This window comes from Pavona decussata, unplaced genomic scaffold (assembly GCF_977016875.1).
Source record: "Pavona decussata unplaced genomic scaffold, jaPavDecu1.1 SCAFFOLD_106, whole genome shotgun sequence".
Classification (NCBI taxonomy): Eukaryota; Metazoa; Cnidaria; class Anthozoa; order Scleractinia; family Agariciidae; genus Pavona; species Pavona decussata.
The window spans coordinates 992,563-1,047,500 of NW_028145520.1; the positions used below are offsets into that span (position 1 = coordinate 992,563).

Sequence of the window (54,938 nt, forward strand, 5' to 3'; positions counted from 1 at the left end):
TAATCATCATTCTCATTCATTCACCAGGCTGGAAATATGCCATCACATTTCTCTCATATACCACACGTTCGACATTCAAATCCTAGCAGTATGCAGGATGTTTGTCCCATGAACCTAGTTTAATGACCTTAGCACCCACGAGTCTCTTGTAGCTCAGTGGTAGAGCATCCGAACTAGTAATCGGAAGGTCTTAGGTTCGACTCCTGATAGGAGCACTCGTATTTCTTTTTTCCGAGTATGCCTGCGTCACTTTCTTGAATCATCATCATTCTCATTCATTCACCAGGGTGGAAATATACCGTCACATTTCTCTCATTTCTTGATTTGTTTATAATAAAACAATTATTCCGCTCACGCTTGTTGGATATGAGATGATTATAGCCAACTCGGTGCTACGCGCCTCGTTGGCTATCTATCATCTCATATCCAACGCGCGCTCGTGGAATAATTGTTAAATGATTGTGAACTTTTAATTATTCTTTGTAAACCCACGACAAAAATGAATAGTATTTTAACAGCTGAAGGGAAACAAAGAGACAAGGTGGGAACAAGAAACTGAAAATAAGAGATATTTATTTTCCAGAATTTTTAGAGATATACTTATTTTCCAGAATTTTTTTAAAAACTTTTATTAAAGAATCAGATACGGAAAAAATGATACAATGAACGTATCAGTTATTTTACAGCTAATATTTACAGGAGCTACAATTACCTTACAGTGCTGTGAGCTGAGCAGTTTTCCTATTATAAGCAGTTACACGTTTGAACTCGTCACTACATCGTTCACAGTTTGAGGCACTCACCTGCCCGTTGAAAGGGAAAGAATGACAGTTTCCCAAGCACGAGGAATAGAAAAAATGCCAACAAAATAATAAAGACAACTTCATCACGTGGCCAGGGTAACAAGCATCACACTGTGATAGGAATTAACGTAAATCGACTGATTAGGTGCACAAAACACAGAACAATCCGTCTTTTTAAAATACTCGCTGAGATAATACAACTTAGCAAGGGCATTGGCTTGGAGGAATTGTTAAGTAGAACCTTGTATCTAAAATATCAAACGAGTCTGCATACTAACGTTTTCTTAGTCTTCAAGCTGGCGAAGAAGAGTAACTGTATGAATGACCTACCTCTAAATCGCCTCTTTTGGCAAGCAGCAAACTGGAAATCTTTACGGAACATAGCTTCATATTTATTTTTTTACATACAGAAAGTCTAAACTTGAAGAAAAAAAACTTTCCCTTTTACCTTGGCTAAAACAAAGCACAAAATAAACCATTAAGACATTGCCTAGCTTCTTCCATTTAAGTACCCCCTCTTGCGCCACGCCCCTCATACAATCCCGCGTATAACAATTATCCAGTGAAGTTCAGTCAGAATGGCAGACATTATACGTGTGTAAATGTATAAAAAAGAAACTTGACAGTGCTTTTAAAATAAAATTGGTGCTAGCCACGGTCTTTTGCTTTGCAGTACAGGCAGCCATAGGAAAATATTTTAGCAATAAAAGCATGTAACAATACCCACACCTTAGTTTAAAAATATGTATTCCATCACACTTCCACTCAAAACGACATGCACTTATTTACACTGATTTTCAGTCATAATGACTTATCTATCTACATTTATAAAATACTCAGATATCTCCCATACTGTTAAGGACGGTGCCTACTATTGTTACTTCGCATACGTTCTGCACATCGCGAGATACTCGGGTTTCCTATGGGTGGTGCCTATTAATACAGGAATATTTTTTGCGCGGTTTAAAACCATACGGAGAAAGCAGAACTTACCAAATGCCTTTTGTATCTCAAAAGAAAATTGGGGGTAACCATGCATTTTTCAGAGAAAATTAAGCTGTAATTTAGGAAAAAATCCCATACATTGCTTTATATTTTGGCGCTTTTTAGAGATATTGTTGCTTAATTATCTCTGAAAAATGCGCGGTTACCCTCAATTTTCTTTTTGGATTCCAGTAGGCCTTGTTAAGATCTGATTTTCCCGCATAGTCATAAACCGCACAAAAATACTTCGGTATTAGTAGGCACCGTCCTTAAAGTGATGACTGAATGTCTATAATATATTACATTACTAATATGCAAAAAAGACTGAATTTCAAACTCTTTCATGGCCATTTGTTAACTACTTCTCCAGCCAATCATGAAGCAAAAAATCTGAACGCTGCTTTAGTGAAATGAAATGGTTCCATTGATCTCACGGCCATACATGTACTATGGTCTCCTTAGCTTTAAAAGTAAAATGGTATGCCCAAGACAGAATCAACGTGGATCCATCACAGGCCCACAATGCTCACACTCTGCGTGACTTGACAGGGTTTTCAGGGTTAAATCTACCAGAGAAAGCCATATTGTGATAGCCACCACTTGTACGATACATGGACTTTGGTGTGGGAGCAACAGCAGATAGCAAGTCAGCACTTAAATCTTCTATCACCTCATTTTCACCCCTGTCACAACAAAGAAGATATCAAAGTTTTATCACTTCTTGTTCCAAGTTTATGTAGAGTTCTGAAATTTTCCAAGACTTTACTACAATAATCAAGGACTCGATTTCCTAAGGAAATACACAATCATAAAAATGTCAATAATAGGGAGTAGCAATAATTATTATAAAACCAAAGGATAGAACACACATTAGAAAACCTTAGCAGTGCATGGGCCAGAGAGGCCACTCAGAGGGACAATTTATAATGAATTTATAATGAATGTAAAAGCTCTAAGATGAGTTTCATGCTTTAGTAACATTCTGGTTTTATTTGCTTGAAGGGGGATGGAAAATACAGTACCAAATTAAACTCAACTGTAAGCACAGTAACTCATTAGACTTCCTATTAAAATGCATTTCTCAACCTGTAAATTATATGTTCAACATCGCGCTGTGAATCTTTTGATGGTAAAAATTCAAGGGCTTTTCAAGCCTATCTGAAGCATTAATTCACTCCTCTCCTATCAATAATATTAATTGGATTTTATGAGGTTCTCAGGCAGTCTGAACTTGGCATTAGCAATTTGATTATGAGGGAGATTGAAGCATGGATTCCATGCAAAATTGTGATTTGAAAAGATTCACTCGAGGTCAGAAATACTGTTGCAAGCCTCCTTACTTATGTGGTTCATTAAAGAACTAAAAAGTGAAGCTTTTAAAGAAAGAGGAATGGCTTTTTCTTCAACTGCTGCAATTCCATACAATGTAGGATACTTTGGTTTTACAAGTGATAGGTTAACAACAAACTGAACAGTTTATCAAAATCTGAGAAACTTTTTTAGATAATGAATAGTAATTTTCAATCACCAGTTCCCATCAAATAAAAATCTGCTCAAAGTAATGAGATCTACAATGTAGTTAAGAAATCGTGAAGAAGGAAGTAAGGCACTTACTTGGAGGGACGTTTCTTGACATAAGGTTGTGTTCTGCGACACTTCAAACAGACAACAACAGCAGCCACAATGAGGCCAACAGCTGCACACACTGATGCCACAGTCACAGCCAGGTTTCTTGAATTACTAACTCCACCAGCTTCTTCGGTTTTGCTTTCTACAACATTAATCTTGCCCTTCAAGTTACTACAGGAAGAGAGATCACTAAGCACTCTCACTGCGTAAGTATTGTGACCTGATAAAAAAAACAAATGCCATTAGAGGATCAGAAAAAACTCTTTACTGAAAATATTAATAGAAAAGTTAATCCCCGTTGGAAAAGAGAAGGAAAATTTTGTTCAAGCCTTGTGTCTGTAACTCACCTAAGTCAATGACATTCTTGTGCTGAATGAGCTGATTGTGAAACTGACAGATCAGCTGAACCACTGAATGATCCTTTACAGGTGAAATTTCCATGCTCACTTCTGCACTGATGCTGTCTCTGCATTGCAGTAACACAGACTTGTCCATAATGTTTGCCACACTAAAGCTACAGTTGCATGCTTCTGCAATGCTAGAGGCTATTCCCTGGTTAATATGTGTCACTGCAACAAGGCCCTGGTGAAAAACAAGATTAGTTTAAGTAAAAAAAAAAACTTCAGGAATTTATGATATTTATGATCTTTACATGAAACAATGTAAACATACGAAATAAATATTTTGAACTGCAGATGAAAGATCAGATAAAAAAAAGATCCTCGCAGTTAGTATGCAACTTAAGCAGTTGCGAAAAGAAAGCCTGAAAAAAAAATCAGGCTTTCTTTTTGCAACTGCTTAAAATGCATGCTAACTGCGAGGATCTTTCTTCTATTTGATTTATGATCTTTGTAGCAATGAACCAAATTAAGGCTAATGTTAACAATCCTCTACTCTTTAGGTATTTAAACTATTACTGGGAAATCACTCAAAGAATGTTGATAAAATGAAAAAAATTTACCAAGAAGAATGTTTTCATTCACACCACAGGAAATGTGTGTCTGATGCGATGATTTGTATTAAAATAATTCCCAAATGAACTAATTTCACTTTAAGAAACAATTTGAGAAACATTTTTTTGAAAGGCTTTTGTAACATATACAACACAGAATCATGTCCACAATACCTGTATCTGTAGAAGTTTGCAATCTTCAGTCATCACCTTGAGACTCAACTGTCGGTGGAATTCCTCAATAGGAGGACTCGCTGTAGAGCCTGTAGTTTATTAAGAAAAAAATTAAATTTGCCTCATCCCCTGGTTTTCTTGCAGCTTGCATTATAATACAACTTATTCTGTGTAACGACAGATATACACGTGGATGTTTTAAGAGTTCTGTAGTATTTTTCCAAGCCCTACAAGGCCAAAGGTTGAGAAATGAGTAAAAGGAATGTCCCGTTTGGATCTTTGATTTTATTGTATCTTAAGTTTATACAGTCAAACCTCCCATAAGCAACCACCAAAACGTCAAGCCTAGGTGGTCGCTTATGGGAGGTGGTCAAGTACAAGAGGTCAGACCATAGCCAAACTTTTGAACTCATTAGCATAAGTTGACTCCGGAGATTTAGTAGCCGCAAAAACATTTTTAAACTTTACTTTAAATCGAATTCATTATATATAACTTAGGTCTACTGGTAAGCTCTTATTGGACCATCCCAAGGGAAAGATGCTTACAACATTGGGAGCAAGATCATTCTCAGCAGCAGCTCCGAAACTCTGGAATGAGCTACCTTTGGAGCTTTATCAAGCAACATCACTTAACAGTTTTAAATCTCGACTTAAAACCTATCTTTTTAAGAAGTATTTTTATAGTTTGTAACTTAGTTTATCTTATTCTCACGGTAATGTATTTTCGTTTTCTTTTAAACATATGATTGTAAAGCGCTATTGATCAGCACATGTAATTGGCGCTATATAAATTGGTAAATTATTATTATTATTATTATTAAACTTTCCAAAATCATATTACTAAAGAATTTCAGTATCAAAGTTGATGGTTTGCCTGTGATAAATTACCAAATACAGCAAATGGGACAACGCTATTTCGGGAAACCCAGTACCTCAAATTGTGGCATTCATGTCTCCCATACTACCCAAGAATGTATACAAACAGCAAATTGTCCAACTTCCGACAGGGGATAGATATGATGACGTTTGTGACAAGTAGTCGCTTATGGGAGGTTAAAACAAAAGAAAATTGCAAACTGTCATCTCTAGAAGTGGCCGTGGTCGCCTACAGCAGGTGATCGCTTATGAGAGGTTCCAACTACAGGGCTTTGACTGAGAAAAATTTGGTATTTGGAAAAAGTGGCTGCTCAAGAGAGGTGGTCCTAAGGGGAGGTTCAACTGTATTTATCTATTTCATATTTTATCTTTAGTCTCCTGTTTTCACCTTTTTTGCTTTACCAAATTTGTAAATTATCCGTAATTCATCCTATTGGCTGTCAGGAGTGTTTTTAATAAACTATTATCTTATCTTGTCTCTCTTGAGTAAAATGTGAGCCAGTACTATTTGTAAAGCCATAGAATCAGGTCTTTATAGTTACTTATTCTACTTCACTTCCCTTTTGATTTAGCTTACTGCAATTCAAGTGTAAACAATCTAATAAGCTGTGAGCTGTCAGACATAACATGTATATTTTGCATGTTCTCCTTATCTTACACAGTAAAATGACGAAGAAAAAAACTCACCGTCACATGTATGTCCTGTGAAGCCATCTAGGCAAATACACTCAAATCCATTGACTCTGTCTCTACAGGTTCCACCATTCTTGCATGGATGTGAGAGACAGTTATTGATGTTAACAGCACAGTTATATCCTGTAAAACCAGCTTTACAAATGCATTCAACACTTTGACCCTTATCAGTGCAAGAAACTGCATTGGTGCACATGCTGGGGTCCTTGCAGAGGTCTATATCTATCTGACAGTGATCTCCCTTAAACCCTGGCCCACAGTCACATCTGTAACCATTCACTTCATCTATACATCTTCCTCCATTATGGCATGGGTTGGAGAGGCATTCTTTCAGGTTGTAATCACATCTCACGCCAGCATAACCCGGAGAACAGTGGCATTTGAAACTATTCACTTGGTCAATGCACGTACCATGGACACAAGGAGATGAGGAACACTCATTAATGTCTACTTCACAGTGATAACCTAACAAAAAGAAAAGGCATATGTCATAAACACCGTCCAGCATGCATTTTTCAGAGATAATAAAGGTTCTATTTGAAAAAAAAAAAAAGCCATACATTGCTTTGTATTTTACTGCTTTTTAGACTAATTGTTGCTTAATTATCTCTAAAAAATACCCCCGCTCCCCTAATTTTCTTTGTGGTTTTCAGCAGCCCTTACTAAGATAATTTTTGTCCACATGATCATAAACTGTTCAAAAATACTTCTGTGTTCATAGGTACCGTCCTTACTACGTTCTGCAATCTTCTGCCACATTCACGCTCTTACCATACTCAAATTCACAATTAGCCAATCAGAAGCCTAGTCTTCCTAGTCTACTGTCCTGATATCCTACGACATCAAGTCACTGACCTAATATTGCATGACATCATGGTTACTTTCAACTAATGTTACCATATGATAAACTGAAGAGGTTTTACCAATAAAACAGAAACCTCCTAATAATTTTAAGATTTAGCTGGTGTTTTCTGGTCATAGAAAGAGTTAAAACTTTCCCACCAAAACTAAACTGAAAGGCACTCGCCAACTGCATGACATTTGCCGACAAGTACTGAAACAATGGAGTCGGAGTTCCCAAATTTTTCACTAAATGTTGAATTTGGAAAATTTTGAAAAAGAAACTCAAGTAAAATTATTTTTCATTCATCACTTTTTGTGCTGTTTGTTGACTGCTATTATTGTCCTCGCAGGCCACACATGACAGATTATAAGCATAACTACTCGAAATATCACTGCATTCTGGGCTGAATTTGCATCTCGCCAAAATATGAACCATGGCTTTACCAAACCTGTCTGATATGCCGCTGAAGCATACCAAAAAGGTACAATTAGGTATAAATACTAAGTTAAGTAACTGGGCATTTGATTGGAAGAGAGAGAACTAGAGAAAAAATGGGCCATTTATCATGTGTCTAATCAAAGACATGACATTTTCTTTTTCGTAGGGGATCAATATCTCTTAGGGAGTTCCATCCCTGCCAAAAATTGACGTTAATATTCTTCATTCTACTTCTTGTATTTTAGGCTACATTTAATCACATTCAACTTTACAATATTGTAACATTGCACTTTTCATTTTCGACATCCAATATTGTGCATTTGGTATAACCATACACATTTTATTTTCAACAAATTACGTACATTACTCATTTGACATACACTCAACATTTCTGGTGTTGTCATCTCGATTCACCTACTGCAATCTTTCAACATGCAACTTTTCATATTCAACTTCATTCGAAATCCAACTGCAATTCAGGAAAGGATAACATTGTGGGTGCAATTACCCTCAACCCCTCCCCAGAGGTAAGGTGTCAAAAACCTCTCCTGATGAGTAATACAGGGAGGAATTACCCTACGCAGAGGCAGTCAAATTTTCATGCTTTTAGTGAAGGATACTTTGGCCAGTCACCCCCCCCCCCCCCCTTCAGAATTTCCATTTTCTCTCCATCCCCTTTGAAATTCCCTGTTTGATCTTCTAACATCTCCAATGAACAAGAAATTTATGCCTTTTTCCTTCTCTACAACATTTCTGCTCATCACAATGAAGTCTTGTCTCGTTTCGAAGGAGACTTTCATTGACACTCCCACCATCTCGAGTGAATTATTAAAAGAGCAATGTGATTATCAGATTTGTGTGATTTGTGAGAAAGCAATAATATTTTTGAAAAGGGTTTGTAAAGATTTTTAGAGTACTATGAAGGCAGTAGATCTTTTTCCACTGTTTCCCTTCTCAAAAACATTACATATACTAGAAATACGTGACTCGCAAAACCTCGCGAAGCGGGGGCTGGGTGGAAAGCCCTCTTTACTCGTATTGTAGCATCAAACGAGGAGATTAAGAGGCGCATAAGAATTTTTTTTTGATGAGCATGGTGTTTTCGTAGTTCCACGGGCTAGTTTGCGGTTGAAAATCTATTTCTGACGCGACGTAATGTACAACGGGCGTGCAGCGCTGTCGTGTTCGATGAATTTATTTCCCACGGAAAATTATTGACCGCGGCCACAAAACGTGTAATTTCTTTAATGCACTCTTTCACAAAAAAGATTTCTAAAAGAAAGGGAAAAGATTCTGGAGAGATAGTTCTGTGTCCAGTGAATATTGATGAACATTGCAGTTGAAATTTGATCATGCACGCATATTTTTTTCCATGTATGCAAATTTTGCTCCAGACAACGCCAGACAGTCTGACGTCATTGTGCGGACACCTTCAAAGATATAAACATATATAGACATATATAAATATATTTTTCGCTCGAATTTACGCGGCTTAGCTCCGCTCGGGCCGGCTCGGCCCGACAAATTTATTAACCTCGCTTCGCGAGGAATTATTGTTTTAGATACCCAGTTACCTAGTACATTCTGATGCATATTTTTATGCTGATGCATAGAGGTAAAGTTTTCACATTACAGTCAACTTGGAAATAATATTACAATCACAAAAAATGGAGGTTCTAAATAGTGAAAAACCTGGATACAATAAGTTTAGTTTAATTAGTTATTTCCCTCAATTATTCTATTTCCGCTTTTTCCATACACTAGGTAGCCAGCAGGATTATTTCCAAGTGGCAAAGTTTTGGCAGTGGTTCTATGAGAATTTGCCTCAAATGCAAGACAACACTGCACTTGTGTGAAAACTACCATAAGCTATACAGCTTGGTAGCATATTTGCACAGCAGTTCAGGGCTTCTGATAATTCACGGGAAAAAAAGTCAAATTTCACGGGATTTTTGGAGACAAATTCGCGGAGAAAACGGTTGATTTCGCGGGAATTTCACGGGAATTTTCGGGGGTAAATTTCCCCGAAAAACAAAGAAGAAAGCCAAGAAGAAAGATTGGAGAGAGAAAAAAAAGATATATTGGAAGGATGTCAAATTCAGGGCAAGAAAGAAAACACAAAAGTTCATCCAACACAGTTCTCAAAGCAATTGTACTTGTTTCGAGCTACAAGAAAAACATAAGCTTTACCGAAACGCCCGGCCGGTTAACCTACTTTTTCAGCTGCAATTTAGAGCCAAACATAGCAACGCAATAAATTTCTTTTCTCTCCTTGGTCTCTTGTGCTGCTTTGCAGTTTACAAGGCAAGATTGTTTGTGATCGAAGGTTCAAATCCATTTGTGAAGTCAAAACATTGTTGTGTCTTCGATCGTGTCCTGCACGTACGATTAAACATGTGCCTGCATTACTACAGACAGCAGTTTCCTTTTCCACTCCGTATAGTGTCACCATAAAGTCTTCTCATTTCTTGTGCCCAGTTTTTTGCTAAATTAATCTAAGAACGCCTGGTAGTTATGGTACGTTATGTTTACTCGTGGCAGTGACGAAATTTCAAGATAAATTTGCATTTATGGAAAGTAAACAGCCCCAGTAGCCAAGATAAGTTTCAAATATGTTGTAGCGACATGTATTTGGTAGGATTTTTTAACGAATTTCGCGGTATTACGTGTTTTTTTGTAAATTTCGCGGGATTCCGCGGAAATAGACCTTTTCACCGATACGGCGGCCATTTTGAATAACTTAATTTTACAGTATATTATGGGATGCCCAGAGGGCAAAGAATGCTTGCGTGACTGAACGCACTTTAATATTGTTGTCATTTGACAGCGCTGTTTATACTTTCTAATCACCATTTAGTCATGGCTGAAACACAAAAGAGTTCAGTATGGAAGAGCTAGAAGGAAGGAATGTAGAGAAACTGCAAAAATATTTGAGAAATCGTGGCATTGCTATCGCGAATGATACTCGTAAGCCCGATTTGTTATTGAAAGTTTACTATGCTTCTCGGCTACATTTGCCGTTGTGTAGCACTAAAGAACAACGACGATGTCCAAATTGCAGCAAGAAGAAAGGAAAAGCTCTTTATTGATGGAATTTCGCTTCGTTTCGCGGAGAAACTGGACAATTGGCTGAAGGGAAGCTATTATTTTCCTGACATGATGATGTGACGTGGAAGCGTACTTGTCGAAAAACAATGACATGAAATCCGCGAAGGAGGGAAAAAATATATGTGAAAGCGGACATGTCACTGATGTTGAGTACAATAACATATCAGATTGTCTTACAGTCAATCCAGGTCACGCGTGAACAGTATTTCCAAGAATGAAATGAACATTCGAATTTCTCTTTGTATTAAATATCCGACGTGTGAATGGAATGTTGGACATTTCTCTGGAAAGTGTTCCGAAAAAGACGCGTTAACTGAAAAAAAGATTCAAAATACTTGGGAAACAATTGTTATTCTTGAAATATTCAGTTTTGCAATGTAATGAAAAATTCATAGCTTTATACCGTCAATAAGCGAGGGAAATTTATACGGGAACTCTGAAATTTTGTTGGCGATTTTCAAAACATTTAAATTTCAAAACTCCGTTCAAATTTCAAAAATATCGTTCAGGCGTGACCTGGGTTGACTGTAAGTTTTGTTATGTACGTGGAAAAGTTGTCCCGCAAACGAGAATTGGAGAAGACCCGTACACTAACCAAGATAACGCGTTGTTTCGCTTCAGTTTTTGCCCCCTGGGCACCCCATAATATTCAGCAAAACTAAGTTATTCAAAATGGCCGCCGTATCGGTAAAAAGGTCTATACCTGAATTTCGCGGCTCCGCGACCGCGCAAAATATCAGAAGCCCTTGCAGTTGGAATGATGGACATCAGGAGTTAAAGGGATACTCTAGACCCCAAAACAACTTTCGCTTAAAAGGTAGCATTTGGACTATAATAAAGGGTAAACGGCACAAAAAGTACAAAAGAAAAAAGTAAAAGGCCGAAAATTGCCGGAGAAAGGCGAAATTTTCCCCGTTTTGAAGACCGGAAGTAAAACTCGTCTTTGGTAGAGCACGTGATCGATGACGTAGAATGAAGAACCGCTCTTGTTTACAACACTGAAGACAATATGGATTCTGGGGATTAGCACAGTTATTTTGCTTGTTTTTCTTCTGAACAAAATAGTACAATTGTAAATGCCGACGGAGCTACGTTAGCAGAGCTATCAGGGCGCTCTGTTGTATGTGTCTAGCCGTGCAACAGCGAAGTGAACTCAGTTGCGGACTCTACAAAACGAGTGAGAAGAGGTGTTTAAGAGCGGATTGGTAAGCGACCAGTTATGCATTCTATCGAAAATTCGGTGTATTTCACATCCGCAATGTGATTTCATTGGCAATTTAATAAGGTTTGAGTAGCATTAAAGTTTCCTTTTTATGGTACGGCATTGTTATTTGAAATCTATCTTAGTTATATTTTTTAAAAGAAATCCACGTGGATTTTTTTCCTGGGAATTGGCCTGTTAGACTTGGAGACACAGCGTACAAAGCTCAGCGAAAGCTTGGAGATGTGGGCAGCTTTCATTATAACGATTCACACTTTACAGGAGCAGTACCTTTATGAACAGCAATACTATGACGAAGAATAAGCACATAAATAAATTCGGAAGTCATTGTCTTGGCTGGGCTTTTTGGGATATTAAACGAGTTACCTTGCTAGCTTTCATGCCATATTGCGTTTTATTAATACTGCATTTGAGCTCACTTAACAGGGATTTTTTCCGCTAAGTAATGTGACTGGCAATTTTTCATTGTTTTCCATTTTAAAGCAAAATAAGGCCTGTCACCTTTGATATTATGCTGATTTAGAAAACGGTGTTCACCGTTGTTGGTCATTTTGCCCTGTCCCGCCGCGTATACAGCGAATATATATGACAGTCGCGTACCTGAGCTGAACAAGGTTAATGAAGTAACTGCGATACTACGCGTGTTCGAAAGGTAAGCAAGCATCATTATCGGCCAATGCTAGTTTTCTTCAGGCTGCACTTCAATAACAATTTTTTATTATTTTTCAAACATATGTAGTGAACCCTAGTTCTGGTGGAGTAGCTTGTTTTGTGATCTGTCTGGCGCGAGCAGCTTCATTGGATGGCTGTCCTCCATTGGGCCTATGCTCTTATTTTCTGATAGTCCTTCTTTAAACCAAGGTTGAAATGGCGTTTTGTGAGCTTTTCATCTTTCCACAGACACAGCTATGATAATTTGTGGTTGAGAGCAGTCTTCAGAAAAGTGAGCAGAGGTCGTGGGGTTAGCAAACAAATCGAATCGCGTGTGTCCGAACCATCAGCACAAAACCCGAAAGAAATGCCAATTATGAAGACCTTCACTGTTGTTACTAGAATTAAGCATCAAGCAACTATAAATCGATGCGGTATTATTAAATTTTCCTCAAAACACAAACTATACATTTTATTTTGGAATTTTAAAATCAAGCCATTTACCGAATGTTGGTACAGGAATCCAGGGGAATCTAACCGGAAAAGGTTTAGCTAGTTCTTCTTTCTGCGTCATTTCCGGTTTTCGGCCCAAGCGCTGCTTCAAATCCCATGGCGAGAAACTTTTCGTTTTCCTAGGCAAAATAGTGGAGATCGAACTCCAATTTTGGGAAATATCTTTTATTTGGGTCATAAGCTTTCTGAATCTGTAAAAATGTTTTGGGGTCTAGAGTATCCCTTTAATACTCAACACACTGTAACACTGCCCAAATATGGTCATGGTCATATCCTGCAATATACATAATTTCACTTGTCGGGGAGAAAAATGGCAGAGCACTTTAAACAAGTAAAGACATTGGAAGATTGTCTCCAGCTTTTCTGCAATAAAACTGTGCTTAATGTTATCAATTTGCTGAATAGTATAACAATTATCATGCTCAATAATGCAGAATATACCCTGATTTTAGCCAACTTGGCCTACTGCCTTGTCTGCTAAGTATCAGGCAATATTCTCCACAATTCCGCAGGATAATGTTAAATATTTTACCTGGTGAAACAAAAAAATGAAACAACAACAGAAGTCCATCTGGGAGAGATCTTCTCCCTTTTGTAAAACAAATTAGTGAAACTGCACATGACAAGTCTGGCCAGTAAAAATTTTATTTTGGCTAGTGAAAATCAGACCTATAACTAACCATTGGCTACAGTAGCAGGCTAAAAAGTTAGTCTCAAACCCTGGGCTTCTCTGCTGGTTTTTAACATATTTGTTTATCTCACCAACATGTGAGGTTAAAACAAAACCAAAAAGCTATTATTTGTACACTTTGTTAGATAACCACTGCTGGGACAGTGCAGGTACCTTCCAGTAAAGCAAACCACATCAATAGTAAAGACTACATGCAAAGTAACTCAAAACGAAACTGGGGGATAGCTTCATTGCCAAGTGGGAATGTGAAAATCTTTTGAAAAAATAGTTAGAAAAGGAGTTTCTTGACAGCATACACTGGACAGCTTGGATGAATTATTGCTCTATTTTAGTTACCACATGATAAATAAATGAATAGCTTATAAATGAATAAATGATTACCTGTGAAGCCAGCCAGGCAGTTACATGTAAATGACCCAACACCATCCACACACACACCACCATTAACACATGGTTTGGATGCACATTCATTGATATCCACTTCACAGTTCCTGCCAGTGAAACCCCTTGGACAGTCACACGTAAAGTTATTCACCATGGACACGCAGTGACCACCATTCACACATGGAAAAGACACACACAAATCAGTGACCCGAGAGCAGTCTCGACCCTCATAACCGGGCTCACAAATGCATACATGTGTGCTGCCATCGACTGAACTTTCCATATTTTGACAAACTGCATCATTTTTGCAAGGGTTTGAAAAACAATAGTCTATTTTTTCACAAAAATCACCCCTAAATCCGCCGCAACATTTGCAGCGGAAGTCAGGGATTGTGAAGTTTGTGGTACACTGTCCTCTGCCGGAGCAACTGTCGTTTGATGTGGGCGCCTTACACTTGTTTTCTTTGACACTAACATTAAGACGTAAACCAAAGTCACAGCGAAACGTAGAGTCGATGTTGGCGATAAAATAATTGATTCCAGGCTTAAGAATGTCTAATCCCACTACTACACTATTAGTAGGTTTGTTTACAAGCGGAATTCCATTGGTCTCATTACACCCAAGAAACGCTTTATCGCCATCCGCAGCAACTACGTGATGCGGTACAAATCCATCCACATAAGCAACAATTTCTTCGTCAGCTGTGAAATTTAGTATGTCTCCCACTTGAATCTGCAAAGGCTTTAACTGTACCTCTACAAATGTGTCGAACACGTTAGCTTCCGTATCATTCTCGCCACCGAAACACGAATGACTAGTGCTACAGATGCTCAAGCCATATCCCCAAGTAACTGGTACAGCTCTTGAGTAATTCCTCCAGCAAGGCTTTTGATCACATCGTGCGATACACTGGTGTATTTCATTTTGATGAATTTCGCAGTGACGACCAAAGGTATCGTCTTTGCACACGCATTTATACCCGTTCACTTCGTCAACACACAAAGCACCATTCTTGCAAGGCCCTGAGGCACACTCATCTTCATTTATGTCGCAGAATTTCCCAGTGAATCCCGGTGTACAATAGCATTGAGTCATCCCAGATTTATCCAGTCTACAAATGCCCTTAACACACGGGTTGACTTGGCAATCTGTACTTCGAAACTCGCATTTCTGGCCGCTAAATCCTTGTTGACAACTGCAAATAAACGACGAGCCATTTGTAGAACAGAGTCCCGCGTTCCAGCAAGGATTCGGGGAACATGGATTCGCTGTGACTCCGAAGCTTGCTTCAGACTTCAAAATGTAGATAGAAGCAACCACGAAGCACCAAAATAACTGCCTCCTTCGAAATATATACATTGTCCGTCCTTGTTGCCCGAAAGACAAATTGAGTTTGAAAAATTGTAAAAGAGGGAAAGCGTGGTTAAACAAAGAATTGTCATGGGAGCAATGAAAATTATCCAATCAAGCTGTGAGTAGCCGAACGAGCAACCAATCACAGACACTGTGAGAAAATGGCCAAATGCCAAGTGACTCAAGACAGCTGTGTGTAGCATGTGTGAGGTGTAATAACCGTTGGGGGTTTCTTTGTCCCATGTTTTTGCAGGTTAAAAATGTTTCTTCACATTGCCATGTGCTCAGCTACAATTCTCACATGTGCTTGCTTTTGAATAATGATAATAAAGAATAATAATACATTTATGCCTCTTCAAAATTGACCCCCTACCCCCCCCCCCCCCCCCACCATGTACCAGCCAGTTTCTAATCAACTCGTAGTTTTCCGCTACAAATAAGCGAAAGGGTACTTTCTTTCCGGATCACCCTTTTGACAAGAAACAGATGCTCTTCACTCAAAGTGAAGAAACACTGTAAAACTACAAGACTAGCTAGCAAAACGGACAGGGCCTATATATGGAAGGCATAGCCGTCAAAGCCGCCTTCTCTCTCGAAGCGTCTTACATCAGAATGAAAATATTCCATAACCGACGTTACTCCCTGTAATACGACTCCTCCAAAAACGACTGTGTGTGGTTCGTCACGTCACGCACTCTTCCCCACGTGACGTGACGAGTCGAGCCCAGCCTTTGTTTGTGACCGGGGTTTTCCAGTTGGGGATACCCCCCCCTCCCTCCTCCATGACGTTCTCCTGTCCTCCTGCTGAATTTTTTTTCCCTCCTGCTTTGTAGGTCGTCTCCCGATCGACCTCCCTATCTCTTCCGATGGGGAGACTGCTCGCTCTTCCCAGTTTCCCCACCTTTATCTTCAAGTTCTTCCTCTATCTTACATTTTTTAGCTTAACAGGGAGTCCGCAAAAGTATACTCATAACTGTATAGTACTCTGCACAGCTCAGATCCGCTCGCGCACAACTCAGTGCACGACATCGATATCGCTTACGCATGCAAATTAACACAGGGAACGAACAACTAAGTCAATAATTTATTAATTTGTTTATTTTTCTCAACTTTTGTGGACTCCCTGTGATTAAAACGAATGCGAGAAACTTTCACGTTTTCAATGTTTTAAAAAATATTTGTTGTATGTCTTGCTAAAACACCCGGGAATCAGTTTGAAATAACAATTGACCATGAAATTGTCAACTGTCTGAAGGTTACCCAGAAACCACCGGTGAAGCGTCTACGCCCTTGAAGGCCTACATATGGTGCTCACAGAAAAACGAAGAGTGACGGAAATTCGTCGCTCTATGGCTAGTGATACAATTCTACAAATATTCCATGAATGTCGTAAAAGCGAGGTTTGACAAGGACCTTTGAACGAGTCACTGTATGTTTTGCATTTGCAAAGAACTCTGCGAGTTTCCTTTGGTTACATATTAACCGACGCCAAACTACACGGGCTCGTCCGCGCTCAACGAAAAACACCATGAACGTGAAGGAATACAAAGTCGTTGTTTTGGGCTCTGGTGGAGTCGGAAAAAGTGCCTTAACAGTTAAATTTGTTACAGGGCAATTTGTGGAAAAATATGATCCAACGATCGAAGATTTTTATCGCAAGGAGATCGACGTGGATAACAATCCCTCCATATTGGAAATTTTGGATACTGCGGGGACTGAACAGTTCGCTTCCATGAGAGATTTATACATAAAAAATGGTCAAGGATTCCTTCTAATATACTCTCTTTTAAACCGACAAACATTTACTGATCTAAAACCGATGAGGGATCAAATTCTACGCGTGAAAAACTCAGACACTGTGCCCATGATTCTTGTCGGAAACAAAAGTGACATGTTTGACGAACGCGAGGTGTCTGCAAGCGAAGCGAAACTTTTAGCAGAAGAGTGGGACTGCCCGCACTTTGAAACCTCCGCTAAAACCAACAGCAATGTCGATGAAATGTTCGCGGAGATTGTCAGGCGAATGAAAACGACACAGAAGGGATCTTCAAGTAAAGGTGGATGTTGTGTTGTCCTCTAACCTCAGGGCCATATTGTGCGTCGCATCAACACTCTTGGGTTTGACACTTGGACAAGATGTCAAGTTCATTCTCTTTTTTGAGGAACAATGTTTGTGATGTGTGACAAGATTTGTTGGATGTAACGTGTTAAGTAATTTTTTTAAAATAAGAATTGAACTTTATGAGAGCTTTTTAATGTACGAGGAAATTTTCACTGAATTTTTTAACGAATGGCGACTGTTTTATTGGAATGTTTTGGTTTCCCCTTAATTTAGACTTTTAAAGACATTTTGTTGGATGTCTTTTCAAACAACACTAAAAGTACACGTTTTTTATTCCTTTGGATGAAATATGTAGTTTTTAATCCTGTGTAGATCTCATCTAGACAATAATTAAACTTAAGCTTATGTATTTGAACTTAGGTAGAAAGACAAATAGATTGTCGACTCTGCAAAGTGTAAAAATTTTTTGCACAATGTTAGCAACATAGAATACTTGTAATTAATCGACTCACACCCAGTAAAAAAATTTTTTTTAAATAAAGTGACACCATGCTAATTTGTGACTGCTTACTGTCAGAATGGCAATCACCCATGGGGTACAGTCAGTTATCCAGTTATCAGCTCTTCAGTTCAATCAATCAATGTCTATATTTTTATCCACTCTTCTTTTATGATAATGATAGGTCTTAGCGTAATGGCCACAAAGTTATATTGAAATTAACATACCAGTATTTCAGGTACATTGATATTGATGACTCCCTTGATGTTGTAATAATTTTTTACCCTTAACGTGTGAAAGTGATGGCAATGAAATGCTATTCTTTTCATCAGCCTGAAATCTGGTTTCTCTTTCAACACCTATGCAAAGGTTAAAATTAAAGCACAAGGCAATGGATTTGTTTCAAATTGACGGGTGACAAACTGCCCATTATGGTTAGAGAGGTGCAATCGCCTAGTTAGGTTTTTTTTTTTTATTTACAAGATTAAATTATTAAGAAAACAAATACAGGAACAATTCTTTTAAAAATATTCAGATGTGCCACCTAGTGGGGTGACTTATTCACCAGCAGAATGTTCTAGGTTTACCTTTTGGTTGGGTGTATACTAATATACATATGAACAGCATAAAATTTTTCCTTTGAAGACCCTTTGAATATTTAACCTTGATTTTTAGTTGGACACAAGAGAAATTCCATATTTACAAGTAGAATTAGTGTTAACTACGACCAATTTCCAAATATTTCCAGAAGTTTGCAAATCTGCATGACACCAAGAGCAGTGTGAAGAAGTCTCTACAAGTTCCAGTTTGACTTAAATTTATGGTAACCACAAACATAATTTCAGACATTTATGCATCATCATAATAATTATTAAGCTTCAATTTGGAAAAAATGCAATACAGTCTGATGTATTTTAAAGTATTTTAGAATTAGTGTTAAGTATCTCTGAAAACTGTATGGTTGTCCCAATTTTATTTCTCAATCTCAATAGCTTTGCCTCAGTCTTCAAAAATACCTCTGTATTTGTAGGCAACATAGTTAAAGGTCAACAAAGCACAATAGAAAGTGGGAGAAAAATTAAAAAGAAAGTTTAAAAAGATTACAACAGTTAAAGGGGTGCATAATAGTCCCCATAAAAATCCAGAGTCTTGCAAAATTTAGGTCCCAGAATCTCAGATTTTTTTAGACCCAGTCCTGAAATCCAGTTTTCTGACCTCATGAACCATATTTATAGTGAATGTATTAATAAGGCTTCAGTTTATACAGTTGCAGTCTTAGATTTTTAAACAAGGGTCTCGCAAAATCTCTGAATTACCATAATTCTGTAGCCCTGATAAAGCCTGTCCAAGGTTAATGGTTTTCTCATTCAAAAACTGTCTTAAAATTTTGTTTTCAGATAATGTATTTTCCGCTGGTTTTTCAAGCTCTTTGCTCTATGCCTTTTTTGTGCTGGTTCACACCCTGAGTCTACCCCTTTATTAGTTGCTGTTTTCCGTGCTCTTTATTGGGTGATCAAGACTATTGAGGTTGCAAACCATCTCACATGCTGTACTTGACTGTTCAGTTGAACGTAGTGAATTAAAACATGATATTATTAGAGTTACAAAGATGATATGTTTGTCTTTAGGGAAGTATATCTAATTTATAAGAAATGTCTCTCCTGGTATAAGTGAACAAAATCAGTTGAAAAGCTGGACATCCAATTGAAAGATTTTCAAGTAAACCAAAATGTAGTCTGTGGCACTGCAAAACAAGAAATGATTAAATCTAAATCTCATTTAATCACTCTAGCAGTACTGCAGTGAATTGGAAAGGAGAAAACTCCTGTATGCATAAACACATCATTTAACAGCTCTCCAGTGATATTTAAGTGATAACTGATTTTAGTAGTATATGCTGTAGGTTTTGTTTGCCATCTTGAGACATGCAAAGTTGTTGTTTATGTAGGCTACCTTTACGAATTTGCCAGAACTCCGAGCACAGCAATTTGTTGTGTCAGTTTACTGATATGGATAGATGTTGTAAAATTGTGTCGGTTTTCTCAATTTATTGCCGCAAAATGAACAAGCAACTTAGCCGGTCATTGTCAGGGATAAGGTAGAAAATTTGTCTTATTAACTATGAGTGGGGTTGTTGTGCCATCCCAGTCTGGATGCAGCCTTTGACAATGTTAGTTTTCACTATAACCAGGTTTTGTCTGCCTTCTTGTGGCATTGTTGTTTGAGTAGGCTGCCTTTCCGGTATTTGCCCAAAATTGGCACAGCATTTCGTTTCATTTCATTTCATTTACATCAATGGGATAGACCATCAAGGGCAACAGTGATCAGATTTTTAATAACAATGTAAATAAATGATCGTTGCCTCTGAGCAAAGCAGATTAAAAGATGCCAGAAATGTAAGAAAGAAACCCTTACTCTTACCCCTAATTGACCTGCTACTCTTAACCGTTACCTTCACCCATGTTTTAACAATGCCGGGTTGTGAGTGAACATAGCTCTGTTTTCAGAACTAAAAGACTGACATTGGGTAATAAAATGCACAGACATTTATTAAAACAGCCAGTAGCAAAGCTATACATGCAGTCTACCTTTATTTGCTAGAACTACATCAAATTGGATGAGAACTAATATGAGTGTGGGTAAATTTGATATATCACTCCTCAAATTTATCAATAATAATAATAATAATAATAATAATAATAATAATAATAATAATAATAATAATAATAATTTATGAAGAGAAACAAAGGAAATCATTACTTTGTTGAAATTTTGCTTTGAATTTCTATTAGAATTATTAATGATTTGAGAAGCCATATCAAACACTTTGACATATTCAATCCCTATACCTGGTCAATTGTACGATCCTGCCCCTGCCATCCCTAGTTTTTTAGGGTCTTTTAAATTTGTCGTCTTTTGGTTGATCGTGTTTTAATTATTATTTGTATCATGGGAGGTGCCTCGCATGGGTCCTCGCGTCCCGTTCGCACCCGCCCTTTTGACCTTATCACTTTAAATCACTTTGCACATATATTTCATTTCTTTCTGGCTGTTCAATTTGCTGTATGTAACATGTGTAATGGTCAACAAAGCTGTTAAAGAAAAAAAAAACTCAAAAGAGTGTTTCATCCAATTTCTAAACACCTCAAACTTGGCACAGGCATTGTGTTTCATCCACTTTCCAATCACCAAGAAGGGGGTTGAAAAAATTAGGTGAAGCTAAGCTTTTTCTTTTGACCAAATTCCAGGTGCAAAATTGGATGCAACACTCTTGTGTGCTTTGATATAGCTTCACAAAGCACAGCTCTATTTCAAAGTACGTACAAGCCACGCGTCCTTGGCTTCATTAAAAGAAATACTAAACTATATTTTGTTGCAAACAAAATATATATAGATACAAAATAAAATAAAATGAATGAATAAAAAAATAAAAAATTAAAGTTTCTCCCTTCTATCAAGCACATCCTTCAAATAGGCATCCCTTTAACAAGAGAGAAGATGGAGCTCTGTTGTTACGCAAATTCTTAAGCCAAGTCAAGACAACTGCTACAAATCACACGACATGCACCTGATGGGCTGATGACACAGTGATGACTTATAGGCAATAGAAATTTTTGTTTCTGGAGAAGTGAGGAATGCTTACAGACTCCATCTCCAATCTTTGGGATTATTTAATAAAAAACTCAGCAGCTGTTAATTTACTCTAAAACAGAAGTGTTAGTGGATAATTTGATCATTGGACACACCTTTACATAACACGTCCTTGATTAATAATATGACCCGAAAATTCTGATACAGTTTTAGACTTCCTTAATGTGGTTTCAATGTGACTCAGCCCTAAGTTATTTTGAGAAAGTTAACACTTATCCTGGATTGCCTCATGCTGTTTGCAGTAACTGGGCCTAGTAGAGAAAATTTCTATCCTAGTGTTCAGACCAAAAAGACTAGGATTCAAAAAGATTAAAAGTAAAATAATACAATTTGCCATTTGATTCTGTTTACACTGTATGTCATAATATCCCTTTTGACACCAACCTAAATTTGAATAGTGTAGTTTACAGTGCGACTACTGTTAGCGGGGACACTTAAACAAACCTGGCCAATCAGATTGCAGGACAAGAACAATGAATTTCAACCAAAGCCGACTGAACCAATCACAAGTAAATGAAAAAATTGGAACAATGAATGTTTTAACAATCTGAATCCTGCCTATGATGATTAAATCCCTCCACCTCCATATCTTAAGTTTACACTTGATGGAGTTCGTAATTTCATAAGTTAAACTTTTGTTTGAGTTGGCAATTATATGTGAAATAGACTCAAAGAATCTTTACTGACTTCTTGACTCTTGATACTGTGATCTGATTGGCCAGTTTTAAGTCGCACTGTAATTTTGTCGTGTTTCGTCTTTGCCCATAACTTGAAAGTTCTGGCAAAACAAGTCATGAGGAGAAACAACAACAACAACAACAACAACAACAAATACTAAATATGTTTTATCCCCATGTGATACAACCAGTGACTAAATTATGGAACTATTCTCTCAAAATACTAAAACTGAAATTATGCAGAACGCCATATCTGCATTGTTCAGTATACAACTGAATGATACATGCCACTAAACCAGCTCATATTTACTGGAATGTTGAAGAGTGCTTGCCAAACAACAAGACAATGTGACACCAATGAGCTGAAAATAAAACAACAAATAGAATTATAAAACATGTACAGTATATAACAAGGATCAGTTTAACTAACTAACATCTGGAAAACTTTTGACAACAAGATGCCCCTCTAATGGCATTACACGGAATGCTTAATGCAGCCCCAATTATTCCCCATTGTATGTTTCGCAGATATTTAAAAACTATCCTCCCTTGGCAATTGAAATAATTGTCTGAATGGTTTTATTCAGATATATTGCGTGATACTTATCGTTGTGTTACTAGGAATCATACCAGAAATAACTATGCAATAACGTCATGACCCCGCTGAACTGGTCTGGCCTCCTCTAGCTCTAATCCTTCGCGTTGATCATTCGATCTGTTTTTTAAGATGGAGTTTCTTTGCTGTGAACTCTCCCAATTTCCACCGTTTCAACTGTCGAGTACTACCTAGAAGTTATTATTTCGATTTACTGCTTGAAAAAGGTTTGTTTTCTCTCTGAAAACGGCAGATCAAAGTCTTAAATTCATACATGTGGCCGCCATTGAACAAAAACAACTTTTTGAAATGATGACTTGCTTTGACGTCCCACACGTACAGATAAGTGGGTCCCCTCCCTCGTGATACACGCGCCGATAATAGATTTTGATTGGGGCGTTTTTGTTCAAGACAATCAGAACAATAAATCCCTTCTGGGAGAGGGTAGAATTTAATCAAGGTTTAATGAATAAATCAAATAATGATTTGACGTCACACAGGAAGGGATGAGTGGGTCCCCTCTCTTGTGATATGTGCCCGAATAACAGATTTTGATTGGGCCGCTTTTGTTGAAGACAATCAGAACAATACATCCCTACCAGGGGAGGACATATTTTAATGCATAAATTAGTGTGGCGATTTGTGACTACGACGAAGAAAAAAAAGATACCCGACCGAAACCTAGACACGTCATGCCCTGCGGGCATTCCGTGTAATAATTTCTAAAAGAAAAAAAAGTACAGTATGAAAGGGACATAGCTAACTATACATGAGTACCAGAAAAAAAAAGTCAAAGATTTAAAAAGAAAAAAAAAGTAACATGGTGGTGGTGGTTGGATTTTAAAAATTGTGCCTTCCAGGAAAAAAAATCATGATTATGCCCCTGCATATAAGCTGAGGATCTCAGTACAAATGGCATAAAAGGATAGACCATTAGGATTGTTTCTCTTGTTCTTTTTGTTTCACACCACAGAAACAGGCTGTGGGGGGCTATTGATTTTAAGGAGTAAAGTCACAACAATTAAACTTAGCAGACTTTTCTTTTCCATAGAGCATTTTATGCATAGTATTAACACTACTTTGCATTTCTCTTTGACACTAATTTTGAAGAATTTTTTCAAATTTAGCAAAGTAAATAGTGCATCTGAACAAGATAAATTTGCACTTTTTAAATTTAACTGTAACAAAAAAATTAATTGATATAAAAAGATTTCATCACATTGCAACTTGCTTGCACACGATACAGTATGTGTCTGCTTGATTGAAATTGACATTTTTGACAGTTGTACTAGAAACCCAAAAAAGAAAAACGACGACTCACAACAACTGAGCAATGGTTTTCAGCTTTTCTCTTGTTTATAAGATTCAGTTCTCATGCAATCAGGATGGGTTTTCCTGACATCCTCTCCATAGAGAGAGAAGATCTAGTGCAAGATTATCATACACACACCTAACCATCAAATGCCATGTCAGCTGATATCAATATTGTCATCACACTCACCTGAAACACTGCAATACCCAGAGCTACACCTCCAATGATTAATAAAATATCTTCAAAGAAACTCACTGCAGCATTGTAACAGCCCTGATGGCAAACAACAGACAAAGAAATAACTTTGTTGATTAGGAAAAGTAATCCTGGGATTTAGCTACTTGGTATTGGCAGTTCAAGAAAAAAAAATCCATACCCACCCAATAGAATGTCATTGGAAATTTCTAAGAGGAGGGGGCTCTTAAAAGTTAAAATTTTAGAACCAAAGTATGAACTCAAGCTAAACTGGAATTTCCTGGGGGGATAGGGATTGCAAAACAAGAACCTTCCATGGGGGGAGTATGGATATTTTCTGGAACTACACATTCATCAACCCAGATTTCACTCCACTGGGTATAGCTGTCTAAAAGTTGGTGATTTTTAAAATCAGTTTTGGTTTTTCTTGTATCTGCTACACCTTGCACATAAGATCTACAATAGTTTATGTGCAAAACATCTTGATCTTCTATTTTACTTTCTGGTTGGAGAAAATTCCATCCATAAATATACAAGCAGCCTTTACCCCCATTAATGCTGACACCTCATCTTTGTTATTAAAATGAAAGTGCCCATTAATTTCTGTGAAATTTTGTTTATCGAAGCCAAGAAAGTATTACTCAACATCATCTTGATCAGGAGAAACCTCATTTACATTTACTTTCAATGCACAATTTACATAATTTATGCAACAATAAAACTAGTTGGTCGCCATGTACATGGCCAGCAACTGACAATGATGTCCATTAATTTCCTTCTTGGATGAAAACAAACAAGGGCAACAAAGTAGCACACAGGGAACAAAAATCTCCTTATTGATAGAATTTTCACCCACATGATGGCCAAAACCTGGAAAATAATGTGGTCACATTTTGTAAAACAATTGCCCAGGCCACATAAATGTATGATTAAAATGACAGAAAGCTGAAATTATAAAGCAGAAAATACAACTACAACTCTACAATCTATAGCCCTACAATCTGAAAGAGACCTGTGCTTTAAATACCTCCTGTCATTCAAATGCATGGGTTTCTACCTTTCTGTTTCATGTTAGTAAGTGAATCAATGGCACCAACTGGGAATCTGGAGAATGAAATAAATGCCCGTCTTCCCTGTTCTACCACGACAAATTTCCAAACTTGCAGTTATGGCTATACCTTTGTGTATATTGTGCTAGGATGGCTCGTAACATTTTCGTTGCAGTTGGCTTCTTTTTTAACACAGCATGACTGTGGCACTGAGTAATTGCTTGTCTTTTCTGCACTCCAATCTTTGTAAAACCAGTCAGTGTAGTTCCTATTTCCACAACATTGCAGCTGAAACAAAACAATTAAAAAAGCTATTTGTATCAACACACAATTTATTCATTTGAGTAGATTTATTGGTGCTTAAATAACCACAGTTAGACAGATTGCCCTTGAAGTGCTCTTCCAATATTTAATACTCAATGAAATTCCTGGATGCTGTTTGATAATTAACAACTTTACCATACAAGACATTCTGTTGAGCATGCACTGATAACCTAAAAAGTAATTAATTTTTAATTAATATCCATTTATTTAACCAGGATTCAGTCAAATGAGAGTGAAGTGCCATTTAATGACCAGATTGAATTCACTAGCCAGGATGGAAGTTCATGAGCATGTACTAAAAAGCCAGGGTGCCGTGAGTGCTCTGTACGTCTTCTCTGAGGGGCCCTCTTGTAGTTGTCAAGACCTCACAATCCACAAGCCAAGTCCTGATTTGAGGACTTCAACATTGAAATGTAATCATATTATTTTTATATTAAAAATTTATAAACAAATGGTTTGAGTGTTAAACCTGTGACTGTAGCCCATCCCAAGCTTGTTGAAAACCATCTTCTTTATAGTCATTCAGTGCTGTATTTAACCCATCACTGAATCCACTCTTGATCTACAAATTACCAAACAAAACAAAATTAAACCTCATTTGTTATTAATATCAGGGCTCAAAATAATTCACAGGCAGTCACCGGTCATGTTGTTTGGTCAAACTTATTTTTCCTTGGACAAGGCCCGTTTTTGATCTGACAAATATTGGAATACTTGACATTTGAAGACAAAACAAATACTGTTTTTGGCCAGATCACACATCCTGTGAGCTCTACTTTTTACCATTTCTGATTTTTGTACTAAATTTTAAAAACATCATAAAGTTTGTAAATAAATGTTATGTAAATTTTGTCTTCCTACTTTGTACATTTGTTGATAAGCTACATAGTTTATCAAACAATGGTAATTTATAATTTACAGTAACTTGAATATACACTGGAGGTCTGTCATCAAGGTTTGAGGTACCTCAGACTCCACAAGGAAAAACAGGTTAAACAAAAGTCGTCCATGCCTGTCACCTTTAGTCTTATAATTTTGCATTTCTTAATAGGTCTTAATAATGATAATAATGATAATAATAATAATAATAATAATAATAATAATATTATTATTATTATAGCAGAGTTCTCAACTGGATGCTAAAATCAGTTTAAAAGCTGCAAAGAGTGCACAGCGTAGCCCTGTGCTACGCTGTAGTATTGTTATCTGTATTATTATTATTACTATTATTAAAAATGAGAGCCATGCAATAACGTCATCATCAGAGATCTATTGAATACCACATGAACAAAACTATCAACGATTTAAAATGACAAATATATACCTCGTGTCGAAAAACGTAACCAGTAATTGATCCGCCAAGTTCCACCAGGAACAGAATACCAAGAATCACAGCAAACTGAAGCATAACAGTTTCATATCATATTATTTATTAATAGGTAACTACACTGTAAACCTCTTATTTTTCTAAAAACAAATGTATACGTATTTCATATACACTCAGGTGACAAAGTGTTGTCCCATGCAAAGTGTGAATAACGCAACCTGATGGAATGATGGGATGATCTAATTTATTAACATACACATGTTTCGTGTTTTTCTCTCTTCTGCAAGACACAACGAAATTTTAAGCCTTAAAATCGCAAGAAAAGCAGTTGGGTCTTATCATTTATGGTTTATACCTTTGTTCAACTGAGTGTATATAGAGCCTGTATATCATCTACAGTGCGGTGCTACTGTCAGTAGTATACCCATAGATAGTGATGTTATCCTTGTTTCAATAACTGTTTCAGGATTGCAAGGGAAGCTGACCTTGACAAATACTGGGTCAGCAACACAGCCCCCGCAATGCATATGAACATACAGATTTGACCCTTGGACATACCAGTTAACTCACTGTAACATCCCCCAACACAGCAGCCCAGATGGTAGCCTCCCACGCAGTCTTTTTTAGGGGAATCGTATTACCTCCTCCCCACAAACGCCTGCTTACCCAAGCGCCACATTCCTTTCCCATTGTTTAACTCCACAAGCACCCAAGCCAATTACCATCGAGGCATTGTTTAATGACATCAAATCAAATTGCTGGTTACAATGGTCGCTTCCGTTTCCCGCGAGCTTTGTACAGTGTCTACAGTCTCTGTTACAGTCTCGAGAGGTGCGAGAGTTAAGTTGGAATATATATATTTTTTCACTTCTGGAATGGCTGGTCATGGCTGAAACACCAAAACAAATATCGAATGTGAATACAAGCGCTTCTTGTGCGACGTTTTGACACGGCTGGGAGAGTCAAAATCTTCGGGAAAGTGTAATCGATCTTCCCCGCCTGATCGAGTTGACAATCGGTGAAGATATCGCCTCTTACGGGTGCGGAAACGCTGGAGCAGATTTGTTTGTTTGTACGAAGTGCTACGACAGACTAATTCGATTCAAGAAAGCAAAGAAGAATGTAGAAGGTATCAAGGGGAGATCTGCAGTATTTATCAGTCCATTAAAGACTATTAAACGGAAAGTTAAACGACAAATAAATAAAGAGCCGATCAACTTGTGGTCCTTGTGGAAAATGTCGCACATGCCCCCGAACAAATTGCAACAACAAAGCGAGTTTCAACTGCAAAATCTTTAAAGTTTACCGACATATCGGGTAATATTTCGGTTTCCTCCACACCGACAAGGTCGACAAGATTGAAGGCAAAGCTTGATAAATATTAAAGTGACTTTGCGTAACCAGTCGGCAAATTGACGAAAATATCGCTATTTCCCGTCACGAATTTTTTTATTGCAGTCAGTTGATAGACATTTACACGAGAAATTTTGAACGTAGGGCACACGGTGCTAAAAGCTCACGTAAGCCCGGTCTAGTTCTGTCTCGGCGAGAGGCGTTCTGAGGTCAAGGTCAACCTTCCAGATTTTAGAAGGTTCACTGTCATTGGCTTAGCGGCGGAAAGGAATGTGGCGCTTGGGTAAGCAGGCGTTTGTGGAGAGGAGGTAATACGATTCCCCTAAAAACGACTGCGTGGGAGGCTACCCAGATGGCTGCCATCTCAGATTTTATTTAAAAGATTATTAAATTATTAAATTGCACAGAAATTAAAATTTCTTGTGCTAGCCTTATAGAGTATGATAATTTATTACCCTTTGACACTTTTCAGCTTTTTATTAGCATTTGAAATTTTTCACCAGAAAGGTTGAAACACATTTTTATTCAAAAATGGTTGTACCTCATCTTACCTTAGAACTTCAGATTCCTACCAAGCTTTGCCAAAATTGAAGGATAAATGAATAGCTACTGAAAATGGTGGCCACTGAGAAGAAATCCCCTGGACAAATTGGGGAAAAACCTTCTAAGGGAGTGTCATCCATCCCACCCACTCCTCCCTTATGCATGTAGTCCTAAGAACTAACATTATAACATAAAAAAAAACTATAATCCCACTAAGCAGTAACTGCCCAAGTACGGTACATGTAGTCTTTATCTTAAGTTTTCTGACAGTAGCAATAGTAAAAGGATTATAGCATTCAAAGAAACAAGACTGGTTGTTTTTGGAGCCAAAGCATGTTTCTCAGAGGCTAAATATTCTTGATAGGATGACCTTAAAGACATAGCTAATGTGGATCACGTATACTATAGGCAGTCCTGTCGACCGACTTCCGGCCGACAGTATCGACCCTCACTCGGTCTAGACATATAGGTGGACAGTCGGTCGTCAGTTGGTCAACACTATGCAACATAAAAATCAAATTGGATGACATGCTTTGACTGATATAAATGCTTCAACTTACTGATTTCAGCATGCACACTTGTTCTTTAAGAGCTCCACAACAGCCAAGAAAACCAACAACTGTCACAAAGACTCCTGCACCAATTAACACGTAGCATGCAGTGGAGTAATCATGGCTTGATAACTTCATATAGTCACTGAACTGAACACGTGCCCAGATACCCACACCAAGAAGACCAAGTCCTGTGAGCTGGATCAAAGGAAACAAAAATGCTGTAAGCAAATAATTATGTAGAGTACACAGATTCTGCATTTCCTGCAAGTGATAAGAATAAACAAAGGCTTTTCAGATCGCACTACTTGAGCAATGACCCGCGCAAAATTAAAGAATATAAAGCGTACAATAATAAGTTATACAGAATTATAAAAGCTGATAAAAGGCATAATATACTTGTTTGAAAAATCTTAATGTTTATCAGTTTTCTAATCAAATACAGCTGTATCTCTTCTCTGAACAGCTTGCAATTAGCATGAAGTAACTAAAACTTTGAACATTCAATCCTATATCCACTGCTCATATAGTTCAGTCTGTCCCTATGTTTGCACACTATTTGCTGTTCTCTATCAGTCCCTTTATCTTAATTGTTTTGCACATTAAAGGCAGGGGGATAACTTGGAACAGGACAACTTGGATTAATATTAATCAAATTAATATTAATCATGATTAATATAATCCACTAATAGATTATTATAATCCATTACTGAGGTTTGAGCCGTACCTTAATCAATTAGGATTAATATTAATCTTATGTAAGATTAATATTAATGATTAATATTAATGTTAATCTGATAAATATTAATCCTACATAGGATTTCTATTAACCCTAGATGTAGCACTAATATTATTCCCACCACTGACATTTATTTAACGATCTAAGGCGTCCTCATCACTAACCTTGAAACAGTTAGTGTCTTTGGGATTGTCCCTATCCCTAAGCAGCTGGTAGTTATTCCCTTTTTCAAGGTCCCCTTTTATGTAAAAGCACATGCCTGGGCAAGGCACTGATTTGTTGGCCCAGAGGCACTTGTTCCTTTTCATTTACTTCCAGGGTCAACATCATGGTATCTACCAGCTCTCGCATATGCAAGTGATCGTCATTTGACTGATGTTATTAGTGTTATGTCCCGTCAGTCCCGTGTTAGGGACCGTTCATTATTTATCGGGTGATTAGTGTTATGTCCCGTTAGTCCCGCGTTAGGGACCGTTCATTATTTATCGGAGGGGAAGGGGGGGGGGGGGGGGCTGGGTGATTTTAGGGGGGGTCCTGAAGTAATTGCAGAGTTATAGAGGGGGGGCCTTGAAATTTTAAAAAGGTCAATGTTAAAATGGAGAAGTTAACCTTTTGTATATGCTATTAATTAAAACACTACTAAAAATCTAGCATAATTATGCACATATTTACAGCAATGCAACAGCAACTGAACTATTATTAAATTGTATAGTTGTTACCCCAGTTCTACAAGTGCAGCAATGGATCAAGAAACCACAAAACTTATATTAAAATCTACTACAGATGTATGTTATTAAGTGGTTGAACTGTTCTGCGAAATAAAGGAAACCATATAAGAGATGTGTGACATTCTAGATGTATATGTACAGTAAATGTGAACATTTTTAATAACTACGTTAATAAATACAAAGTCTAGTCTCCTGGAAAATGTATTCATTAATTTCTTCCTCCTACACCTCATCATCATCTTAATCACTATTGTCATCACCATCATGGTTCCCATCATCGTCATCATCATTTAATATTGTCATCGTCATCCTCATTGTCATTCTCATCATCATCAGAATCATCATCATCATCATCATCAAGTTCATCAAGACTATCATCATCACTACCATTTTGAGATTTTCGTTGACATTGTCAACATAACCCTTGGCCAACAACTCTCAAAGTGGTTCTACATGAACCTTTGAATTTAAGTTTTCAATGTTAAGGTTGGATTTTGTTACAGGGGGTTTTGGAAAATCTCCCCTATCTAGTATATGATATGAACCACTGTGTGAGGGTGTCGATTTTAAGATCAAAGAGAGCAAATTTCTAGTGTTCTTTTCCAAGGATTTCTTTCTCCTCTTCGCACGTTTCTTTCTGTCGTCTCTTTTGTCTTTCCTTGTCCAACTTTTAGGCTGATTGCTGACTAAATCTTTTACAAAGGGAACGATACACTTCATTTGCATTTCCTGACAGTACTTTTAACTGCTGGATGGTTTCATTACTAACAGTAAATGGAGGATTATATAAACTAACTGTTTCTATATTAGATAAATATCTGAACTATCATCGTCTGCCAAAATCTGGGAAAAAGTTGGACAAAATTAAGCGTATCACCTGTCACACGTCCCGATCAAACACTGGGCAAGTGCAGTCTTTGGTTACAGCCCGGCCGATATGTGATGAAGACACAGACGCCACCAGTGATGACTTGGAGGAAGAAATTATAGAAGAATTTCGCAACACAGATGACACGTCGGATGGCGAGCTGTTACACCCCCGGTTAATAACCACTACACGCAGCGGAAGAGTGGCACGCTCATGGAGAAATGTGTTTATTTAACAGTGTGCTAAATTTAGTAATTATGTTAAATCGTATTTTATAGTTGGAGGGGGGGGGGGGGGCATTGAAATAATTCCCCAATAGAATAGGGGGGTCCTAAAATTTTTTTTGCTTTACTGAGGGGGTTCTTGATAAAAAAAGGAGTTTTTTTTGGAATTTTTCACCCAGTCCCCCCCCCCCCTCTGATAAATAATGAACGGTCCCTTGTGTCTACAGTGTGTCAGTCACATAGATCTGTTATATCCAAACATTCATGGGAATTTTATCTGGATTATAATAGAGAGTAATATTAATCCGGATGATATTATTAATAATAATCTAATCCTTCCAATTTTTGTCGTGCCTTAATCTATTACTGGATTATAATAATCTATTACCAGATTATAATAACCCTATTATAATCTATTATTATTATAATCCATGGATTAATATTAATCCGAGTTGTCCTGATGGAAACCGCAAGGTTCATTTATCCCCCTGACTCGACTTTTTACACACATCTCATCCCTAATACCGGTATGCTGTAATTTATTGTGATAATAATTAATTGTCAAGAGAGTAATAATTTGCAATGAGTCTAAACCTGACTTACTCAAGGAGACAAAATAACTTGCAATGTTATGACAAGCTGTTATTTAGTCTCCAAAAATCTTCCCAATTCAAAAAAACAACATGAAAAGAAATTTAACTCCCTGAAAATTTATGTGCCTGTGTGAATGTACCTTTCTTTGTCACCATTACAAAAAGAACTTTTTGCATATCACCAGGCTCATAAGACTTGTCACATAGTAAGCATTTCTTTTCCTTATTTTGGATGATCATTTAGATATCACCCCCTCCCTTAGCCCCCTATACAGACGCTCTTTGGAATGCATGACAAGCCAAAAGAGTGTCTGCATAGGAGGCTAACCCACCCTCTCATCTCTGCAATAGATCTGCTAGCACAAATCTCTAATATAGATAATTAGCTTTTCAATACTCTTCCTGAATATCCTCAATAATATTATTTCCCAATGACTGAATTCAGTATGGCCCAAAAAATTTTCAGACCAGCTTATGAAATTCAAGCCCCTTAAAATCTGGCTAAAATCGCAGGTAATCATCACAATAACCACACAGTACACTAAATTTTGAGAGGTGAATGGACTTTCAAGTCAACTGAGAGCAGATTGCAAACTTGAAATATGAGCCCGTATAAATAAGGCCTGTGACTTACTTGTATATCACCATACATGCGAGTGTACGTGTGGTCTGAAAATTACATTGGAAGGCACAATGTTTATATACTCAGTATACTGAGTATTCTAATAATAACAGAAAGAGTACAGCTAACATTTTGAATCGCAAAGAGACCTGCTGTTACGATTGTTTTAAATTTTCTGACATCACATCTAGCATATTAAAATTATCATGATCTTCCAAGCTCTTCCCCCTCTTCCTGAATTGAAAGATCCATGGCGTCATTCACGTACAGGAAACTATTTCTCCTGCAAACCAGACTTGCTATAGCAAATTTCCCATATAGTTTGCTAAGGCAAACAAGTTGACACAAAGTCGTTTTGATAAATCTGATATCTGCAATACAGTATTTATTTGAAGCTCACATAATAATCGCATGCAGTTCAAGCAACCAAGCTTGAATGACTGTGTAATGAGAACGCGTTTTCTCATGACTCTTATTCTGTTGATCTGGTATCCTTCAAGCTTTAAAGGCGACATTTCGAGGGAAAAGTCGAAACCAGAGTTTAATATTCACCCCGACAAGCATCTGCAAATTGCAAACAATCATCGCACGACTTACCCAAAAGAACGCATTGAAAACAAACAGCATAAAACGAACACACTGCATACAGGGACCAAGCTTGCCTTCCGCCATCGTGCCCAATTCTTTCTATACGGTAATTTTTGGAATGAATTTATCGCTGTTCACTGATAGATTCGACTTTGGTATCAGAGCGCTGATGATGCTGTGTTGGTCGCTGTGCTGTCTTTGGTTGTAGTTCGAGTTCAAGATCGATATGGTGAGAGACTGGGACCTAAATTCAGCAAAGAAAATGAGGGTGGGGTGGGACATACTTCTCGAAAGGATTAGCCAGGATTTTAAAAAAACAAATATATTTCAGTTATTCTAGCTTTTGTTGTTTGTTCTATCAAGCTCGTCACCTCCGCCGTTGGGATCAGTCTGCCGTTAATATTTTGTATTTGAGATAATTTGCTGATCCAGGTCTACAAGTGATCCGGCACCACTCATAGGTTTGTCGCCGTGGAATTGCAGATTTTATTGTATTCTTAGCCAGGATTGCTGGTTTTCATTGGTAATTTGTATGTACTTCATGGCAGAATGCCATAATAGAATGTAGTATTGAATTGCGTTTGAAGTTCAGGGCCGTAGATAGCGGGGGGCAGAGGGGGCAGCTGCCCCCACCAGGAAAACTTTTTTTTTTTCCTGGCACAGTGTTTGAGTTTGCTGAGCTTTTTCTTGTAGCTACATTCGAAGCTCTCGTAAGCGACCACCTCGGGAATTGGAAAAAGTGGTCGTAACTAGAGCTGGTCGCTTACGAGAATGCACTCTTGTAAGCGACCAAAAGCTGAAACAATAGATGCTGGTCACTTACCAGAGCTTTTAGCATAAAGCTTTCTACCGTCGGTCTCAGGAAATAGAAAACTTTTGAATGCAGAGGTCCACACAACGCTGGAATTAAACTTGCTGGTAATTTTGCCGGATCTCTCTTGTGAAAGACCTCGTGGCAGGCGTCACTTGAACGTGAAAATACAAAACTGAATGCAAGGCTGGCACTACGGCAAAGGGCAGATTTATTAGTGGCCAATATTTCGACTAATAGAATTAGTCTTCCTCAGGGCCAGGGCTATACTGTCGGTCTCAGGGTAACACTCTTGATCCATTCGTAAATCGTGTTGAATTTTAGTACCATATTACTGTAAATGTGATCACGAAGACTAAAGTTTCGGTCGCTTACGAGAGCTTTTTAAAAGTGACGATTCAAACGGGGTTTCACAGTGCTGGTCGTAACTAGAGCTGGTCGCTTACGAGAGTGGTTGCAAGGAGAGCTTGGACTGTATATCAGTCCGATCACAAGGGCTACCTGTGGCTTAGAATTTGGTGTGTAAATAAAGAGTGACAAGGCTAAGCCACTCCCTGGAGCGGGTTTTAGCCTTTTTAAATCTAGCTTACACGAGTATGTTTTTTTCATATTGGTTTTTAAAGCCTGCGCTACTCCCAAGTATTGGAGGATTTGATAGAGCCTTGGATTTGACTTGATTTGATTTGTTCAACATCACAGGTCATTTGTGCCTAATGAGTTTTGATTTTCCTCTTTTGAATTCTCTTCATTTTGAACATGACCTCTTATTCTGTATGTTCAACGACGCTTTTTTAATGCCACATAGAGCATTTCAACTGGGTTGGTTTGGCTCATTTACTTGCGTGATAGTTTTAACTGCCTTTCTTGTTGAGCCGGATTTGTGTAACCGGTTAGGACAGGAATTAATCATTGCTTGTATCGTGCAATGAGCTTTCTGTAGTTTTTGTAATTCCTGGCCCGGCTATTAGTTTTTGTCGCAAGGTGTTGTGTTTCTTGCCACGCGGCTATTTGGTGTTTTGGTTCTGTGGTAATCATTGTAGCGTGTTATACAGGTATGCAACGTGTCACAGTAACAAAAGACCTGAATTGTACGTAAATCACGACTGTGTTTTTGCAAATACTTCGCTCCACTGTCATAGTTCGTTTGAATTGTGGGGGCTCAGTGGTTTTCTCCCTTTGTTTGCAGCAGTGCATCGACTGTGTTTTAAATTTGCCATTGGATGAGAGGCATGTTTGGTTCAAGCTAAACAAGGTGTTTATGCCATAAAAAGTCATGACATTTAACACAAAAAGCATCAGTGTGCGTTTTTTTTTGTTTTTTTTTTTCTTAAAAGGTTTAGAGGCAGGTTTCCGTGTAGGGGTTAAAACAAAACGTCCAATTAGAAACCCTGTCTGTATACGGGAGACCCCTGTGAGGGGTGTGCGGAGTTTGCCCCCCCCCCCCCCCATAAAAAAAACCAAAAAAATCCTAGGTACGGCCCTGAAGTTACATCTACAATAAACTTACCAAATGTTCAGTTGCTTGCTATCGCACGCGAGAAGCCCCTCAAGACTAACATCACCCCATATTAGTACGGTCAGGTGGCATCGTTTACTCTTTATAGTTTTTCAGCTTAGTATTGATAACAGTGTCAAGACCGAATACCGGGCTTAAATTTGAACATGTTATTTAAATACATGTATCCTATAATTATAAACTTCACTTTTTGTACATTGTTGCGCACCAGACACTATAGTACTTTAACCAGCTGGATTCGTGTTTTATTTTTGAGTTGGTTTGAACAAAAATTTTCAACTGGTTAAAACCAGTTGAAAATTTAAAATAATTCGCCAGCGTTTGAACAAGCTCGTAAAATAGCGTGTGTCTTATATCAATGGTTTGTTTCCGTAAACATACTTTTTCGGAAACACGTTGCCCGCCTCAGAAATTCGGACTAAGATCATGGTGCATCAAAGGAACTGACGAATCCTTGCCCAGAGTGGATTCGTCGGTTCTTTTGATGCACCATGATCCGAGTGATCTTGTGTCATTGATCCTGAACTAGATCATCCTAAAGGAACGTACCCTAAAAAAGACTTTTACCTCAGCGTTTTCTGTTCGAGACAACGCTCTATGTTTTTTCAATTTACTCGGCGCGTGCAACTCATGACTGGAAAGGTAATTGATCAATCGATTCAGTTTGTTGCTAATCGGTTGATTTCGATTGGTTTGAGCCAATCGAGTCATACACAGTTGTAGCTCCCGTTTGTTATCGATTGCCAAAACGGCAGCATGTGCGGCGCCTCCAGTGAACTGAAAAGAAATTCCGTGTTTAGTGTGCAGAAAAAATTTTCGTGCCTAATCTCCTCCCGCTATTTTTTTTTTGCGTTCATATTAGCGGCTTTGTAATGGCTACTGATAAATCCAATTGTGCAATCATTTGCTCAATGCCCCTCAAGAGATTTTAGTTTTACTCGAGCGTTGCGCGCGTTCTGCGAAAACCAGAGGAAAATTTTGAACAAAAAAACTATGAAAAACTTTGGAAAGAGAATTATTCACTTGCAAGACCTATGTCACACCTTCGTTGAGTGCTGCGCGCTTCAGTTGATTCTACAAAGTTGCGTGGGCTCCACGAAAACTAAATGAAAAATGTTTTGAACATTCTTTCTTTTAAAATGACTGTTAAGATTCGGTTTCAGACTTTGAAAGCTGCTGGAGACCGATTTACCTGCGAGCAAGACTTATTATTTGATTTAAAGTTTTCATCCGGGCATTCTTCACCTGATCGCCACTCAGCTTTCGATTACGCGCAATAAAAGATAAATGTTTTCGTGCTTCGAGTTATACCAGGCGTTGTATTAAGAGAGAGGTGGTCTGAATGAGACACATACGGACAATTTTTTTTTTTTTTTGTTAACTCTCGACTTTCTAATTAGTACGATACGCGTATGTGCGCATGCGCGCACCGGTGGTCAATTTTCCTTGGGGTACACCAGCGACAATTGACCTAACGAGTGCAAATTTATGCAGCCCACTCCCCAAATACAGCTTAATTGTCACGTTGACAATTTCCCGATCAGTCGCGAGCTTTTCCGCTAAATTTCGACCAAAGTCCCTCAGCGCTACCAAGAACAAAATGTCTCACCCAGAAAGTTAATTAAGTTCTCATGGCTAAGCAAGTAAGACGTAGACTAGCAATCAGACACCTAACGTTTGGTGCGTGCCAACTGTTTGTTATTTCAGATGCCGTTGGTGCCTTAAAAGAAGCTCTGGTGTACCACAACTTATTTCCTAATATTTTACTCTTACCACTGACTCTCTCCTCCTCATATCAAAAAAGGAGCGAAAAGTAGGGAATGGGACGTTCCCATCGTTCCTCGCGCTCCTCATTACTTCACTTTCCCTGACTCTTTCCTTATTTGCCGCATTTGTCTCCGCTCCCGCGCGAAAATTTAGAGGCCTCTGCGGAGGAGAGAGATGTTATCATGCAGTACAGTTTCACTGTTTCATTGAATGCTCTAAAAGTTTACCCCGCAAATTATGTAACTGAATGCAAATTTTTTATTAAACCTCAAGTCCTGGTTGACAACTTCCGCACTGAACTTGAATGCTTGTCATAGATTGGTTAAAACGTTTTCTCGCATGACTAGTACACCAAGTGTTCTTGCATAACTGCTCAGTTACAAGGGTATGTTATCAGTAATGGGCCTCAGAGACTAGTAACTAGGGAGCTTCAGATTAGCATGCAGCGACGACGGCGACGGCAACTAGAACGTCAAATAGCCACTGAGAACAACACTGATCTGCACGTGCATTACACTTTTTGGTGCATTTCTTTGCCGTCACTGCATGGTTAGGATGTGGGATTTCCTGATGGGACGTAAACGTACGACGAGGAATTTTTCTTTCTCTTTCTAAAATTGGGTGCTGTCTCCAAGAATTCAACTCCAGGAAATATCACCTACATTTGACATTTAAACAACCTGCTCTTTTACTGTTTTGGCAAGGATCACCGTCTTGCAGCCAGAGGCGAACATGGTGATAAAGTGTTGGTCAATAAAAGAATTAGATGCAAAATATTTCGCATCCATTTTTTCGTATCTCTCGCAAATCACTACTCCTCCACCGTGAGTTATTGCTGCCATCATCTTGGCAACTTTACCTCCTGTTCCGACTTTTACTTCCCTTAGCCAAACACCCTTGTTTTAGACCTGCGGGTTTTTTTCGCCATACTCTCCCTTTGGGTGCTCGCGCTTGATCCATGGGGTTGATCTTGTAAATAAACGAGACCCCATCTAAGTAAAACGCGATAGAGTCCGTCCAGACACTCTGAGGGTAATTTGATTGCATCTGTCTAGCAAATTCTACTGTTCTCTCTTTGTCGCTTTGACTCATTAGTCCCTTTTTACGACTATGTAAAGTATACCATTTCTTAAAGCCTTACCCTCAGAAAGAAAGTCAGTTATATTGGTCTTCATTCCCGGTGACTAGCAGTCACTTTTCCAGTTGTTGTTGTTGTTGTTTTTTTTTTGATATATTTTTTTTAATGATAATAATAATACGAGAGAGTGAGCATTCCGGTAATTACGAGAACTAAGACCCCATCTTTTTTTTCTTGTTTATTCATTTTATTGAAGATGTGTCGGGGATGAAACAAACAGCGTCACTTTCCCTTAGTTTTGTACTTTTCTAAAGGTGAGCGGAAGTTACATCTGCAATAAACTGGTTGGTGCGTGTTGGTATCAGTGCAAACATCAGCAACATTCTCGACAGGTTTCTCATCACATGACATGCGATAATGAGCAACTAAACATCTGGTGAGTTTATTGCAGTAAAGTCAAAAATAAGGAAAAATAACACTACTTCTTTCATCTCTGACTCATCTTCAATAAAATAGATGAACAAGAAAAGTGACATATCAAGAAATAAAAGGATCTTAGATTTTAGGGCCTTAGACTGCAAGCAGTCCCTTTGCACTCGACTGGTGCGAGGAGAAATAAACGAGAAGAGACTTGGGCCTCTCCCCAAGTCCCCACTCCGCTCGTTTGCTCCAATTTTTTCGCGCTCGGCTATTCCGCACGACCTCAACCATCCAGAAAGGGACTGCTTGCAGTCTATTAGGGCCTTAGCAGTTTCGTGATAACCTGCATTCTGGTAACTGAAGTCAAATGATAGTATTATGAAAATGACCTGTTACTTTACACCACCATGCATGAGAGCTAATAGCAGATTTAGGCCATATTTTGGGCTCCAGGTTTGGAATAATAGTGACCTGGCCTTTGAGTGGGCAAAAGTCTGAATTTTGTTTTAAAGGACATTCAAGGGGGATTCACAGGTTGAAGCACAGGTGCACAAAATGTTTCCTCAAAGGCATAATGTAATGATTTGTATGAGATTTTAATGGGAGTTGGATGAAATCATGAAAATGTATAAATATAGCATGTCTAAACAGCATTTTTAAACCTGTTTTAGTGTTTTACAGAACACTAAAACTTTTTAAAATACTGTTTGGAACAATAGGATGCTTTGCAAGTATTACTGATGGCACTTTTCATTACTCTAAGCTTTTCCATCAACAACTGAGCCATAAAATGAAGTCAAAGGAGATGGCTACCAACCAGCCCATAATGACAGCCCTGTCAGGTCCTTTAACACAACCTGGCTGGTTTCCATGTGAAAATCAGTCTTCTTAGCTTATGCCAACCTGTTTTAATTTACACATAAAAGTACTGATCTTGTATCAAACTTGCTTCCACTCAAAGGGCAGGTCACCAAACATAGATTCCATCAACCCCATCCCCAGGGCAGTCCGTGGACCCTGGGGACAAGGTTGATGAGGTATTAAAAGAAACAAAAACACTGAAAAAAAAAAAGAGATAAGAGAGTTGATAATATAATTGAAAGTGATACATTGTGGGCTTTATGAAATTCCCCCTTTGACAAAAGCCAACTAATTTTATTCCCTATATTTTACCAACAATCATAAACAAATCTGCCTGGACAAAACTCCAAGATAATTTTTTGGTTTTGTTTCATTTAGTTTCATTCATGCAAAAGGGACTGCGGCTGCCTGGCCACCCCCTCTAGAGAAATTTGTTTAGACAGTCAAGGTGTCAGAAGTCCCTTGTGATATTGGCAGTTTCTCCTCTGATGTTGTATTGAACACTGTCTCCAAATTGAATGTCTTGCTGTTTGAGGTATCTTCCTGGGCATGTGGGTGTACAGATTCTCGTAACTCTGTTGCACTGACCCTAGGATGGGGACCATTGTGATGCAAAGGAATGAACCTTGACACTTTTTCTTTCCTGTAATAGACACCATTACTGGTGCATTAAAGAGAACCTCCACTCTGACAAAACACTTTGACGTTAAATTGTTAGTAATGTTTTAATTCTAAATTTTAGTTTGAAAAGTAGAAATAACATGCAAGTGTGCTAAAAATTAGATAAGATTGTTGTCCAATTTTCGCTTTTGAATTTCCCGCGCGCCACCATTTTGGATTTTATGACATCATATGGTTGTCGCTATTGTCAGTGAGCAGAAATTCTTTTGTGTGGAACAATTGAACAACCTTATTACATCATGAAATCCAACATGGCAGCGCCCCAGAAATTTAAAAGCGAAAATTGGCAAATAATCAAATCCTGTTTTGTCCGACACAGATATTATTTCCATGATTTGCAACAAAACTTAAAATTGTATTGTATTTCAACAATTCAACGTTAATTTATTTCAACAGTGGAGGTTTCCTTTAAATATGCCCTGCAATCCATCCATCAATCAATCGATCAATAATTGTAATTGCTTTGCGATTGTGTTTCTCCTTTATAGTCTGTTTCATGTAACCACACACCATGCTGTCTGAGTCAACGTAAAAACTGCAAAATCTGTTGCACATTAAATTTCAGTTGTGACGTTGTCTGCTGTTATTTGCAGTCTGCAACAACATAAACAGCAAATCTCTGTTTCACTTCACGTAGGTAACACTTCCTTTCTTCTTCACACGGTAGCTTATCTATTCTTCGCCCCCGCTCACTCACTCGAGATGCCCACCGGAGTGACGTCATGACGAAGCTGACTTTTGAATAGCGTCGTTGTTTTCCTCTGGTCGCTCGATTAGTGGAGCTAAAGGCAATAAATATGGGCCCGCTAGCCCAATAGTGATTCCACAAACACCCAGAATGATCCTTGCTCTCATTGGTAAACGCTTGTAGCTATCAAAGAATCCCATTTTCCTATTTTCTTCGGGCGTGCAGTCTTCTGGAAGACGGAACCCTTACACTGTAAGAGCCTGCAAATTTTGCAGATAGCAGCTTTACAGCGTGATTATGCGCACAAGGTTACTTTGCAAAGGAGCAGACTTTTTACATGGCGGACCTTCGTTGCCGGTGACTTGAAGACTTCTCCCTTCCTCTGGTCTATAAAACCACAACAAATCAAGATTACGAATCACACGGAAATGTCGACCAAAACAGCAGACTCGAGACAGAGGTATTATAAAAACAAGGACAAGGATGTAACAGTGAGTAATATTTTCATATTATCAGTGTGAGCTGTATGGCGGGGTTATTTGAATGTATCTGTCGGTATGCATGCAGCATGTGATCCAGCAATCCCATTTATTACACTCGCTGCTTTGAATATTTCTACCGTTTTTGGAATAAGTGCTGTAGGAAATGATAGCGTTTACTCGAATAGAGACAACTTAGTGCAAGAGTTTAGGGCTTTTCCTTCCCCCAAGCGGACGACCATTAATTTAATGTTTTAGAAAAAAAAAAGCACTAAATTACAGAGTTTCATAAATTAAGCATTGATAAGGATATTTTAGGTATAAATTAGGGGAGTTGAATTTGTAAACGGCGTTGCTCAAGTTTAAATAGGCAGTGAAACACGCTCATACGGTGACGTACGTACTGAATTTTTTTTATTATAAGCTTACATTTCATGCGGTTCAGATGGTTTTTTGTCGCTACCAAAGTTACCAATTCAATACTCTGTGATGAAATTTTGAGACAGGAAAGATGTTTTGCAATAATTTATTTTTTCAAAAAGAAATATGAGCTTTTCAATTCATTTTCCTCGTAATTAAAAACGTGGATTTGTTGGATGCGATGAAATGACAAGTCAGATTTCAGTTTTTTTAACTACTGCTACTACAGTGTATTAGTAGTATCATTATTCCCACATGTGACATCATTACTGTTGAAGGTAAGATTTCTGCACAGCCTCAAAGATTAATTATGGACACATTTCTTCACTGTTTGTGGACGAGGGGTAGTATGACAGTGGTGCATATGTATAATGTATGGAGTTGTACAGAAATCTTTACCTGCTGAATGTAACCATAGTTACATGCAGCATGATGGTTGGCGGGTTTCTTTTTGGTGCAGTACTCTCCTGTTAAAACCCAAATGTTATTAGTTGGTGGACTTGCAGTGTTGTCAATAAGTTTTGAAGTAGACGTTCCCACTGGGAAAGTAGGTGGCAGCCTTCTTTTCTAGTGCCGAAGGCACGAGCTTCCCAGGGGGGTTTGGGGGCATGCCCCCCAGAAAATTTTAAAATTTAGATGCTTGGAAATGCTATTTTCGACGTTTAAAATTAAAACTATATTAACCATATTCTATGTTTATTACAAGCGTTCTTTTCCTTAAAGTCTCAATCACTGGCTTTTAGAAAAGAGTGAAATGATAAATCTTTAAATGCTCATTCAAAAAAAATATATTCAATGTTTTAAGTTCAAGTTGTCCTTTTGACTTTGCCCTTTGGCGACCTGGTGTACACTAATTGCTAACAATACTGAAGGTAAAATAAGTTGTCCATATCAGATTCATATGCACTTTCTTCTGACATGCGAAAACCTGGGATCTAGTCCTGTGAAAATATCCCAGGCGTTCCACGACCCTTCGATCTGCTTCAACTTTTTATAATTCCACCTAAAGGTTAACACGTTTAAAACTCCTGAAATGTGCCTTTATTTAGACCCAGACGTTTGAGCCGGATGTTTTACAATTATTTTTGCGGGATCTTTTCATTATTTTAAGCCGGTTTCTTGATGGATCCCAGGGCTCGAAATAATTTCCGGAGAGTCTCTGGACACGATGACCGGCCCAATTCATTTTAGCTCGGTCACGAACCGTTTCTGGCCGGTCAAATTATATAAAATAAATAACTCTTAAAACGGGGGCCCATGAAGCAAAACTGGCATTATATATTTCCAAAAAAGTTAGAGCACTTTAAAGCACTCATTGTCAACAACAAAAGTAAATAGGCCTTATCACGGTTTTCGACGCCATTTTGATGAGTAGGCAAACAGGCTTGAAATAACAGTGTTTGTATGGAAATCCGATGTCAAATAATTTTCATAAAACGTCGCTTCTGAAAAATTCATGAATTGGAAACTTTTGGTATTAGGAAAGGGATTTAAAGAAAAAAATTGGGGGTGTGTGGTGGTGCCAGAAAGCGTCCAGTCGTGTTTTGAACTTTCCATACATTTCCCTGTATTTTTTTCCTGCGAACTATTTTTAGTAGCAGCTCACGGCTGGTTCGCTATACAGACAAATGTATGGAAACCGAGAAGCTCTTTCCGTACATTGTGTTGTTGAGCTGTTGAAGTACACTAACAGTCAAGTACTTTTAGATATTCGAGGGCATTACTTCACACAAGAAGACTTTGATTACATCACTCGGGAACATTACAATGCACAGGATAGAATTAAAGAAGTTGGCGATTATCAACATATGATCACATGCCTGCTGTGCGGGTTCCCGTGACGTGACGTACTGTACGCACATCCGGCTTTTATTTAACTCCCAAATCTTTAGATACAGCGCTCCAAGTTCACTTTTTCAAAAAGTCCCCTTTTGGCGACCTTCAATCGTAAAATGGTCGCCATTAAAGAAAATGCAGTCGCCAAAAAAAAAATGTAAAGGAGGACACTTCAAGGCATATTACACGATGGTTTAATGCGGCAAACGGCTCGTTTTCAACACATCACTTTGCTAATAAAAAGAGAAGGAAGACACTGACGTCAAGTCGCAAAAATGATCTATTAACAACATTACAAAGCTGCTGAGACCGGGTAACATTGCCAATGGTACGCAAAACCCTTTCAAATTGATCAAATTTGTAACTTTGAGCTGCAGAGGCCACCAAGTAAGCAGAGTCAACTGATTGAGTTAGATTTACACTGACTTGGGTTAAACCATGCATTGATGGTCTTAAGGCGAGGTTTGCATTTGGGTAGACTGAAAAATTGGCCTTTTGATTACTGTTGCTAGTCCCATAAAATGTATGTAAGACCGCTCCAAACTTTGTCTTCGGATGTACCTGCAGCCTCGGCTTTTACAGCTTTAACTTTACTACTGGAAACCTGCCACTCATTCTCACCTGCTGCCGTGAGTATCAATGTAAACAGCGTTTTCTCAGAATATGAAGAATCTCCACTTGCCTGAGAGATCTTTGCGTGATTTGCATAGAATTCAGCGTTTAAATAAAGTTCACACGCAGTTAGTACTCGTAGGGTTCCATTTAGTGTCTCATCTCCCTTAATGAAAACTGACCGGAAGTGCGTGAACCCCGATGTCTGTTTTCAATGCCCGGATTGTAAACAACGGTTCTTGTTGCATTTCACCCAGGATTTCAGATTAAAGTTCAGCAAATGACAATACACAGAGACTTGCTACAACTGAATTAACTGAAGAGTATGGAAATTTTATTTTATTTTATTTTTTAATATAGATAAAACATTAAAGAAACTGCACGAAGTACTATACCAATTCACACCTGGAACACTTGACTAATAATTGGCAGCTAAATCATGACAATAATATTTCAGTCACCATTTTATTTTTCCTTCTTTTTTTTTTTTTAGCCATAGAAAATCCTTCTCTCATAAGGTTCGGCTTTTTTCAATTTCTCCATCATTACTATAGAATCTTCATAGCACCAGAGGGTGGCCTTTTGGACTCTGTTACTTCTTTATTGCCAATGCTCTTTTGTACTTTTTGCACTCGTGTCTAAAGTTGAATGAGCACCATATTAATTTTGTTTTCAAAATATAACATTTTTTACCATTTTTGACTGTAATTCATCCAAGTGGTTTTTGTTAAAGGTACCAATCACACATCTGTGTGTGCCTAAGCTAGCAAATTTGTTTGCTCTGAAAATATCCAACATTTTCACTAATCTTAAGATATTACAGTAAGATATTACAGTTAACGCCTATGTCGCAAATGGAGGTTGGGTGCCCAGGAGCCAGGGGCTGGTACCGCCAACCCAAACCCAGGTAGGTAGAACACCCCATAAGCCTGCCCTACCCACAACCCAGCCACGAGCCCCGCCCGCAACCCAGCCCCAACCCTAGCACCCGTCACACTGAGACTAGAAGCTCAGTGGAAAAATAATAAGTATATAAGACAACGAACTAACCCTAACCCTAACCAACCCCCAACACCAATCCCAAACAATAACAAGGTAACACTACCGGGAGGGAAGGGAGGGAAAGAAAAGCCCAACAAAACGCGATAAACTAGCCACGGCATGAAAAACGCTGAGTAGAGTAAATTTCCGAGCACGTGCAAATTAAAGGAGCACGCCTAAACTGCAAGAGAATACCGCTGGCCACACAACTGCCTGCAGACCTGAACCAGGCCCAAACAGTAATGTAACAACAAACGCTAATGTGCCACCCGTACTCAAACTATACGCCAATAAACGCTAACGCCTCGCTACGCCACGCCACCAAGGAGCAAACTTGCTCCAAGTCGTTAACTAAGTTAAATTACATTTAACCCTATCAAATATACAGTTTCTGTAAATGCACCAGTGTATCCCTTGAACATTTTATGTTACTGTTTCCAGGCACTGAGGCAAAGAAGAAATGAAGTCACAATTGAGCTTAGAAAGGTGAAGTTTCTTTCTTTCTTTGAACATGTTTGAACAAGGTTGCACATAGCAATGAACATACCTAATTTTGTTTCCTTTCTGTTCACACCAGGCCAAAAGGGAGGACTGTGTGCAAAAGAAAAGAAATGTACCACAAGATATTGTAGATGAAAAAGATGAAAATTTACAGGTAAATACCAGTTCTATAATTTGTGCCTAGGTGTTCTGATGAATGTTGATAGTCCCAAATCTAAATCAATTCTGTCCAAAATCTCTTATAAGATAGTAATAAAAAAATTATGCGGCACTGGGGTCAGCACTGAGCAGTCAGTTGTAATATTATGCTGTTGACTTCCATGAATGATATATCCCATGGGTCAATTTGAAAAAGACCAGCCTTGGAGCTGTTCTCGGACGCAACATCATCAAGCAAGGATTGAAAGTGATTCCTTTTGGGAGCATTGCATAGTTTTGTTTCACCACATGTGTTGTCATAAAGACACTGCTAATTTCTGTCAACCCAGGTATATTGTTCTTACAAACTATTGGTGAAATGTGACAGGATGGGTAACCCTGCTAACATAGCTAAGTACACCAGTATCGTCACACACCTGTCATTGATTTATGTTTGGTTCAAAAGGTGAACTGGTTGATTTTGTTGTCTGCTTTCTTTCTTAGGGGAAGAGCCTTCACAGCATTGTTGTGGTAAGCCAACAATCTCATTGTGGCTATTTGCAATTTACTTGTTTTATAAGCTAGTAAGGAAATAAATTATACATTGATTACCAGTAGCAGAAATCCTACTTGCGAATTGCTACAGTGTATAATTTCTCTTAAGTATTAAGATCTGCACTATTTAAAAATGTAATGTATATACCATAACATAAGGAGAAACACTAGTTGATTTAACATCGCCATGCAACTTTGTTTGCTGTCCTTTAGAATGCGAGCAGCCAAGATCCAACTGAGCAGATTGGTGCTGTAATAGCAGCCAGGTTAGTAGAATTGTGTTATCCAAGGATAAAATTGTAGAAATATATCTAATGTACGTAAAAATTAAAACTATTATTTCTGGTTTCTAACTTAAATGTGTAATTGATTGCAATGCTACTGTTGGAGAGATTTGTTGTATGAGTTTGTCATAGTTTCTTAAGGCCAATTTAGACGGTACAACTTTTGCTTATGACTGTCGCATGTAATTTCTGGAGCACGCGCTGCTCGCGTCATGCACAACATTGCACTCAACTCTCGTCACTCAACATTGCCTATAGCCACGATTGTCGTAGGATTTTAAACATTTTTTTTGACGTACACGACAGTTGTAAGTGAGTTGTAGGTTTGATTTACACAAAACAATTCATGTCGTAGGCCTGTCGTAAGCTTGTCGCATGCGACAAAGTCATACTGTGTAAATCGCCCTTTAGGGATTGAGAAAAGTTGGTAAAAACGTGCATGTATGTTTATGTACTGTGTTGGCGAAACTTTCACGTCACTTTGAGATTGTTAATATATGTCATTTTAAATGGATTACAAAGACAGCAAGATTACTATTCCCTCTCCTTGTTGATATTATTACCATCTTGTATCCTTTGTTTGTTGATTGCTGGTGTGTATACACCTGTACTTTCAAAGGAAGCAAGGGAAAGTCAAGATAGTGGAAGATGTGTACGAGAGTGCAATGCTTACACTGCTTAATACTGTACATTGTAGAAAAAAAAAATAAGTAGGGGTCATCAACTATCTGAAAATTGTAAAAATCACAGTCCAACTCAATGAAGCAGTGGGGTGAGCTCAAGACAGGCAGGAATGATCAAGGATTGTTGATTGTTGAGCTGCTATGTGGTTCATCTACGACAGCACAGGAGTGAGAGTGAGCAAGCGAGTGAGCAAGGGTATCTCACAAAACAGGGATTTTTTTACAGCCTCCTTTAGTGTTTCATCTTGAGAAACTGGTGGTGGTGTCGCCTTCTTTCCTGCCCTGAATCTCTACTTGGGTTAGAGGGAATGAGCTTATTGATAAGTTTATTCTCTGCCCATACTTTTAACTCTGTTCAACCTGTTTCTCTGTATTGTAAGAAACAGAAGCGAACTAAAACAAAAAAAAATAGGAAGCCTCCTTGTCCTTCCAATTTCAGTTCTGTTTCTTTCTGGGTCATGATTCCAATATTATTACATTTCTGTTTTTGTTTTCACCAAAATGTGAGTCTCTCTCTGCTTGTGATTCCCAAGTCTCTGTTTAATCCTTTGCTAGTGTAAACAAATGCAGAAAAAGGTCTAAAATGTGTATGAAAAAGGTGTTGAATTATCTACATAATAATGGGGATTTCTTCTGATACTCTTTTCATTTCGTAATTGTTTCCAGAAAACTACTTTCAAAGGATCGTAATCCACCTATAGATGAGCTTATTGAGTAAGTATCAACGTCCTATGGATTGACAAAATCTTAGCAGACATCAAGGAGTTTACTTCAGTCTAATATTTAAGAAATTGAAATAGCATGCATTCATACATGCATGCTTACTTAACCTAATGCAAAAACAATCAAAGGCTCCTGTGAGCCAACTCGTGAATGCAGATGACACATTAGTAATTGAAATTAAGACGGCTACGGACACTTCCTTGAAAGCTAAAAGAAATTATATCTTTGCCCGATTATGTAACGTGAAATAACCATTCTTGTACTAAAAAAATTGTTTTGGCCCTCGTGCCCGGCTTTCCGGTGAGCCCACCCATAAAAACCACCAGCTACGCAGGCTACTTTGCTCGAGCTGATCTCACGAAGGGAAATCTGTTGAACAAAGTGTTGCATCACATTTAATGCCCGGCATAAATGCGTGAAATTTTTCCTTTGGAGTTCAGTCCACACAATCTTCAAGTAAAAATAATTTGAAATATGACTAACTCTTGCTAAATAAGAATTATTTCAATGAAAAGCTAGTTGTCTGTATTTTGTGTCATTATTCAATGAGCATACCAAAAAGGTTTTGATCCTGTACACATGCATTTTACTAAATGGGCCATTTCCGAGTTGCTTTAAGCCTCACTATGAAAGCGAGGCTAAGTGCAAAGTTTTTGTTATGAAAATTAGTTTCATTCATATGCAAACAAAACTAATTTTCATATGAAAAGCTTTGCACTCAAACTTGCTTTCATAATGAGGTTCACGGGACTCGGAAATGGCCTATTCTGCGTGGTAGGTATTAAACAGTTGATGAAAATTCATCGACCGCATCCTTTTGCTTTCCCATAAATTACCAGATGTAAACTGCGAAAATGAAACATTTTTTTCCTCTGAAACTTCTATGAAAGCTGAAGAAATCTAAAATTGTTCATTTCACCAGAAATTTGCATAATTTTGTTTACGACGTCACTGATGCGTGACATGGCACTTTCCGCTTTCGCGTGAAAACTGACAGCCAAACTAATGTTTTTCAGCAAACTAATCTACTTGATATAATACTTTTGTATGAGAAGCAAAAATATGATGAAAGATGTTGAGTTTTCATGTATCCAAAAAGTTATGATTAGCAGTGAACTTATCGTGAAGAGTGCTTCTTGCAGCCAGACATTTTCTGGCGGGAAATATTTTTTGGCGGCAAACTTTCAAGTAGCGCAACGCCATATCACGCAATATTTCTGAGTAAAACTATTCAGTTAGTTCAATCGCGAAGGGAGGATAGGTTAAAAAATCGGTGAGGCCTACAATAAATAAGGCCACTAGTGCTAAACATACATCAACGCAAATCACGTAAATGCTCGTCTTGTTTATTCAAAGATCTTACTGACACTTCCCTATTTTAATTTAATAAATATAATTATTTTTAAATTCAATTATTGTTAAATTCAATTATTTTAAATTCTTAAAAGACGCCGCACTTTGTGGAAAAAAAACGAAAAAACCTATCGCTTTGCTCAGATTCAACAAAAAATCTCCATTGAGTGGTTCCAGAAAATATCCATTCCCCCCCCCCCCCCCCCCACGGAAGACCATTGGAAATTCCGAGGGGGAGGGGGGGGTTTAAGGGCAGTAATTTCCGAGGGGTAGGGGGGTTTCGTAGGCAACTACTTTTCCAAAGGGTCACAAGCCATGTACAAAACATTGAAAGCAACATACGATCGATCTGAAGCACAAAAACATACTTACGTACATTGTTTTGAAACGAAAGTCAGTACTCCTGGCCATTGAGATAAAGTTAACATTATTAGCTTCAATGTTTCTGTTTTTCTTTCAGTTAGCTAGCGCTACAATCTCCCAAAGCTACTTTGGAATGGATTCAAAACATGCAAAATGGCGGTCTCGACTGGAGTCTCGTCCCCAGACTTCCAGCTTTGTCTCGTTTTCGTCCGACCAAAACTTCCATTCACTTGAGTGTCGCTTTTCGCTACCTTCACATGCAGTAAACACATTTTTGATAGGATTCATGTTTTATTGGGTTAGTAACTCAAAGAAAATGCAATGAGATGCAAGTTCCCAGCATCTCAACGCTTGCGTGCAACAACATTTTATTTTGTTGTGGGTGGTATTTAGACTAAGAACAGGAACCGGACGTTAAATTTTCTCTTCTTTGAGTTAAAGATCGCGTCCGCGGGGAACGAGATTGTTGTGGTTTAGTCCGTTACGTCAAACTGGAAATTCTAAAACAGGGGTTTTACTGCTGGAAGGAGGCAAATCGTGCCGCAACAATAACAGTTTCCCTCTGGGTTCCGTCCGTGGTTCAAAGGCAAGCAACAAATTTCTGTGAGGCTGGGTGTCGTTTACCGGCGAGAATGACTCCTGGAGAGTCAGTATTAAAAATGTTAAGACTGCATGCACTCAAATCGTCATAATTAAGTTTACGAATATCATGGATTATTTTGGGGTCCTTTCTTCATAAAACAATCACCTTTGTATAAATTTTATTTGCGGAAAGTTATGCTATCACAAGAACAACTAAGAAGGGAAACAATAAAAAAAAAAAGAAAGAACAATTGTACATGTTGCACATCAGCTTGGTGATCAAGTTCATTTTATCAAATATTTTCCTTGTTTCTGTAAATTAATTGTATTATTTACGTCAGAACAAAACGGCTAAAAATGCTAAAAAAAACTGTAACTACTACAATAATTTTGCAAATGTATCTGGTATAATTAAGTTTCGTTTAACGCATGGCTCACTTACTGAGTCCATTCATCGTCACTTTTATTGTCATCAGTGTCTTCCTCTGAATCACTTTGTTTGGTTGCATGGAGTTGATCTAACAGTTTTCTTCGGGCATCTATTGATTTTCTCAAAGCGTCCTGTGCTTTACGCATCTCGGTCAGCTGTGACTGGAGGTTTTTCTCAAGTTGGTCCACTTTGACTGATGCTGCTCGGCGTTCAGCCTTGCTGCTACAATCAAAATATTCTTGCCTGGCACTTGTGAGTTCTCGCTGAAGATCTTGTAGGGATGTGAAAGTTGTTGCAACGCGTTCCCGATTCTTTTCCAAGGTCTTTGCAGACAACTGAAACTTTTTAAGAACATCAACGGGGCATTTGTCGTTAATCTCCTGGTTAATTTTCTCCATTTCATCCTTTAAGTACTCTGTTTTCCTTATTGTCCATGCAACGTTAATTGCTCCTTGAATTTCTCCAGGCTTAAAAGTTTTTAGAGCACTGCTCCTACAAAGCTCTTCTGCTTTGGCATTCCAAAATTCTCTGTATTTATTTTACATTCCCATACTCTCTTCGATTTCAGCCGCGCTAAAGATCTTGATCTTTCTTGCTCTGGCCGCTGAGTAGGGTTGGGATGCAACTGTCGGGTGGTTTGGCGTAAACATATCAAACAGTGTTGGCTGCCGAGAAATCTTAGCTTTCTTTGTCGGCGGGAACTGCTCATCATCTCTTGAAGTACTTGGTTCTTGGACATTGGGCTCCTCTGCGACCTTTGTGTTTGTATCTTCGTGAACCAAGTAAACAGCACTTTCACCTTCGTCTGATTCTTCAATACACTGCTTTAACTTGAGGATTCTCTCTTGCTTAAGGCCCACAATGACACGTTTGTTTTTGACCATTCTAGTAAACTTGTATGGAAAATTCAGAACATCATCTACTTGTGTGTCTAATATATCGTGGCGGACGTTTCTAAAGTGACTTCCAAAGTATCGAAGATTACGGAACAAGAAACGGTCTCGTTGATATACACAAGTAGATCCGACATTGTGTATAGCAGCGCAGCAACGGAAGTTGGTGCGATAGATTACTTCTGTTCTATTTATTTATGTTGTGATATTTAACTGAACAAAGGAGATGCCACATTCCCAAGTGGCTTTCTATAACATCAATAAGTGCGAAAATTTAAAACCTTGTGAAGGCTCCGAGTTTTAACAGAAGCAGCTGCTATTTTGAACCCTGCATCAGTACTTGTATAAAACCTACATACAGTATATTTTTTGGGGGGCTGGAAACAAAAGGGCTCTAAGAAAATTATAAAAGAAACGCAAGTTTAAATCTTTCAGCGCTAAAGAGAAGGCAAGAAACAGGAAGTTTTCACAGGCGAGAGTTACTTATCTCATGTAATAATAACCCGATGCAAACCTTCTCATACACGCGTAAGCAACTGCTTTGTTTGTCCTGATTTTGTCACCTTTTATCGAATAACCAACAATTACCATAGAGTGCGAACTACTTCTTGATAGCTGAGACAAACGCAGCAGTTCTATACGCTAGACAGCGGCGAGGAAACTATTTATCCTTCTAAAATGGCCCTTCAAGACATGAGACATCTGGCAGCTAGCTGCAATGATTTTCGTCAATTCTGTTCCACATGTGAGCAAATGGTAAAAAGTTGGGGTGTACAATCTGCGTTGAAAGTCAGCGAAATTCATTTTTCCAGAAGTCAATTTACGTACAGTCAAGTGGACGAAATTTCTCGCCATGTTATCCCTTCGAAGTTAGGTCTATCTTACGTTCCAGTGCGTTCAACGGGAAATGGCAACTGTCTCTTTAATTCGGCTAGCTTGGCTCTTTGTCAAAACGAAACCTTGGCCGATGAACTTCGTTAACGCACGTGTTTCGAGCTTGCCAACAACAGAGAGTTCTACAGGAAGCACCCTATATTAGTCAACACTCCAGTTACTTACCACGGAAGAGATGGCCTGGGTGCTACGTCTGTGGAAACACTGTGTGATCTCACTTGTTTTGATTCAAGTTCGTCTAATGTTTATGCAAAGTATGGCTTCGAAAAGGCATTTAACAATGAAATCATGAGGACAGCGAAAAATTGGTCCTACAGTGGAACTTTACAAATCATGGCCCTTGCAAGCGTGATTGGAGTTCCTATTGAAACGATTTGCCCTAATCAAAACAATAGACTCTTACCTGTTTACCAGAATGTTTTCCATCCAAGGCAATCGTTTAATCCTGCAGACTCTGCAGTTGTGAGAATCCTTTGGACAAATACAAGTGGTTGGCCAGATAGGTCCAAGGAGTTTGTGGTGAACCACTTTGTTCCCTTATTTAAATGGAACAATAAAGGTTTAGGAGGACAAAGCACAGCTACCACTAGCACGAAAACAACAGCTGAGGAATTGGCTGAGGAAAATGTGAACCCATGGCGTGTTGTAACAAAAAGACGACGGCCGAAAGGACAGACTGAGAAACAGAAAAGCCAAAAACAAAACAACAAGAAAACAAAAGCAAACGATCAAAATACAGATCACAAGCCAAAAAGTAGTTTTGGAAAAGCAAAGGTCAAGGCAAACAGGCAAGAGTGCCATGTGAGCGCCGATACAAGCATCAAGCATAGCAGCGATTATTCTGAAAACGCAAAAGCAGGAATAGAGCAGAGTGAAAGCAAGCAAACTGAGAACAAGGAAAAAAAGCAAAGGGAAAAGCAAAGCTCCACCAATTCAAAAGTGAATTCCGATGACACAAGCATCAAGCATAGCAGCGATTATTCTGAAAATGCAAAAGCAGGAATAGAGCAGAGCGAAAGCAAGCAAACTGAGAGCCAGGAAAACATCCCAGGAAAGCGACTGAACATGGAAGAGAAGAAAGAACAAAAGGCAAATGCAATAGATAGTGAGGATTATTTTCCCTCAAATGCTGCCATAAAGTTCCTGAAAGATCGTTCTGCTTTGCCATTCCCCGGTGCGTCTCGACGTTTTTATGCAGGTGAAAACAGAAAAGTAAAGACGAATGCAAAGAGAACGAAACAACGTGAACAATTGCCAGTTATTATTGAAAATAAAAAGCTAATTGGCATGCAAAGAACCAGAGTTGACGGATCGCTGGATCAAAACATTGAAACCATTAGAGGCGAACTTATGTTCTGCAAAAGTAACAAAAGAAAGGCTCAACTGCAAGCAGTAATTGATGTTGCAGAGGAATTGAAAAAAAGTGTTCTTTAAGAGACCTCTACAGCTGCCGAAATTTACCGGAAAAGAAAGGCTTCTCTTCTAAACCAAACTGAAGCGACATACTTTTGTC

General features: G+C 38.3%; 4 protein-coding genes across 5 annotated transcripts in view; 2 read left to right on the plus strand and 2 right to left on the minus strand.

The window, feature by feature from the left end:
• Positions 1–556: 556 nt before the first annotated feature.
• On the minus strand, positions 557–15,407 carry LOC146471127 (uncharacterized). 2 transcript variants are annotated; one of them, XR_014866858.1, is made up of 7 exons: positions 13,960–15,407; positions 6,106–6,576; positions 4,543–4,631; positions 3,764–3,998; positions 3,402–3,636; positions 2,070–2,470; positions 557–1,671 (listed from the first exon to the last, which is right to left on the minus strand). XR_014866858.1 is itself a non-coding variant. In XM_085121139.1 (6 exons), the coding sequence occupies exons 1-6, from the start codon at positions 15,320–15,322 to the stop codon at positions 2,314–2,316; spliced, it is 2,550 nt and encodes an 849-aa protein (XP_084977265.1). In that variant the 5' UTR covers positions 15,323–15,407; the 3' UTR covers positions 557–2,313. The 2 variants fall into 2 exon arrangements, 1 of the variants encoding a protein (XP_084977265.1); XM_085121139.1 differs by having other exon boundaries at positions 557–2,470.
• A 1,173-nt stretch (positions 15,408–16,580) lies between these two features.
• LOC146471128 (ras-related protein Rap-2b-like) lies at positions 16,581–17,934 on the plus strand. The gene has a single exon (XM_085121141.1). It carries the CDS (start codon positions 16,845–16,847, stop codon positions 17,394–17,396), a length of 552 nt encoding a protein of 183 aa, XP_084977267.1. The 5' UTR covers positions 16,581–16,844; the 3' UTR covers positions 17,397–17,934.
• A 2,466-nt stretch (positions 17,935–20,400) lies between these two features.
• LOC146471129 (tetraspanin-7-like) lies at positions 20,401–34,027 on the minus strand. Its single transcript, XM_085121140.1, has 7 exons — positions 33,826–34,027; positions 29,464–29,652; positions 27,005–27,079; positions 26,150–26,242; positions 25,486–25,644; positions 24,302–24,385; positions 20,401–22,567 (listed from the first exon to the last, which is right to left on the minus strand). The coding sequence occupies exons 1-7, from the start codon at positions 33,898–33,900 to the stop codon at positions 22,496–22,498; spliced, it is 747 nt and encodes a 248-aa protein (XP_084977266.1). The 5' UTR covers positions 33,901–34,027; the 3' UTR covers positions 20,401–22,495.
• Positions 34,028–40,254: 6,227 nt separating this feature from the next.
• LOC146471130 (importin subunit alpha-3-like) overlaps positions 40,255–54,938 on the plus strand; it is a 33,672-nt gene continuing 18,988 nt past the window's right edge. The window contains exons 1-6 of the mRNA XM_085121177.1: positions 40,255–42,129; positions 46,468–46,512; positions 46,604–46,681; positions 47,170–47,196; positions 47,434–47,486; positions 48,854–48,901. Of these exons, the coding sequence (XP_084977303.1) occupies positions 42,067–42,129; positions 46,468–46,512; positions 46,604–46,681; positions 47,170–47,196; positions 47,434–47,486; positions 48,854–48,901 (314 nt within the window). The 5' untranslated portion in view covers positions 40,255–42,066. The remainder of the gene's footprint in view (positions 42,130–46,467; positions 46,513–46,603; positions 46,682–47,169; positions 47,197–47,433; positions 47,487–48,853; positions 48,902–54,938) is intronic.

Bases quoted from the DNA above. Each gene is read 5' to 3' on its own strand.
- LOC146471127 (XM_085121139.1), bottom strand. From the start codon at position 15,322: ATGTATATATTTCGAAGGAGGCAGTTATTTTGGTGCTTCGTGGTTGCT. The intron at 6,577-13,959 runs GTAATCATTTAT...TCTTTTTGTTAG, and splicing joins CTGCCTGGCTGGCTTCACAG to GTTATCACTGTGAAGTAGAC. The intron at 3,637-3,763 runs GTGAGTTACAGA...TTTTTTTATCAG, and splicing joins CAAGAATGTCATTGACTTAG to GTCACAATACTTACGCAGTG.
- LOC146471128 (XM_085121141.1), top strand. From the start codon at position 16,845: ATGAACGTGAAGGAATACAAAGTCGTTGTTTTGGGCTCTGGTGGAGTC.
- LOC146471129 (XM_085121140.1), bottom strand. From the start codon at position 33,900: ATGGCGGAAGGCAAGCTTGGTCCCTGTATGCAGTGTGTTCGTTTTATG. The intron at 27,080-29,463 runs GTAAGTTGAAGC...GTTATGCTTCAG, and splicing joins AAGTGTGCATGCTGAAATCA to TTTGCTGTGATTCTTGGTAT. The intron at 22,568-24,301 runs GTGAGTGTGATG...TTTTATTTTCAG, and splicing joins TGGGTATTGCAGTGTTTCAG to CTCATTGGTGTCACATTGTC.